The sequence below is a fragment of the Scleropages formosus genome, chromosome 2 (genome assembly GCF_900964775.1).
Source record: "Scleropages formosus chromosome 2, fSclFor1.1, whole genome shotgun sequence".
NCBI lineage: Eukaryota > Metazoa > Chordata > Actinopteri > Osteoglossiformes > Osteoglossidae > Scleropages > Scleropages formosus.
The window spans coordinates 25776052-25848140 of NC_041807.1; the positions used below are offsets into that span (position 1 = coordinate 25776052).

At 39.7% G+C, this 72089-nt stretch overlaps 2 protein-coding genes across 8 annotated transcripts; both read left to right on the forward strand.

Moving 5' to 3' along the window:
* Window positions 1-2985: 2985 nt before the first annotated feature.
* LOC108937021 (caM kinase-like vesicle-associated protein) lies at window positions 2986-41888 on the forward strand. Of its 2 annotated transcripts, none has more exons than XM_018756762.2 (11): window positions 2986-3161; window positions 31959-32066; window positions 32201-32332; window positions 34654-34728; window positions 35009-35147; window positions 35600-35720; window positions 35854-35929; window positions 36221-36357; window positions 37347-37425; window positions 37665-37752; window positions 38584-41888. In XM_018756762.2, the coding sequence occupies exons 2-11, from the start codon at window positions 31972-31974 to the stop codon at window positions 38932-38934; spliced, it is 1293 nt and encodes a 430-aa protein (XP_018612278.1). In that variant the 5' UTR covers window positions 2986-3161; window positions 31959-31971; the 3' UTR covers window positions 38935-41888. The 2 variants fall into 2 exon arrangements, with proteins under 2 accessions (XP_018612278.1, XP_018612279.1); XM_018756763.2 differs by having other exon boundaries at window positions 31964-32066.
* A 5938-nt stretch (window positions 41889-47826) lies between these two features.
* Window positions 47827-65566, forward strand: rbm6 (RNA binding motif protein 6). 6 transcript variants are annotated; one of them, XM_018756699.2, is made up of 23 exons: window positions 47827-47866; window positions 48931-49041; window positions 49166-50762; window positions 50964-51056; window positions 51227-51296; window positions 53171-53244; window positions 56546-56620; window positions 56884-57169; window positions 57439-57596; window positions 57714-57814; window positions 58856-58934; window positions 59053-59110; window positions 59270-59343; window positions 59447-59561; window positions 59754-59851; window positions 61515-61814; window positions 62165-62317; window positions 62512-62574; window positions 63247-63471; window positions 64098-64172; window positions 64318-64412; window positions 64631-64682; window positions 64769-65566. In XM_018756699.2, exons 2-23 carry the CDS (start codon window positions 48995-48997, stop codon window positions 64859-64861), a joined length of 3981 nt encoding a protein of 1326 aa, XP_018612215.2. In that variant the 5' UTR covers window positions 47827-47866; window positions 48931-48994; the 3' UTR covers window positions 64862-65566. The 6 variants fall into 6 exon arrangements, with proteins under 6 accessions (XP_018612215.2, XP_018612216.2, XP_018612218.2 ...); XM_018756700.2 differs by lacking the exon at window positions 47827-47866 and adding an exon at window positions 48090-48156 and having other exon boundaries at window positions 59056-59110; XM_018756702.2 differs by lacking the exon at window positions 47827-47866 and adding an exon at window positions 48090-48156 and having other exon boundaries at window positions 58871-58934.
* Window positions 65567-72089: the final 6523 nt, after the last annotated feature.

Genomic DNA, 72089 nt, shown 5'->3' on the forward strand with positions numbered 1-72089 from the left:
ATTGTGGTTTCATTTGACTTAGTGAAGATTTTATTCAGGCACTCACTCTATTGTAGGCTCAGATACAGGTGAAGTATACATATGAGATCCAAGATTTTCGACGAAGAGCCATTAAATTGACTCAGTGCAACTCAGACTTCACATATTCAAACTTTCTAGATGTTTCTTGTGATGCTGCAAATTAAATAAGTTATCAGCTGGCCAGAGAAAGGCTCTTGCTTTCTGAAGCACTGGAAGTATTTGAAGATTTTAATAAAAGGTCATTGTATGTTAGCTTGTTTTATACTTTTGCTGCTAATGATGTAGTATCAAAGGCTACTGCTTGTTGTAGCTAGCCATGTTCTCATGTTCATTATTCATGACTTTATTAATCTCATTTGTACATTATATTTTATCATTAACTGTCTTATATTATTATTCTTTTTGAATAATATTTATGATTTTAAATTAGTTTACTATGAGGACTCAACAAGGCATTTCTTGTCCTTTTTTTAAAAGGAGGAGATTGAATGGGTTGTTAAGTCCTTGTGACGACATAAGAAAAACATTTGGAGCTACGTGGATGAGGAAGGCGCGATCCAGAGAGGAATGGAAAGCGTGCTGTGACCAGCGGAGTCGATTCGACGCCCGATAGTCTGGTTGGTCAAGATGTCAAGATGATGTTAAGTCCTTAAAGGAATAAAGCAACCATTTTGGGTTGTGACTTCCTTCAGTGTTAGCAATGACAAAGTCATTTCATTAATTATTCCTCACAGAAACAAATAGGAAACTGTTCACACTGGCCACCACATCTTAGGACATCCACCATAATCTAGTCAACCTGCTATGCAAACATGCAAAATAACAAATCAGAAAAGCGAAGACAGACTGCAGACACTACTTCCATCAAAAAGTAAATCTGAGACATTTTTTTCTTCTTCTTCTTCTTATTATTATTATTATTGTTATTATTATATTCTGTTCATTTTTATATAGTAATATCCATTCAATTAAAATGCTTTAGATTTTAGTGTTTGGATGTTAACCCCTAGACAACTCTTTTGTGCTTACACTTCTTATTTTTTAAACCGTAAAAACAGGGAGAATTTATTTGTGAGTATTGTACAAATAACCTTTTGCTTGCCACTTAAATCTGAATTCATAATTTATGACAGCAAAATTTAATAGACAAAAAAAGCATTAATCCTTAACATCCCATATTTAATCAAAATTCAACCATCAGCACAATTCTATTAGAGATCAGTTGGAAGAAAAAACAGAATGCACCGGTATCCACCCGGACCAAGACTGAGAGCTGCTCTATTTGAACATGAAAATGCATCACCCTTTGTCTGATATCTACAACTGCTGATCATGGCTGATCAAAACTTCTTAATCTTTATTTAATGTTTTATACAATGCCTTATAGTGCTTTTTAATGCAAAATAAAAATGTAATTAGATATAAAAATGAAACTGTTTTTAATCCACATGCATTTGATATACATCTCAACAATAGCTATCAGTTTCCATCTTTCTCACTTTCTCACATGTAAAATGCAAAATATGCATTTTGAATCATATTTCCCAAATGATAAAAGTATATATTCCAGTGATATTTCATTCATGTTTCATTATAATACAAAATATGTTAAAAAATTCCCTTGAAAGGTGACAGAAAAAAATTGTAAAACCTCAGTGTACTCCCTTCTACATTTCAAGCCAAATAAAATATTTTTGGTAGTCAAATAAGGATTTTTTTTCTGATGATGATGCTGTGTAAGCAGCTCCCACATTTCATGTCCAAAATAATGCGATTTCATGGTGTCATTGCTTTGTTAGCCAAAAGTGCCACTTTGCCTCCTGAAATTAGACAGAGTAAAATCTTTTCACTCTATCCTCGATTATTTTAGGGTGTCTCCTTCAGCCATTCTGATTAACAGTTAATGCTTCTCCTGAAGTGCCCAGTAAGTATGCTTCTGTAGACTGACACAGGTATTTAAAGTACATTAGAAGTGAGGGAAGTTTGATAAGTCTTATTACAAATATGTGCATGTTCAGATTTAGACACATTATTATTACACTCGAGGCACACATTTCTACAATGTAAGGCATAGGCTACAGTGGCCTACAGCTTTTGAAGGAGCAATCCCCAAATAGCCAAAATAAGTGCAGCTGTCAGTAATGAAGTCTGTGTTCAGGGTGTAGGATGATGGACCTGTAAAGATCACCAAACAGTGGTACATGATGATGTGAGCTGTAGGGGGCTGCGCCAGGCCACGTGGCATGTCCAAATCCTGTCCAAACCCTGTCCAGTGTCCCACCAGGCCCAGTACTGCACTGTCTGTACTCCAAAAAAAAAGTCAAAGGTCCGACAATGACATGATGACGCGTGTCTAACTAAACAAGCTCCATCCATGGTAATGAATGATTAATACACCATAGCATAACGAGTAAACCAATCTTTGCTTTATACATTTATTTGGTGACATGCCACTACTAGTTGTGATTTCAATCGTTGTTACTGCACGATTTTCATGGTTTGTTTTGGTGAAGAACAGGTCTCGGTCGGAGAGAGATGCGTCTTAGCGAAACGACTAAAAAGCGGGGTGCCGCATATTAGGGGGACACCGCGCACTTTGTTTCAAGGTACCGAAGTTCTCCGCTAACTAAAGCCAGTTCAACAGACAGTCTTTCTGATGACGCCTGTGTGGTAAAGCAGTCTGAAGTGGAGTTAAAAAGCCGGGCATGTGCGCGCGTTCACAGCGCAGTCACAGAGTGTGTCCGGCTCCTGACAGTAAAATCCAACATGTTCTTTCACTCACTGAGCATACAGTAATGATCGCTCCCTGAATGAAACTATGCTCATTGATACGCGCTGGCGGTTCACTTACAGTGTGTGTGTGTGTGTGTGAGTGTGCGTGTGTGTGTGTGTGTGTGTGTTTGCGCTCCGCTACCCCACCCCCACCGCTCCGCGCGTCCTCCTCCGTCTCTGCGCGCGTTCGCCTCAGTCTCCGTTAACTCCGCCGGTCCGCAGCACGCTGCACACACACGCGACACACTTCGGATTTATCGCGCCTCCACACGACAGAACAGGACAGGGCAGGACAGCGCAAGGCTCCCTGGTCAGGAGACCCCACGGTGGACCCTCGTGTCATCTCCAGGAATACCTCGGTTTATTCGGTGAGTGAGCGCGCAGTCAGTCACTGCTCCTCCTAGGTAGGTGATGGCGCGAGGCGCGAGGCACTTCGCACGTGCTTCCCACTCAGACTAAGTCGGGCTGAGGCGAGCATGCCATGGTGCGAACCAAAAGGTGATCATTATGATTATGAGACGAGCTGTGCCGTAGAACTGAGACACAAACTATTTCCCACGAGCTGGCTTCTTCTCGCGCGTCCTTCCAGTTCCAGACCGTAGTGTTCTCTGCTCGGTCAGTCCTAGGTCTCAGCCCTGCCCGTGGCGCGCGCACCTCACCGGACATGCCATGGCATAGAAAACTTTTTTCCTCTCTCTTCGTTTTCATTCACCTGAGGCTTTGTCGCTCGTGTCATGGCGCTGCTGTGCTGCTGCTGCTGTGCTGTGCTGCATACTCATACTCAGTACTGCAACTGGTGCCAGAAACTTGCGGGTGTTGTGTTTACGCGGCACCACCACCTTTGCGCTAGTCTTAAACTTTTCGTCAGAAACAACCCTGGAATTCCAGGACACGGTCGGGTCGTCGAAGTTCAAGAAGCAAAGTTAAAACGTAGATAAATTTGATTTGCCAATACGATTTTCGTACAAAACTTGTGGAGAAAATGTATCTTGAGAAACAAACAGTATCATATGTGTCTGTGTCGCCGGGGCTCGAACTTCTTTTGTCTCGGTTTGATATTCCGCGCGGTATGACTAGTAGTAACATCATCAGAACGCATGCAGGTTTTATTAATATAGTATGGTACAATAACGGACACGAGTAGCTTTCACGTTTCTGGCACTTCAGATGGTTCAGTTCATCTTTTGTGACAGGAACACAACATAATACGCAGCAATGAACCCTTGAGGTTTGCACAAAAAGCGTTACACATGATGGTAAACTCAAAACCCTTGGCTGGTGGTGGACAAAGTCCCGAGAATACTGATCTGTATGCCTATTTCTTTCCCTACTTTCAAACTCCTGGCACACACACACGGACATGCATGTGCAAAATGTGAGAGCACATATTATTTTAACCGCTCGCAGTGTGTCAGCAATGCAATGAATGTATACGTGCAACGTAGAAACAAAGTGAAGGAAGATCATAACTTCGGGCCTGCCGAGGAGACCCGTTTGACCGAAGCAGTCTGGTCATCGTGTGGACTTTGTCCGGCGGGTGCGGGACGCGGGTGCCGACGAGGACACAGAGCGAGGGGCGCAGTTTAAGAGCTGTGAGAACTGCAAGGGCGCTTGCCCCCCTTGTTGGGAATTTCAGTGCTTAGGACACTCTTGAAGGGTGATAGTTTGGCACTGGCTCTTGGGGAACCAGGTGGGTATGATCCCAGGTAGGTCTCAGAGGTACGAGTAGGTCTCCAAGGCCGAAGCTCTGATACACAGTAGGACAGCAGCTGTGTGTACATCCCCTGTCAGTCCCTCCAGCGTGCCTCAGGGTCCGCTACGCTTGCAGCTGCCAGACTGTGCGAAACTCTCCTTTCTTATCTTCTGCGTGGAGCCGTGGATCTGCCTCTGCGTACCTGCCTGCGAAATGCACGCAAAGATAAAGCGCACCTTGTCGAGGCACTCGCAAGAATTCTGAGAAAAAGCGTTTAACTTGTTTGCGTGCTGCTAATTTTATAAAATGCTGTTGAAGCTGACTTGATTTATGCAAAACACTCTGCCACTTTTTAGGGCTTGGTTCCCTTCCCACCCCTAACCCCTTCATGCTTGAACCTGCAGTACATAGACTGGTACTTTGTCCTCTTTGCTTTGTTTGAAGCAAACTTTATGTATGCAGCTGACCTCGTTGGATAAAGTACTTTAATTCAGCCAGCTGTTTCCGTTGGTCCTGCAAATGGGAACAAACACCACATGTTTCCTGTGATGTCTTTAGGCTACATTACAGTATAGCTTCAGCTTTGAGTAGTAAATATGATTATTTGCCAATATTCCCTTAGCGTTTGTTACATAATCCCTAAGCAACAGACTTCATTTAAATTTAATGGTCATAGAAACATTGTATAAGTGACTGTGAGAAATACAGTGCATTTTGGCCCTCTCTTGCTGTTATCTGCATCAGCAGACAGGGAAAGTACACACACACACACACACACACACACACACACACACACACACACACACACGCTTTTTGAGCCGCTTGTCCCATACGGGGTCGCGGGGAGCCGGAGCCTAACCCAGCAACACAGGGTGGAAGGCTGGAGGGGGAGGGGACACACCCTGGATGGGACGCCAGTCCGTCGCAAGGTACCCCAAGTGGGACTTGAGCCCCAGACCCACCGGAGAGCAGGACCTGGTGCAACCCACTGCGCCACCACACTCCCCCCCCCCCACAGGGAAAGTAATCTCTACAAATACACATTTTGTCTAAGAAACACAAGCCGAGCACCTGAAGCGCAGGTACATCATCTCTGCCATCTTTTGTAAATCCCCTGTCTCTCCCTGTAATAAAAAAAAAAAAAAAAAAAAAAAACAAAAGATGTAGAACCCAGAAAGTGCTGCATGCGGAGAAGGATCTGCAGCCATCAGTCATGCTGATCAGTTGAATGTGTTTTAGCCTTCTCCAAGCAGACGTTGCAAATTAGCATCAGCTGGTACAGATTTTTCCTGCTGTTAGTACTGTATTAAATTGGCCCTGAGAGAGTTAAAACTGTAATAAAAATAGTGTTTTATGAAAAAAACTATAAATTAACATTTTTATAAGATCAAGAAATTCTCCTCCAAATATTTTGGATAACATGATAAAAGTTCAAAGTACAGAAAACAGTTGTACTTCTAAGGTATATTTTAATTTCAGAGGGTTTTGGCAAGCAATAGATAGCAGCCAGAAACCATCAATGCTCGGAAGCAACCACAAAGAATCCTGCACGCAAACATCATACCTCCAACCTGGATACAGCTTCAGCACATTCAGGTACCAAAGGATAAAATAATCTAAATTAACCTGACTAGTGTTTTGTGAATGGGGAAAAAACCTTTTAAGTACAATAGCTCTAAGCTCCCTTGGCCAAGTCAGGGACACAACTGCCTGGAGCCTATCTTGTTGCACAAAGTACAAGGCTAAGCAGGGTACACCCTGTACAGTCCATCACGGCATAGCCACACACAGCTTAGAAGCTCTGAAGCAGCAGCAGCACACATTGCATCACTGTGGGCCCCTATAAATTACACTATAAAACCAATTAATAGCATTGCATGGGATGTACTTGTTATTGGTTCATTTGAAATTTCCCCTACATAAGTAAAAATTTGCCCTGCATGATTATGTGAATGAATTCTGAGCACCTTTTTAGAACTTCTTAGTGCTATATGAGCAACACTACGAAAATATTGAATAGATTTGTCCCTATGCTTTATTTTGTACTTATTCATATTTTTTTCCTTCTGCATGCCTTTTTTGTGTGTATTTTCCATTTTGTCTGCTGTTAATTACATTACCTGAATTTCTGCAATGCCACAAAAGTGGAAGACTGGAGTCTGCAGAGACATGGTGCAATGACGGCTTTCTTTGCTTCCATCTGTTGACAAGTGGTTGAAATGCTGAACACCCCTTAGATGTCACTTTCAGTGGTTATGGTGAGGGCAAATTACCCAAGTTACGTTTCCTGAAAAATAAGGCAAGTACTAATAGTTTGTGAAAGCACCCATTCTTCTTGTTTAATCACATTCTTAAATGGGTCAAAGTTGTACTGAAACAGATGCATAGTTCTTAGCTTCAGTATCCTTTAAAAATATGCATTCATGCATAAAGCTTGCGGAAAAGTTCAAAGAAATCTTTTAGACACACATAGAGGATGTAAATGTACTTAAAACTAGATATGACAAATTATTTTTCATTATGTATTTTATTTATTTAGCATGTATATGGTCAAGGTTTACGCCCTGTGTTACCGGGTAGGCTCCGGTTCCCCGCGACCCCGTATGGGACAAGCGGTTCTGAAAATGTGTGTGTGTGTGTGTGTATGTATATGGTCAAGGTGATTTTTAATGATAATTTTTTTTACAGTACATTAGTGGTTTTGAGAGTGCAAGGTATCAATCATAAAAAGAACAATTTTCTATGAAGTACAACTATATTTAGCACAGCATGAACCTATTAGACATTCACAAAAAGGACAAGATCAAACTCAACTATTAGGAACTATTAAATCAAACTAATGCAATACTAGATGACAACCTACATTTCTGTGAAGGGGCTGAAACCATTTGAGTTTTCTCATAAAAACTGGGCTAAAAGCATTTTATAGGCATTATGTGTGTCTTTTGAAAGATTATGTGATAACTGCTGTGTTAACATCATCAGGAATGTGCTCTATGAGGAATTTGGCCTTGTGGCAAAGATTGCGTCCTTTTCTGCAATGAGTAGTTGCAAAATAAGAGAGGACCGTTGTCTTCAGCTTTTGACCAAAGCCAGCATACCTTTAAAGAAACTGGAGATGGTCAGCTCCTACATATCCTTTATTATTTTTCAGAGTTTGGTGACACAAAAAAAAAAAAAAAAAGAGTGGATTACATGAAATATTACCTTTATCATCTTAAAATTAAAAAAAATAAAAACATTTCAGCAAATTACTTTTGATGAAAGACTGCATAGCCACTGTATCCCTCTTTTTTTATAGGATGTACTTTATATGTTCTAAACGTATGCATGTATTGCAAATCAATTTTTTTTCTGATTCTGTATTTTATAACTAACCAACAAACTCTAGAGGAGATGAAACTGGCAATATGTCAGAGAAAAGCACCTGAATATATTACATTTACATAGCTGAGTGTACTCTGGGTGACATACACAGTGGTAATGTACAAATTATGTAATGTGGTATTTTGATAGCGACGTGGTGTTTCATAGCTGATTGCTGGCCTGGCTTGTTACTCTTCTCCCTCTGCAGCATGCGAGGAGAGTAAAGCAACAAGAGGTGGTACGGATGACATGGAGAACCTGCTCGCAGTAACATCCCCATCCACCCGAATGATTACCATTCTGTGCAGTGATAGATCTAGTGCCATGTTTTTATAAATGAGCTCAAACATACGTTATTACTCTTTAGAAAAGTAGTAAGTGCTTTTTCCGTGACTTTCTCTGTTTATAAATTATGTAGCAATGAATTTCGTGCATTTGTGCTTTTTGTGATTTCCTCAAAGTGAGTGTGAATAAGAACAGCGAGGATGACGTGCGCGCTGTGGATCTGCTTGGCTCGAAAGGACGGCATGTTTTCCTCCACTGCTGACACTGTCTTTATGACACTAGCTATGTACGCTACAATTTCTTCATGTATATTTTGATAATTTTTAAATGATGACAGACCTTTTATATCCTCAGAATGTTATGATAATGAACATAGACCCCTCAATCAAACATTTGGATGCAGTGGAATATTATGTCCTGCTTTACTCTTGTTAGAGATCTTGTGTGAATGAATTAGCACACTTTTGGTAAGCCTTGTATGTCTTTGTTAACTTAAATGTGTACTACAATCTTATTTGAACCTTAATTTCATACTGTAGAGAGTTCAGCAAAATTGGAAAAATATGCTGCATTTCTACCCCTAAGCAATGCTTATAAAACAGGCTGTGTCTGTTTTTCATGCAGCATCAGGAAAATAAAAAGATAAAAAAGATTAAAGTTTTTTTCTTTTTTTTATCTTGCTTGTATAGTAAATTATGGCTTTTTGGTGGTAATGCTGATAACAAAATGTTCACAGAAAAGATTTGGAGTAATAGGATTAGATGTCTATAGCAGAAGTTCCACCTTGCATTAGTTTAGTCAATTTGACACAAATCTGCTGTCATTTGAAAAAGAGATGAGGTTTAGACCCTCTGAAACTTTCAGAAATCAGGAAGATAAGAAATGCAAAATGCCACTGGCAGTAATGGGTCATCATTTTTTTCACTCAGCTGAACACATGTACCAAGTTGACATAGCAACATAAATGCCATGAGATAATATTGTTTGGTAACATTGGAATCCTTTGGGTTTTTGCTGCCATTTGTAATGTGTATCGAAGGACAACTGAAAAGAACAACTGCTGAGAACTGCTGTATAAACTGACTTGGAGTATAAGGTAGAGGATGTACCTGTCACGCAGAGGTGTGTAGTAGGTGTATTAAATGCATTTTCCGCTTATGATATTTTCAACTTATGATGTGTTTTGTGGAACGTAACCCTATAGTAAATCGGGGACGACTTGTATTGTTCTGATGTAATTACAGCTAAATTATAAGAGGTCCTCAGAATTACATTACATGATATTATTTGCTAACCTTTAGGGCGCTAGACCATAACCAACTTGCCTTCTGGTGTTCAGATACTAAATACATTTAGGACACCTACTTTCTTTGTTTGATATGGATAGATATGAAAAGGGATGTGTTGCTTAAGACTCACTCGCTATTGACAACCATTTGTCCTATTGCACTGTCATGGTGGAGCAGAGCCTTTCCCAGAAGCATCGGGCACTAGATTAGTCAGGGTACACTCTGGACAGGATGCCAGTCCATATCAGAGTAGCCACAAACACACACACTACAGGCAATTTATTGTATAGTCACCAATTAACATGAACTCATACCTTTGGACTGTGGGAGAAAACTGAAGCTCCTGGAGGAAGAGTCATCCTTAATTTGAATTATTATAGTGTGGTTCAACCTTAATCTGGATCTTTGTTCCTATTATTTTTGTGCACTGAATTGATGTATAATGTCTGCTTTCAAGGAAAATGGATGGGGAGGTGTTGCTGGGATAAAACATCACAAAAATGTGATTGACTTTGGGGTGAGTCGTTTTTTACTATTTACAAAGTAATTTTAACCATTCATTTTTTGCTGTTTTACCATTTAGTTTCTAACATCTGATTCTTTCTAAACTTTCCTCAGTTGTATGTCTAATATCAATTGCTACAGCTTTCTTGGAATATATTTGTGCATTTTTTAAGATTCATTAAATACTGATGGGATGTAACTTTTCTTTAGGTTCCTCTATACTCCCTCCATTAAAATAATCTCTTAACTTAAAGGTAGGTTCTGTTTAGCCTGCATAAATGTTTATCATTGATTGATTCATTGATAGTATTTTGATGTCCAGTTAATGACAGTGTCGAGACCCTGAACAGCGGGAGGGCTCTTGATTAATAAACAAATTTAAAGAAACCGTGAGTGAAAATTTCTGCTTGATATTGCACTGCCACAAAAGAAAACCAGTTGTTCTCGCGAGGCTAATAATAATATATTTATCAAAGGTAGTTCAGTACTGCCTTTTTTAAACTAGCACAGCTCAGACTAGGTCCTAAAAAGGACATTCTCCTGTCTAACATAAAATCTTCCAAAAAGCCTTCTGTGAAGATAGACACCCTGGGATGCTTGGAATGGACTATGCATGTATTACGGAGGATTGGACAAATATGTGTCAGTTAGTGACTTCTTTTCCCCTGTAAATCTTTGAAGCTCATTTAACAGGTTAATTCTGTTTTGCCTCCTTTTCTAACCATTCCTTGGAGAGTACTGATAAGGTGAAGAAATATGCATTAAAATTTAGAGCATTCTAAGCAGTGACTATTTGTATCTATTCAAAATAAGATGATTGTCAAGAGGCTGTAAAATAGAAAGACAATTAAAACATAATAAAAAGTTTTAATCTTTAAGCACTAGAAAGGAGGAGGAAAAAATAAAAAGCGCTGTTTGTAATATGTCCCTATTGCGATAATATGTACTTAATAGAAAAGTGAACAGACTCCTCTGTCTGCATCATTGAATTTTATGGTACAGAGCTAATTTTGTTTACTTCCTGTAGTGCCTTTTAAAAGTTCTAATAATCAAAAAACAATCAGAAACTGGAGTGACAAGACAGCAGTATAAAACACAGTTTTCATGCTTTCAGCAGAGAAGACAACACCAGTCTAGAAAGTGTTTACTATACTTACATGTGTCACAGACGGTGGAATTTAAGAACATTGTGTAGACAGTGAACCCCTGTCAGCCATCATCTCTGTCAGAGTATGTAACCTCTACTCAGGGAGTTCTTTCAGCAAGATGTTATTATTAAGTGGAAATTTCCCAGCCTTCTACCGCATTATTTGTGATTAGATTAGATAGATTTTGGTCATTAGCGGGATTTAGCTTTTGACACATTGCATGTCCATGCAGTGGCTTGAAGGCATTTACTGTCACATGTAGTGACTGTAATCTGTCTCTTCAACATCATTTTCCAGAGCTTCCTACCAGTTTTATGCACAGAGCCACTATTGTGTATGTGCCTTTGTTTGTATTTGAGAACTAATTTGCCCCATTTGTTGTGTGTGACTATGACGTGGCAGAAGAACAGTTCCTCTCGTTAGGATGATGTATAATGTGGAAATGGAAGAAAAACATTGTAGTCTATATTTTTATGCTCATACACTAGAAAAAAAAATGAGCACAATGGACAGCCATTGCTTTGGAGACAAATGTGTGTCTTTGCATACATTTATTCAAAATTGTTTGTTTTCACTTTGACATTTAACTGATTTAAAAGGAAAGATGAGGGACTTAGAGACATGATCGTCTGCTTTCAATTAAAATCCATTAATTTCTCATAAAATGTAACAATGGTTACAACAGCTAGAGTAATGTTTGATACTGGTCTGTTGATGCTGCACGAATCTTTCTCATTTTTGCTTTGGCAATCTTCATTCATTCTTAAGTTTCTAGTCAACAAGCTTGCTAAGGCAGTAAGGGGATACTTTGCCACTAAATCTTCTGTACAAAAACGTTTTGAAACACATTGGTTATCTTGTCAATACTCATAACTGATGTAATTATTTTGTGGTTGAAAACATGAAGACAAATCTAGTTGTCACATCTATGATTCAAATCTACAAAGACACATGAAGGTGACTTGGTTGTGAGTGAAGCGTATATTTTTTAGAGGAGTCATGCTCTTCTGGAGCACGTGGCTAATGAGCAGGAGGTTTGATATTCATACCTCTATATATTCAAGCATGTACTCAGTGTCGTCTCCAACGAGTGATATGTTAACCTCTGTGGCAGGTAGAATGTACAGTAAACCAAGACATCAGAGATAACAGTAACTACTGGCCTGCCACGGTACTTGCAGGGCTTTTTTCCAGCCAGACATTGAATCACCCGAACCCACTTGCTGTTGCCTTGATTTTCTTTGCCCTGATCAGTACTTTGTGAGTCAGCCCTGGATCAAGATAGCTGCCAAATGAAAGTACTGCCATTTAATGAAACGTGTTGGAGGTCCAGCTCAGACATGTGTGACGCAGAGCAGTCTCTGGCACGAGAAGTAGCGTAGAACTCACGGGCAGCGATCCAGCAGCCCACAGCACTGGAGGATGTGCCAACGAACCCCAAGGACAGCGATGCAACCAGAGAGAGGTGGTTGAAAGCAATCATTTCAAAGTGAAGCCCAAACTCATATACCAACAGCAATGCCTTCCTGTGTTCAGGTTGATACTAGGAGCAAGATGTCAAAGTCATATGATGTGCGTATTTATTTAAAAACTTTTGTGCAATGCTAAACTAACTGGTGGGAATATTTTAATGAGAGATGAAATGTTGAAGAACACTTCTGGAGAAAACATTCCAGTGTGGCATTGCTCAGTATGTTGTTGTGTGCACTGAATATCCAACTGCCACGTGATATGCCATTTTAGGGTCATGTACAGCTAGTTAACCATTTCCCTCAGATTTTCAGAGCCGAAGAGATTTACATCATTTGCATACACAGAAATCAATTTCTATTAACTCCTAATCTGGTGAGGTGAATATGTGCGTAAGACCAGAGCATTCCTAAAAGAGTACACATCATCTAACAGTGTTTTGAGATACCAGACCCACATTCTCCTCCCCCCTGCTTCGCATGATGCTGTGTTCTAAAGGAGCTCTTCTCTACTAAGCCGCATACGTACAGCTCTGTAACCAAGGCAACAAAAAATCATCAGAACAGAATGGTCAAGATTAGGCAGTGAAGCATTAAGAAGGATGCAGTTATGACTGAATATGCTGCGGAGTTTCCAAATCCAGAACCGTTCTGGCAAGCTTCTGATGCTAATGTACCCCTCTTTTGCCTCTAGTTTCACCAAAGTGTGGTTGACCTCATAAGCACTTTGGCTCAACGGAGCAGAAGAGTGTTTTTTCTTTGTGATTGACTGAAAAACCTTTAATTTGTGCTGCAGTACCCTCATCACTCCTGAGCCAGACAAGACTTAAGATTTAACCTAATGTCTGAATTACACACCCAAGTCAGTTGAGTCGTACCTAGCAATGCTCCTCTCCACTCAGTGCATCACTGTTCTGCAGTGTTCTGCAGTGCAGACTCACTTTGCCCATAAACTCTTAAGTTCATGTAAGGTGTAAATGTTCATGCACCATAACTTTAAGGTCATGCCCGAGTAAGCCTTTATGCAGCTACTCCTCTAATGTATGTAAATGTTTATATGTACTGTATCTCAAAAAAAAAAAGAATAGGAAGGTGATCAGAAATCGTTGATACTCTGAAAGTTTTATGCAGTTACTTGTGTGATGAACATTGATTTATATGGTGGAAAGAAACTAACTGTACTTAAGAATCACACGTCTGCAACTATGTCTCTCTTTCTCCTAATCTAATGCACACATTGCGTTTTCTATGAGATGTATGTCGCTTTGGAGAAAAGCGTCTGCTAAATTAATAAATGTAAATGTCAATGTTTATCTGTCCACATGTGTGCCAGAATCAGAAAACAGAGCAGATAAAACCTATAGAGGAAGATCTGCAGGGTTCATTTGACTCAGATTTATATCAGCTCAGTAGCAATGCATTTTTAAACCAAGGAAACAAATAAACACTCAGTTTTGAATTTACTGTCAGATTTAGAGCTAAAGAATTCCATCCTCTATGCTTTGGAAGAGACCCTGTCATATTCATCGGCGCAGACCACAGAAAATTGTTCCCAGGACTTGCTCATCCATGTGAGCTTGTGCCAGAGCAATTGTGTTCCCTGGCAAATGATAAATCTATGTTCGCAGACCTCAGCAGAGAGACCGATGAGGTTGGATTCTGCCATTATCTAATCAAACCCAAGTCAATAAAGCCAAGGCATCCTAATAGAGTGGCCTCTGCAATGTGCGCTGTGACTCATCTCCTTGTGTCAGTTTGGCAAATTCCACTCATCTGCACAGCTCTCTTGACAATGTGCATTTCACTTGAATTCAGGGGGAGGAGAGATAAACACCATTTCAATGACTGACCAGAAAAAGCCTTCTGAATGAGTTTATGTCAAGTGCGTAGGTGTGCAGAATCCGGATACCTTTATTTCGTCTGTTGTCATACGAAGCATACAGAAAGTTCTTGAAATTGTTAAGTGTTTAATTAGAAAGATGCTGCCTCACAGCAGGGCAGCATCAGGCGATGGGTTCGGGTTTCGGTCCTGTGTTTTGTTACTGTTCTTTGCACAGGGAACAAATGGAGCCTGTGGTTAAATGGTGAACCATGGCCCTTCTGTTTTCCCTAGTTCACTGACAATGAGCATGACTCTCATCTAGAAGCCAGTGGAACAATTTTATGTTGCCGAACTGGTGCAGTGGTTTAGCGGCGGCTTTCGTCCAGTGTGCAAAATGAGACGGGGTCAAAATTCTGCTTTCTGCTATAACGACAGAAATGCAAATATCCTAAAATGGAATTGTGATAGTCGCAAGGTTTTTATGTCTGCGTGGATAATTACACAAAAGTCTCCTAGAATCTCATAAATCTTTTAATCTAATGAGTAAAATGACTTCGAAGGGGGCAGTTTTGCTTTGTCCTTCATTATACATTGTTTTCGCTTTCACAGTATGGACTGGCAAGCATCTTTTTATAGCTCTTTTTTTTTTACACTGAAAGATGACTCCAAAGCTGTGAAATTTAAAAAAAAAAAAAAAAATAGCTGCCATACTTCATGTTTCATATCAAGACACTAGATTTGTGGAATAGGATTGTTTTAAAATCCAAGTACGGTCCATGGCTACGGCTGGGAGAGGATATTAAGATCATTAGACTTAGTGTTTGTGCCCGTACCCTCCCCCTTCAGTGCGGATTAAAAAGAAGCATTCGGTCTCCTGTGTTCCAATCTGCTGTTCCTCCCAAGCGCAAAATGCATCAGGAACTTCTAACAACTAAGACATGAAAGAGCCAACTCCTTTGACTTGGAAGAGCACATCACCATCTGCGCTTTTCACTGGTGCATCAGAAGCCTCACTCTTTGAAGGCTTCAGGCTGGTGCCAGGACCCTGTTACAAGCCTTTCGTACACTTTTGGACAACTGGGACTGAGAGAAATGCTTGGACACTGAAAACGCTGTAAAAAGAAAAAAAAAAAAAAAACAAAAAATTGCGAGGATTGGTTTGATCTGGAGGGAAGAACTACATGGTGTGCAGGCTAAATGTTCAGGCGATGAAGTGTGCCAAGGCTTTTTGCAGAAGTTGGAGAGACATGGGCAGGCCATTTGGGACATTTGGCCGGGGCAGTAGGGCAGCTTGGCTTTAGCAGCTCGGCAACTGCAACTGCTCCTGGGAGCCGGTGAGCTCTGACACTGGGCCGGGAGGAACAACTCCTCTCTGCGACGCTAACCCATTTGCATCCTCTACCGGGATTTGAGCAAAAACCCCACTTTAGAAGACTAACTAATACTATTCACTGGTTCCTCATGCTACTAATGTTCTAATTAGAAATTTTCAAAGGATTCCTAAGTGATCCCAAATTACTTAGTTATTTTGAACTGCATTTTCTTAATTTATCCATTGTCTAAAATTTGTTTTGTGGAGGAGCAAAAACAACCCGCATGCCCAAGGCCAGCCTTTAGCCGGCAGTAAAACACACACAAACAGACAAGGAGTGTTGGACTGACATAATCCAGTGTTTACAGCGTCTGTCTGCTGTTTGTATCAATGCTGATAACAAGGTGACGAAATTATGCAAATTTATGGGATGAATTGGTCACCGCTTACCATTAAATGGGATTTATTGGTGATAATGCATTTTTTTCAGTCTTTACATTATTTTTAATTTTAAAGTTAATAGTTTGAAGTGAATTAAAATGTTTCAAATAAAATACAAGTATTTTTAATTTAATATAGCTTTAGTTTAGACTTTTTCCAGAGCCAAACTCATAAATAAAGTGACATCTATATTATTAACCCTCTTGATACTGAGAGTCCGACACGGTCCCGTGTTGCTGCGGCGTCAGAACACACAGGAAAAGTACAGTAACCCTACATGTAGAGTGTATTTAAAAGTGCATGGTGCAAACTGTAAAGTACAGTGTAGAGGTGAAACGATGAACGCGGGACAAAGAGACGCAGTGTATTTTCCCAACGGTGAAAAGTGAAGCACGAATCTGTGAGTGGTGCTTGAACACGGAGGCGTGACAAAACACCAGAATGGAGCTCTGGACCGGGACTGGAGAACAAGAGGCAGGAGTGGACAGGACGGGCACTCGGGACTGGAACATAAACACCTATGGGACGAGACTTGGAAACCAGGTAACTGAAGATTACTAGGAAACTGAAATGAAACCCTGATTAAGAATCCTCAATCTAGCCTCACTTGTTTGTTCTTTTACTGTTTGACTAATGAGATTGTGAACAGGTGTCCGGGGTCCTGACTAGTGGCACTGAGTGGCGCCTCCTCTGGCCGCTAGGGGTCTTGTCCCTCAGGGTCATGACGCCCTCTTATTGCATAGAGAATAGAAAGTGGTCAGAAGCCAGCAAACATTGCACACCCTTATGGTATGAATTTGTCAGCCATTGGAATTGATTTGGAGGTTATGGATTTTTTATTTTTTTTTAATCAGGAGTAATTGTATTTTAGTTTTAATTTTAGCAGGTAGCATAGTAGTTACCGCTGCTGCCATATGCACTAAAAAGATCCATATCAAATCCCACCTACTTCTGTAAAACATCTGCTCTGGGTGCTTTCCCTGAATTGTTCTAGTACAAATTACCCAGCTGTGTAAATGGATCTGTGATGAACTGGCTTCCTATCCAGGGTGTACCACTAATAGCCTAGTGCCCAGTGATTCTAGGAGAGACTCTGGACCTCTGAGACCCTGACAAGGACAAGGAATTAATGAAAGTGAATGAGCGAGTAAGTGATCGAGTGCGTGTAAATGCTTTATAAATAAATAAATGCTTTTTAAAATTTTATGAGTTAAATGTCTCATTAGGATACTTATTCATAGTCAGGCCTACAGTTACTATCTGTGTGAAGGATAAAACATCTGGTCAAAATAAGAGATTATACCACAGACTTTAGGTTTATTTTTTAGTTGACATAATAAGTAGAATCATTTTAAAAAGTTTGAATGAACATTAATGTTCCACACTTTAATATATAACACTAAATGAAAGGATGTGGGATTAATATCATTTTTGTTTACATTAGTTGCTTACACATTTTGACATGCTTCTTATTTCCTAGTCATTCCTTATTTGTTACTTGTTCTTTTTTTATGATTGTTATGTGTTTCTCCTTATTTTCTACTTCTGTGTTTGTCAGTCTTAGCTGTGGCTAACTGCAGGGCCATAGTTGGTATGTGCAAGAATTACAGTGCTTGTCTGTTCACAGACAGGGCTTCAAGGCCACCTTTGAGGTCGTACGTTCCGTCTAAATAAAGCTTTGAATATAAACACTGTGTCTGCGTCATTCACTAAAACAGAAAACACACTTAAAACTATTTAAAAACTGATGGTCTTTAACCATTATTATGTATATGGTATAGAAGGTAAGCAAACCATCAGTTTGGTGTATGCAGTAATTGTTAATGGTACATATATACATATAAAAAAACTTTAAACAATTCAGTTTTAAAGTGTACGCTTAAAGGTGGGCAGCTTGTAGCTTAGTAGGTTAGAGGTACTGCCTTAAATTGCTTTGGTAAAATTACCCATCTTTCGAAATGGGTAAATTATTGCAACCTTAGAATTGTAATTTCTCTTTGGAGAAAACGCATCAGCTAAATGAATAAGTGTAATTATACAGCTGGTAAAAGTATACTGTAGGTAAGTGTGTGTGTGTGTGTGTGTGTGTGTGTGTGTGTGTGTGTGTGTGTGTGTATACACTTATCCTGCTGAGAATTCCTCGTAGAACTACTGTATACTTGTAAAGTTTTATATGTATATAAAACTACAGATATCATTCAAGTTCTTGCATTCAGGATAAAACTGAAAAATCTGTTATTTATGTTTTGCTGATTTATTCCATTGCCCTGAAATGGTTGTTGAGTAAAATGCCCTTGGCGGGGGATAAAATGCATTGGAATTGATGCGTGCCATATGGTCCTTCAATGAGCATAGTACCGCCTCTGGCAAGTGGACCGTTTGCTGGTTAGCATCCTTGGTTCTGCCTTATTGAGAAGTTCTGAATCATCCTGGCTGCATCCTTCTAATCATTCTGATTGCCCCTTTGCAGTGAATGAACACTGTGGTCACTTTGGCTGTAGGGCACAGTCACCTGGTCCAGCACAGATACATCATTATCCATGGCCCACAGCCACAGGATGCCACATCCTCCTGCAAATTGTGAAGTCCTGTGCCTGGTTTGCATGAGGATGAAAGCAGTCCTAAGAAAACTAGGTCACTGTTGGCAGTTGTGTTGCTACTGGAGGCACTGGGGGCCATTTTTCTCACTTGTCCCACTAAAATGTGTGCCTCCAGGCAATGAGATGCGCTCTGGGAGAGATTTACAGTGCCCTCATTTCGCTCAGGTCATTAAAGGTTCTAAAGCATTCAAAGGTGATAGGTCTTTTTAGCGCTGGGCTTCTTGTCTTGTGTTATAATTGGGAAAGTTTACGTTTAAACTGCAGTATAATGGTCTAATCATCTGTACTCTTCAGACATTTCCCATTATTCACTCCTTGGAGGTATCTGCAGATATTTGTTTATATATATAATAAAGCTGCTGCAGGCTATGCTTTAACTGCACTAAATTTCTTCACAACACAATAGTTCTGTGGTTTTTTTGCCACTGGTTATATCTAAGAAAAAGATATATTCCTGCCCTTATTGTAGCCAAAATCAGCCAACGTTTAATAATGATCTTTTTAAATTGGGAACATACTCTTGTCTATATCTTTCAGAAGCGGGAAGGTGGTAAATTTATGCTGTGTGGTGCACCGTCGGATAAAACCAAGTAGCAATGTTCAGTAAATTTTGTACAAAGGAACATAACTTAATATATGAGGATTATCTGTGTATGCCTTAATTAATGTAATAAATCTAGATGCTCATCCACCCGCGCAGCTGAATCTTTCCTCAATCTTGTTTTCCGTCTTGTCTTCTTGTTCCGCTGTTTTCTAAGTGTTAGGATTTCATTAACAATTACTTCTGAACAGAATCTGCTTATTGAGACCAATTTAATTTTTTTTACTTAATTTTTTAAAAAAAAAAAATCTAATTACATTAATTTTAAGGGGAAGGGTGCAACAATGCAGATAGTACTTCAGATGATTTACATTTCAATGGGATGGTCCACGCTTGCCGACCCTGACTGCAGCGTAAGAGGAGAGCGACGTTTCGTCTCTTCTTTTTAATGGGTGCCTTTGCTTTTTGGGTTTGGCGGGAAGAAATATGAACACTTTCCCATGCAACACAAATTTGTTCCTGTGAATCACTTAAAACTCATCTTATAAGGTTGCCACTGTCTTCAAAAGACCTGACTGCATCAGAGTTACATTCATTGGCAATCCTAACATTTTCATTACTCCTGAATGGAGGAAACCAATTTCTTAGACGTGTTGTTATTATTCTAATGTATATTTCCATACACTCACTGTTTCTGTGCACATTTTTTTGCTTAAACGAGCGCAATAAGCTACAACCTTTTCGGTGATCCAGTTAGACACATGTGCCACCGTGCCTGTTTTTGCAGTAGGATATTAGTTGTGATGTGGTAAACAAATAAAAATGTGCACATTAATATGTACAAGTGCATTAATGAAAAGATAGTTCACGTGTGGCTCTCGCCTGTTACATCTGAATGTTAAATGCAATGTCTCTCAAATGAATGGCTGAGTGACCACATTAGAGCAAGTTGTACTCCAGGCATCGTGAAACAACTTACATCTGACTTTTGGAAGGCTTTGTGTCTCTTGCTTACGATGTGTGTGTGTGTGTGTGTGTGTGTGTGTGTGTGTGTGTGTGTGAGAGAGCGAGAGAGAGAGTGTGTTTGTGTGTATCTGTGAACACTTATATTCATGTGTCTATAATGTTTACTACATAGCAAATATTTTACTTAAGATAGAAATATGTTTTTTTTCACATCAGGCATTTTACGGATCACTGGTGATATAATATCTATTTTAGTAGCACTTCAAAGTCATGATAATGTTTTTTATCTAATTAAAACGGTGGAATTTTGGAAATATCTACTTTGGGAGCAGCATAATAGGCAGGGATTATTAACAATATAACACACCATGCATGTGCAGTAAAGTCGTAAAGGGCTCTGCTAAATGCTGTCTTTCAGATGAATACATGAATATGAAATGGGTACATGCATTAAATGTTATTTAAGCTTTGGGTGCAGGGAGGGAGTGCAGCCCAGGCTTGGAGTATGTTGCACAGCTTGTGTACGTGTGTGTTTTCAACGACTGCTGATATTTTCAGCTCTCGGAGAGCAGTGTGTCCTGCGTGCCTGTCGGAACACTTGGTATGTGTGAGATGCGGAGACCGCGCTGCTGCAGGATGAGCTCAGCAGCACCTGTCCGGTGGGGAGTGCCCGCTGTGGTGCTCTGCCTTCCTCTCCTCGGCGTTCCTGTTATGCACTCAAAATCCAGATCCCTTCCAGAACAAACCTAGCTGCCTCTCTGACACCCTTTCATGTCCATTTCTTTGCAGAAACAATATAAGAAGTTCCCTGTAGGCTCAGATAGGGAAAAGGGGGAGTGCTGTTCAAGTAAATTTACAGAGTTTCACTTAGCTCATATAACCCCTGTGCTGAACAATAGCCTCAGAACATTGAAACATGAATTAATTTAGAAGTCCTACCTACTGTGCTGGCTGTTGATTATAAAAAGTTTATTAAGAGAGAGTACGTTCTGTAGTCATTAAGGCTGTTGCCTAGCAATCAGCAGGTCCCAGGTTTGAATCCCCTCCTGTAGTCCCTTTGAACAAGGTACATAAACTGAATTGATACAGTAAAAAAAAGACTGCCTAGCTATATAAATTGGTACTTGTAAGTAGCTCTGTATATCATTATATATATATATTATATATATATGTATATTCCATCCATCCATCCATCCATCCAGCCAGCCAGCCAGCCAACCATCCATTCAGCCATACAGTTTCAATGTCCTGAGCGTATTCCAGAAGTATTAGGCATAAGGCTAGGGGGACAACAAACTGGATTTATGACCAGAGCCCTAAAAAAGGAAAAAGCATTCTTCTTGTAAAAAAATGTTCAGTTGCATACAAGTGTTGAGTGGAACATGCTTTGTATAAAAGTATTTGTACATCTGAATAATAATAGTGCTTAATAATAGTATTGCTAGTAAAAACAGACCTAACGTTTAGGCTGTGCATTGCTTCTTTTTCCTGAAAAAAACTGCACCAACTTTCCCTTTTTCCTTTCCTTTTTCTTCTTTTTTTCTTTTTTTAGCCTGGTGCTTTTTTCTTATATCTGTCTTGTAAGGATCATAACATAAGAATGGATTGATGTTGACTAATTGCACAAGTTAGTTCCTTAAAAATATGTTAAACAGGGTGAAGTGACCCAGAAATGAAGAAGAGGAGCCATAATCACTCAGAAGAGGTTTATTTTCAAACATTTGACATGCCCCTCTATATTTTCTGCTTATTCCACTGCTACTACTACTACAAAAAACCCCACTGTAATTGTTTTAAACAAAACTATGATTTTCAGTTTTTAGCTTCCACTAGAAAATATAGGTGATGTTACAGTAACAAAGCAGACTGAGTACCCTAGCATCTACTAGCAAAGCCAGCAACTAGAGTAATGTTAGGTCTTTTTGTTATCTTTTTACATATATGTAACAACACAGATTTTTTTTCCACTCTTAAAATGAGAGGAAACCATAGCAACTTTGCTGTTGAATATATATTTTGATCAGACTGCTTGGGTTCAGTTCATTTGTAGTGATATATTTTGGCATGAACCGGACACCATTACACAGGAGTAAGGCTGCTAACTGACCAGAATTAAGAATTTGGTTAGGTTGTGGACTGGTAAGACAAATATTGTTGATAGATTCCAACTAAATAGAATTTGGTTCAATTTAACATTGCACTTGCTGCCAGCACATCACTGTAAAATGTATAAAAAATTGCAAAAATACATCGATAATCTAAGAATGATTTCACTTTAAATGCAGGGAATCATTGAATATTTGAAGTATGCACAGCATAATCCAGCACACAGCATGAATACTTATTAAATCTATGTTCTTTGTATTTTTCAGTGAAATTAATATTGTACTTCAGGGCTGGAAATAAGTTAACTGACTATCCCATGAAATTTATGTCACTGCAACAGGACAGATTTTCCGCTTTAAAGGCGATACGCAAGATATATTTACATGGAAATGTTATTGAGTGTTGAATTACTAAAAAAATTGAGGCACTAACAAAATGCCTCTGGGGAACTTGTGCATCAGTCTCTATTATAATACCGATAAGATTTTCTGTATATTCTGCTCTGTAAGTCATTGCTAACAAGGTGCTGAACTGTCGATACAAGGAATGATGGCACAGAAATAAACTATTTTAAACCCACTCAGGTATGTTAGAGATGACAGCCAGCCACTACTTCTTTCTCAGGATTTGTGAAGAGGAATTCTGTCTTTGCATTTCCATGCAGTGCCACAACACATAAGCCCTTCTGTCAAATCTAACAGGTTTAAAAGTGTGAGCCCTACAAGGTACATTCAGAGTAAGTATGTCCACCAGGAGAAGATAAACACACGTGTGCACAGGAACACAATACAGACGCTCACTCAATTGCATTCAAACAATGTATTTTAAATGCTCCACTTTGTAACTCAAAATGTTTAAGATGTTTTGCGAACTTAAAAAGGGTCATTTTATCTTGTGGAAACATCTTCCTAAAAATCAATTTTTCAGGCTTTGCTTACCCTGTGGGGATAATGCCTCCTAAAATATCCTCACAAATTTAGGGAAATATTCTTACAGAGATACACACAGATATGAACACACAATGCCATTGTATTTTCTTGTTCTTCCTTTCAAACTTTCTGAAATGTAGTGAGTTTGGAATTAAATATAGTTCTTGCCAAAATGAAATGTTTATATATAAACAGAGAACCCACTGCTAGTTTGTTGCCAGTAAGTTGAAAATGTGTGTTTATCAATACAGTGACACGCTGCAGAAAGTGCCTGTTAGAAGTTTACTGTAGGTTGACCTTAAAATTGTGCTGCCAGGACAGATTTAGAGTTGCCAAAGAATCTGATCTGTGAGTTATTCTCTCTCTCCACTTGATTTGCATACTCACACCCACTCTTTTACATATTACTACCCACCGTTTTACATAACCCCACCCACTATTTACATATCACCACCTGATGTTTTACATGGCCACACCCACTATTTCACATAGCCATGCCACGCCCGTGTTGTTGCATGCTTAGACCCACTGTTTTACAAATCCGAACACACTGTTGTTGAAGCAAACAACAGTGTTTGCACACTCCAATTTGATCCATGTATAGGTAGTATACTATTAGGAGTAGAGAGTTACTGCTTTTGTCTGTTGTGTGTTGGGTACTGACTAATGTGTGTTCATTACTGATGCTAACGGTCACAGGCAGGGTAAAGACCCACTCTGCAATTCTTGAGCCGCAAACATAAACATGCTGATTTACTAGAGTACGCTGAGCGTATCTGCGTCCTTTAAAGCTGTGACACGACAGAAGCATCCCCGAGTTTGCCTAGCTGTAGACGTGGGTCTATTTTTTGAAAAGCAGTAAGTCTCAGAAGCACCCTTGCAAGATATGATTTGGGTTTGATCACTGGATAAGCTGAATTTGTCATGTTTGCCATAGCTTGAGACCTGCAGATGTACGAGTTGTGTGCCTTCTGGCTAACGAAATGAGCTGCTGCTGATGGAGAGTGCAGTGGAACCCCTTGAACTCAACTTGAGGGATGTCAGTACCTGGAGTCAAGGCAAGCTGGGATATTTAATGTTTCATTTAGCTGGAGGTTGGGTATTTACCAGCTGTGAAACTGGAAACTGGTCTCCCCCTGACCAGCTACTGTAGTAAAAATACTGCATACAGACTAGTTTCCACCTCTTTCGTCTGCTTTTTACATCTGTACCGTGTCTACGCTGTGCTACTGGGTGCCCTGATTTCCTCAGAGCAGTTCCCCAAAACATACTCTGGCACATTGTACTCTTTTATTTCCAGTAGTCTGTAGACTCTTTTTACAGTGTTTGGCCTACGAATAAGGACTCATGACCGAATGCAAAAGTGGATTGGTCTGAACTTAAGGAATGGCTGTGAGGTACTTTTATGAATAAAGTTTGGCTGAATATATTGTTTTTCTGAGTTTACATTACAGATGTGACATTTCAGTGGACTTCTAATGAACAGTGTATTAACACATCGTTCATTTTTGCCTTTGGCCATTTTGGCAGATTTAGGCTATTTATTTGTAAAACCATCCCACTCAGGTCAGAAATCAGGGAACGCATATTCATTCTCATACAACAGACCCTTTCTCAATTTATGATTATCCCATGATGTATAATTTGTATATATTTCACTCAGTGCATTTCCCATAGTGAGCTTAGTTTAACAGTACTGACTAAAATATTTATTAGAAGTGCATTGAAATATTAATTCTGTTGTTATGTAAGAACATGCTGAGTCAACCTTTATTTAAGCAGACGCATATTCGTTCGTTCGTTTGTTCATTCGTTCATTCATTATCAGTAACAGCTTGCCCTAAGGAAGTGTCATGGTGGTTCAGAGCCTATCCCAGAAACACAGGATGTGAGGCAGGTTGATCCCTTGATAGGCCACCGGTTGATTGCAGCTCCAGAGACCCGCAGATCACCATTATTTATAAATGCTATATACCTATATTAGAAACACACCTTGAGGTCTGAATTAGTACTGTTAGTAGGCCCTGCAATTACTCATTCCGTTCCTTTCCTCTCTTAACTGTAATGGTTGGTAGTGTGTCTTGATCATTTACTCATCTGGCTCTTCTTTGCTCATTACTGCATCTTGCCATTCATATGGAGCTATGGCTGAAAAGCTAATGCCGACTAAAACCACACCAGTGCATCACTGCAGCCCTAATTAGTACCCTGAACGCTTTCCTCATGTATTTAACAAAAAAAAAGGTTTTGCAAATTATGTGCAAATTTTTACATAGTTAGTGAATCGATCATTTTTTAGGGTGCTGTAATGAGTCAACACAATGGGGCTTCTTATTTTTTTCCCCCATAATCCTGAAGGGGTTTTTGGAGGTTAGGAATTTGGGTTCCCGAGGCAATTTTACAGAAAGGCAGAGTTTCATTGTGGAGAGTCGCTCCTCCCTGTGAAACGAATTTAGCACTCTTTAATTGGTTTGTTTACCGCAAATTGTTTTGCTCACTTCTTGACTGTAGCGCAAGCACATTGAACTTACCACCCTGTGGGATCTGCTCAGCTGAAAGGGATCGTACAGTGTTCAACTGCCTCCCATAGTTTAGCATAATTAGCTACACTTATTTGTTAAAATTTGCACTCAGTATCATACAACGGGTCACATTTCAAGCAACAAATGACCGATAACGACATATGACATTTACATTTGCATTTGAACATATGAACAGGCAGATTTAAAATACTGTATTTATACAGTTATGGTATATTGTGCTACCATATGGTAGGGTAGTTAAATTTAAACTGGTTAACTGCTTTCGTAATTTTGGAGGGACAGCAACCTTTTTTCAAAACCACTATCATTTTATTTTGGTTTTTTAACAAGTTGAGTTCTTCACCTGTGAAATGGTCTCCATTAAAATTTTACCCAATATTGAATTGCGAAGCCTCTTGCTGAGGGTATCACACTCTTCATTAGATTAAGTCTGGACACGAGTGCACCTTGAGGGCGAGGTGCCTGGGTGCATTCTGTGAAGGAGGCAAACCAGAAGCCAGCAAGAGCAGACTCTTGTAGTTTTCCATGCTTCCAGGCTGTCAACTATATTGATTGTCCAGCAGTCAACAAACCATCAAAGTTCACTGTGGAGTGAAGACTGCTGAAAATTTGCTCATTCTCAGTTTACAAAACAGATAACTATTTTCAAGGCTACTATTATTTTAGGTACTTTCTTTATCAACATACTAGACACAAAATGTCCTTATTCATTGGTATAAATAGTTGGATGATCCATCCCTTTGGAAGATATATATATATATATACTTTAGAAGGCAAATGGTCAGGCACAATATGTACATACATTCTTGTTAATAAATACAGACAATCCTTAATGTTATAAAGTTATTAAAGATTGTCTGTATTTACTAACAAGAATGTATGTTTCTTAGATTTAACATTTAATTACGTCTAATTTAGTACAGTCTTCCTCTGTTTTCAAAAGTTATGCATTCCTAAAAAAACCTTGCTAAGTCAAAGAAGTAATTACTATCAGTATCAACTGTAAGAATTTTTATGCATTCCTGATGCCCATTTATGCTAAAATATCACCAAAATCCTGTTCAAATGAACACGTTTGCTGTTGTGTGCAAAGGATTGGACATCCCGGTCAGATTACGTTTTTTTGATTTACTAAGTGAACAATTAATAATCATCTCTGCAGGGAATGAACAAAGTATTTTCCCTTCATGAATTACTCTGTAGTACTTTATATCTGTCTACCTGCATTTGTAAACACTATTATATAAAACTGCATAACAGTATATTAATATCAAGGGAGTACTAAGCAGTAAAACCACCCTTTGCCTTTACAAAGTCTTTCTTGGACTGTTCTCATAAAAGTCCTGAAATGTGTGTTGTGGGATAAGGCACCATTCTTCAAGTGACCACTGTACCTCTTTGCTGATACAGTTTGTCCTTGTTTAACCTATGCTATTATTATTTTTGAGACTGTTCCCCTTAACACATTAAATAATTTTTTAGCTTTTTTGACCAAGACGCTTAAAATTCGAGTACTGGATATTTGGCCCTTTGGAACTCTATTAGTCCTCATGTCACTTTGAAAACTTGCATATCAAAGTGGTAATTGTCAGACCTCTTTTATAGCTGACACATACTGCTAATGGGCAATAATGTATGACTCACAAAATATGAGTCACCTTTGCAGCTGCATTTTTAATTGTTATTTAGTTATTTCAAAGTTAAACTTTTTTCATGTGGTGCTTCCATTATGGGGGGTGCGGTGGCGCAGTGGGTTGGACCGGGTCCTGCTCTCCAGCGGGTCTGGGGTTCGAGTCCCACTTGGGGTGCCTTGCGACGGACTGGCGTCCCCTCCTGGGTGTGTCCTCTGGCCTTATGCCCTGTGTTGCCGGGTAGGCTCCGGTTCCCCGCGACCTCGTTTGGGACAAGTGTGTGTTTCCATTATTTTGTTCAGCTCCTGTACTCAGTGTGATACTCATTGCTTATGTATTAATTCAACCTTAAACAATAAAGGCAAAAGAAATCACATACACACATTCACATACATGAGGGGGTGCAGTGGCGCAGTGGGTTGGACGGGGTCCTGCTCTCCAGCGGGTCTGGGGCTCAAGTCCCGCTTGGGGTGCCTTGCGATGGACTGGCGTGCCGTCCTGGGTGTGTCCCCTCCCCCTCCAGCCCCCTGCCCTGTGTTGCCAGGCTAGGCTCAGGCTCCCCATGACCGCATATGGGACAAGCAGCTTCAGATGATGAGTGTGTGTGGGTTTCTTCCTAAAAACATGTTTCAGGCATTTGGAGACATTAAATTACGCCATGGTGTGTGTGTGCACTCAAAATCCAAATTCAGGCCTCATAAATGCAAAGAAATTCATTAAGTAAAAATGTATTAAGTAAAACAGTATTCTTGTAACTAATGGGTGTATGACAAATCTCATAAGAACACTGTGATTTTATCAACTTAAATGCACATTTAGAAAAATAATCTCCTTTTAAGGAAAAGATAATTAAGGAAGAGATTTTGGATTGAAGTTAGTTCCTATACAGTACATAACGAAACACGAATACAAATGCATTCTTCCACCATATGTCCTCTATTATATAACATGCATACTTATCAACTGCAACACCAACTTTTTTACCACCAGTTGTCGGTTGATTCATTATCAACTGAATGTTCAGTGAGGTGCCAGAAGACATACTGTGTAAGTGAATTTTAGCTGCCTCTGACAGCTCTTTCACTTGAATGGATGCACATCGAATGATCTTCATGGGACTCGGTTATTATTTTATACATCTGTAAAGCATGCCAAGGCCACCCGCTCAAACAAATCCGTTTTTATAGATATAAAAGAGAAGGGCTGCGCGAAGAATGGAAGATGTTCGACGGGGCCCGTGGTGGTGCGGAGAGGTGAAACGGTATCCCACATTCTGACTCCTTCCTGACATGACCCTAGAAACGGGGGCTTAGAAACAGGCTCGGGGGGACCGAAGCAAAAAGCCCTCGCCTTTGTCAGCCGTGCTTGCCGCAGTCAATGCTGTCTGCAGCCTCTTCCTCCTTTGTGTCTTTCAGCTGGTGCAGAAGCGGGAGCGAACATTGCGTCCTTCATGTTATGAAATGCAAACCTGAGGGTCAGAGGAAAATTTGTGTAAGAGTGGGAGGTTTGTGTCCTTGTATGATGCGTTAAAAGAGAAAATTACGAATGGCTCTTAATAAGAAAAGAAAAGCGGTGTTCAAAATAATATAGCAATTTTACAAAACACACGAAAGAATTGTCTGCTTCTCTTATGTAAGTTTGAAGTGATCAAACAGCAAGCAGTGACAGTCCTGTTTGTTACACTTTCCCTCATTTTCTTCCCTTAGCAGCATACAAAGGATCTGTTCTAGTAAGAAATGAATAGACGGACAAACTAAGTGATGAATGTAGATACCTCTGCCTTTGGTTCTGTCTAGTGTGCTGCTTTTTCGCACAGGGCAAAACAAATTCTCGTAGCCAAGATGACGTGGTAGAATATTCTCAGTGACTGTTACCGCTACTGTATGCTGATGTTGTAATGCCCTTATTACTGTATGTATATCTGTTAGCGCGCTCTTCCTGTTCATGCTTCGCAGGGTGGAAAAAAGCAGTAGTGATCAGTGTGACGTTAAATAGTTTTCAAGTCTTGGCTTCCCTCTGCGTTTCAAGGGACGAGATTCCGTAACGCAGCTTTTTTTTGCTTCCTGGAGGCTTTGTCCCGTTAATTAACATGACTTTCACCTTGTCTGCTCCTGATTAAAATCCTTAACGCTAAATGATGAATCACAAAGATTCAGGAGGCTGGTTGCCAGCTGCTTTTCTGCTTGATGAGACAAAGCTGCTCTGAGACGATTCTAGCTCAAGAAGATTGCCAAAGATGCTTTTCCTCATATAAAACAAAACAGGGAAAAATATGACTGCATCATCTGCCAGCCTTTCTTTCATTAAAATTCAGCCCCTGAAAGTTTCGAGCTCCGCCTTTGGTAGAACAACAGTCTTTCACTGCAGGAAAGAGTAAGGAGGAGGGAAAGAGCAAGGAAAAGTCAAACCTGCATCTGTTATACACAAATCTTATGCATCACTGAAACAACAACTGGAGATGTTGAAGAATATGTTTGCTCTTAATATTTTTATTTACAGTGTGATTTCTGAGTAGTTAGATTGATAGATCACCTGCTGACAAGACAAATGGAATCAAGATGACCACCTTGAAGCTCCAGGAAATGCTTATAAAATACAGTCGTAACATGTATATCGTTAGCATGGCCTGCTGGGGTGGGCAGACGGTATGCCTTGGACCTTCTTGTGTAACCCTTAGGAGTTTAGTTTCCTTTCCTACCTAGCCTTCCGACTTCTCCCCCATAACTTTTTAAATATGGATCATTGTTGTTATTACTGTTGCAATGTGTGCTTCGGTCTGTACATATTTGCACTGTTCTCTGCGCAGCACTGTAAGCCAACCAGTTGAGAAAGGTTCTTCAAGTGAATTTAGTTGAAATTGGGCTCAATACACACACACACGCACACACACACACAGTGGCTGAAGCCGCACGTCCTAAGCGGGATTGCGGCGAACTGGAGCCTAAGCCGGCAACACAATGCATAAGGCTGGCGGGGGAGGGGACGCACCCAGGACGGGACACCAGTCTGGCAGAAGGCACCCCAAGCGGGACTCAGACACCAGACCCACCAGAGAGCAGGACCCACTCAAGCCCGCTGCGCCACCGTGTGCCCCTGCTTGGACTAAATACACACACATGCTGTCTGAAACTGCTTGTCCCAAGCGGGGTCACGGCGAGCTGGAGCCTAACCTGACAACACAGGGCGCAAGGCTGGAGAGGGAAGGGACACACCCAGGACAGGACGCCAGTCCATCACAGGGCACCCCAGGCAGGACTCAAATCCCAGATCCACCAGAGAGCAGGCCCTGGCCAAACCTGCTCCGCCACCGCACCCCCATGCATGGACTAAATAGTTCCAAAAATTTACTCAGTTTCTTATTTCCTTTAAGTATCACAGTGGATTATTCTGTCTGTCTTTGTGATCAGTGTAAGGTGTCTCATGGGTGGTAGCGATGGTTTATGTTTTCACCTGTACATGTATGCAGAACATGTAAATATGCTGGTCTCGTTTACTGATTCCCTGCAACTGCCAGATGTAAACTATGTAAACTCAGAGCTCCAACTGATACAACGCGCTAGAGACTCTTCTGAGCATCTCTGAATGGAAGAAAAACACTCTTTTTCATTTTAATCACAGACAGCTATGATAAGCACGCTTGACAATAACTAAATGGGCTCTAACCGCCAATACACCTTGTGTATGAGTCACAACCGTGCACTTCATCTCACCCTGGGCCCATGTCCTTTCACTGCTTTCAGTGATCCTTGGCAAATACATGGACAAAATAAGCCTGAGCTCAGAGAAGCACTGGGTGCTTCAGGTTCCACCTCAGCCACGTGAATCGTTTCATGTTGTTCCAAATTAGATTCTTCTTATTAAAAGAGCCAGTTGAGGAAATTCGGGTTCAAGGGCAGGGTTTTGGCTAATCCTGGGTCTTTGGTATGGTCTAATACATGATGTGCTTATATAAAGCATGGTATAAATTAGTATGTGCAGTGTCTGTTGAAAGTCAAGACTAAGATAGCTTAGTTAATAGCTCCTTATTTCAGATTGCAGTCTTGAGATGTACTGCCCCGCAGGTAAGACGTACAGTACAAGAACATCTAATATGTTTTTGAAGTCATAACCATTACAGTTCATGTTCATCCTATGCGGAGGCTGATTTGCTTGTCGAATAATTTGTAAGACAGGTGCTTCCACTACAGGTAATTTACAAGTGAGGTTATAACGAAGTGTGCTCACCTTTCCCCCTTCTATTCTAGGTTTTTGGTTTTAATTACTTCTTCGAATGTTTAGCATTTGTTTTTCATGTGGAAATGGTGCATTACAGTTTGCTAATGAAGGTCAAATATATTCTGATTTAATGTGTGTTGATTTTCAGCTTCTCAGCCGTAACATGTATTATTTTGAAAGAAGACTTTCTTTAGACATTGTAAGCAGCTGCTGAGGATACTGAATGACACATCTGCACGGTGCCTCTGGTCAGTGACTTATGATTTGTCAAGTTGTGTAATTGGAGTGCTCTCTGCTCTGCTCAGGGCAGAAGTGGTCATGCCATTTGGCTGTTTAACACTCGGGGAAAAAAAGGATTACAACAATCCCTCTGAGGTGACTGACAAATATGACCTGGGACAAACTGTCAAGTCGTAAGTATTCTTGTGTCTTTCTTGTGTTGCAATGATTTTATGGAATTTGAAGAAAACTTTGTTGATGAATTTGAAGAATGTTTTTATGCAGGCAGAGCTATCAAGGATTTTCATACTGTTTTCTTCCAATCTAGGGAGGAGTTCTGTGAGATTTTCCGGGCCAAGGACAAGAACACACAGAAAATGTATACTTGTAAAAAATTTCTTAAGAAGGATGGAAGAAAAGTACGGAAGGCTGCCAAGAATGAGATTCTTATTTTAAAGATGTGAGTCTATTAGCCTTCGTGGCTAACATCTATTAGGAACACTTTTCTGTAAATTAATGGCATATTATTATTATTATTATTATTATTATTTTATTTTTTATAGAGCGCTCTTCTCACACAGTGACACAGAGCGCTTTAACATAGACATAAGGCAAGAAAAACAGATACAAACAAAGAAGACGGTCAACTAATGGCTACCATAATGAAGAATATGAAGCATATTCTTCATATGAAGAATATGATATATATGAAGCATATATATGTGCATGGATTTCTATAGATATTTTTAAAATAATAAATACATCAATTTATAAAATACAATAACAATGGTATGTAACATTTGCAAGGTTGGAGTTCTAGAAGAAGGGGGTGCAGTGGCACAGTGGGTTGGACCAGGTCCTGTTCTCCAGTGGGTCTGGGGTTCAAGTCCTGCTTGGGGTGCCTTACGATGGACTGGCATCCCGTCCTGGGTGTGTCTCTTACACCCTGAGTTGCCAGGTTAGGCTCCAGCTCCCTGCAACCCTGTATGGGACAAGCGGTTCAGAAAGTGTGTGTGTGAGTTCTAGAAAATAGGCTACAAAGTATGGTGCATGTGCTGTAATTTCACCACTTTTTTGTTACTTTGAGAGTAATAAATCATTTTTCTAGTAGAATAAAATTTGGCAGACACTTAAAATGCATAGCACAGGTATATGCCTTAAAAGGCATAAAATATTACGGTACAATTAATACTACCTTTACAAATGTCTTTTGATCTGTAAAAAAAGTGTTAAATTGCGAACGTGCTATGAATTATTTAGTTTTAGAGTTGCTTTTCTGCAGCTGAAGAACTATATTGAATATCATTTCATAATGTTGTACTTATTCCCTCATAGTGTTCACTGGGATTTAAGTTTATTTTTGAAGCTCTGCTGTTGACACATAGGTTTTTCGTTGTTTTTTTCAGCTGCTTCCTTGCATTCTTATACACTGCCATTACCATGCCCGAGCTTCATAAAAGATGTCATTAGTGGCAACAACAAAAAAATAAATAGCACTCCTGAAACAGGAAAAGTATTTGTTTTGGATTGAAATATAAGTCTGCTTTGCTCCCTGGAAAACAAATGAGCCCCTGTTATAGTAATATACTCCTTCGACTGAAATAGGATTTTAAGATGACATTCTGGTTTAAGTAGGTGGTCTTGAAAGTTCTAAAAACATGAAATTCATGATCTTGTTACTTGAAGACTAACTTGAGAAAAAAAAATTAGCAGGAAAAAATAAATATCCTTACTTTTCTCCAAAGCAGCTTACAATGGCTTACCTATTTATACAGCTGGGCAATATTTACCATAACAACTGAGGGTTAGTGCGTGGCTCCAACACCAATGACATTTGCTTTGAACCTAGGTCCTTTAAGGTCAAAGGCAGCAGTACATTTACATGTACATTTATTCATTTAGCAGACACTTTTCTCAAAAGCGACATTCATCTCATAGAGAATTCAATTTGTGCATTACATTAGGAAAGAGACATAGCTGCAGACTTGTGATTCTTAAGTACAGTTAGTTTCTTTCACCATATGCACCGACGTTCATCACACAAGTAGCTGCAGTACTAATCACTATGCTACCTACTTCCAACAATGTAACAAACTTTTTTCAACCTGCCATTACATTTTTTAACATGAACATTTCATTGATATCAATCCGTAGCTCTACTTTATATATAGATATATAACTTCTCCATTAATGTAGCTTATCTGGTTGCAACTGCTTATTATAAAATAATTTAATGATCTAAAATATTATTAATATAATATAGTGTCATGATTAATTAATTAACAAAGGGCAATTAAATTAGGGCAGAATTTTTATTTTTTACTAAACCATTATACTGTATGTGTACATAAACATATAAAAGACACAGACATTTACGGTTGAATTTATTCATTTAGCAGACACTTTTCCCCAAAGTGACATACGTCTCAGAGAACAATACAAAAAGTGCATTGTATCAAGAGAAGGAAAGATATGGATACAGACGTGATTTGTAAGTAATTCCTCAGGGAGGAGAAAAGAGAAAATTACATTCATCCCTTGATAAAAGCCTAATTTTCTCCTAAATTACTGCTAATGTTTACAGAAGGATGGTAGCTTTAAAAAGTAATTATTTGAAAAAGCGGCAATGAATTATGATGTGAATTATGGTACATTGTTTGCAACAGTATTAGTCGTAGTTGACGATAACAGTAAGTCCTTCTTTATTTTTATGCTTTAATTACAAGTGTATCTTTCTCGTCTTTTCTTTGTATGTGTCGCCTTGATGTTGTTCCCCAACAGGGTGAAGCACCCAAACATTCTCCAGCTGGTTGATGTCTTTGAGACCAGGAAAGAGTATTATCTCTTCCTTGAACTGTAAGTCAAGCCATGATTGTAAACTAAGGCGCAGATCATGTATTCCATACACAGATAGTTACTGAGCTCGTTACACATTCCAGGCAAAGAAGCTAGTGGACATATCCTCATGTTATGATAAATACACATATTATTCGGTACTGAACTTCCAAAACATTTTCTTCTTAATTTCTAGCAATTCTGGATTCCATTTTTTTCTTTTGAAATTGCTTTTTAGATGATATGTAAGAGACATTACAGATTGAAGGGATGGTGAATCCTTCACATTTTTCCTCCCCAGGGCCACAGGCAGAGAGGTGTTTGACTGGATCCTGGATCAAGGCTATTATTCAGAGCGTGACACCAGCAATGTCATTCGACAGGTGATGGAAGCTGTGGCCTACCTGCACTCCTTGCACATTGTGCACAGGAACCTCAAGGTACAGTATCTAGAGATCCCTGGGTGAATCTTTTCACATTCTGGAGTAAAAGGCAGCATCCTGGTGTCTTACTAGCATAGAATTTGTAGCTATGCTCATATTTTTTCATTTAGCTGACACTTTTTTCCCTAAGTGACTTTCAATGTTAATGTACTTACAATTATTTACCCATTTATACAGCCAGGTTATTTCACAGGTGCATTTTAGGGTAAGTACCTTGCTCAAGGGTACTACAGCCAGAGGTGGGAATCAAACCTGCAACCTTTGAGTCTAAATGCAGTAACGCTAATCACTACGCTATCAACTCTGTACCCCAGTGCAAAGTACTGTTAATACGGAGTGCAAGAAACACTGTTGATATACGATGCAGTGAATCTAATTAACATCCACTGGAGAAAAATACTTTCTAAAACATTTATTATGTTAAAATAAGGTGTGTCTTGCTTTTTCAGCTGGAGAACTTGGTGTACTACAATCGTCTCAAACACTCCAAAATTGTAATAAGTGATTTCCACTTGGCCAAGCTGGAGAATGGACTCATCAAAGAACCCTGTGGGACCCCTGAGTACCTTGGTGAGAGAACTGGATGGTTTCGGTCTTGGGCATTTTGCTTACTCTACAAATTCAAAACTAGTAAAATGTCAATATTTTGCTCTAAGATCAGTTTTCTGTTGCTTATTATTCTGGGATCTACTGCTGCACCCAGCTCCAGAAGTGGTTGGGAGACAGAGGTATGGAAGACCAGTCGACTGCTGGGCTATAGGAGTCATCATGTACATTCTGTAAGCATCTGTTTGTTACTCCTCTGATACTAATAAGAACTGTGATGGACAACAAAAGGTAAAATTTACCTTTGAGACAGCTGTTGGACCTATATTGCATAAGTGAAGCATGAAAGTAAATGTTCTAAAACCAGAAGGTAATGAACCATAAATATGTAGGGGTGTTATAACTTCTACTGTGGTAGTACGAGACAGGAAATTTCTTAAAATGTTGTTAATCTTTTGAGCACTTAAAAGAATTTGAGTTATCCAACATGCACATGTGGTGCTTAGCTTCTTCCCTGTCCACAGTCTTTCAGGAAACCCCCCCTTCTATGATGAAACAGAAGATGATGACTACGAGAATCATGATAAGAACCTCTTCCGGAAGATTTTATCAGGAGATTATGAATTTGACTCTCCATACTGGGATGACATTTCAGATTCAGGTAATGGACAGCCCAAAGATGGGAAGAATACTGATGAAAGTTAGTGTGTATGCAGGAGAGATCACGTTTTTTATACTGAAAGAAGTATGTTACCATTATGAAAGGTAAACCGTACAATATTAGACATTTATTTCTCATAAATTATCTCAGGATGGGGGGGTGCGGTGGCACAGTGGGTTGGACCTGGTCCTGCTCTTCAGTGGGTCTGGGGTTCGAGTCCCGCTTGGGGTGCCTTGTGACGGATTGGTGTCCCATCCTGGGTGTGTCCCCTCCCCCTCCGGCCCTACGCCCCGTGTTGCCGGGTAGGCCCCGGTTCCCTGCGACCCCGTATGGGACAAGCGGTTCTGAAAGTGTGTGTGTGTGTGTGTGTGTGTGTATCAGAATGCTTTTTTCACTTGATTGATGTGACTTTGTTGAAGGTTGGTTTCATAGGATTTTATTTGGTTGGGATGGTTATTGGTTGGTAAAAGCAACACTATACAAGAAAAAAGGGTTTTTATTAAAATCAAAGTGTTGATAAATGGAGCAGTTGTAAGATTGCCGTTTGTTGGAAGCTGAGGGTGGGAGATGAGGTAGTGTATGGTAAGAATTAATTCCCCTGTTTGCTTTAGCTTACTTCCATGTTGCCAGGATTTAATGAAATTTACATTTATTTAGCTGATGTTTTTCTCCAAAGTGACTTACAATTATTTACCCATTTATACAGCTAGGTAATTTTACAGGAGCAATTTAGGATAAGTACCTCTGTCACGGGTAATACAGCCAGACCCGAGATTCAATCCTGGGACCATTAGGGCCAAAGGAGGCAGCACTAACCACTACGCTACTAGCTGTCCCTGAACTTACAAGTTTACATCAGCTGTGAAAATGTTCACGTTTCACTTGGTTTTAAGTGAGTTTATGTCACTTGGTTGGACTCTGCTTCTAAGGGACTTGTTCGAAGCTTTCTTTAACTATAGAGTGCTTAACGTGACTTGGTTGCCTTACAGCAAAAGGACTGGTGGCTGGTCTTATGGAAGTGGACCAGGACCAGAGACTTACTGCACAGGAAGCCATCAATCATGAGTGGTATGTACATTTCAACACCTTGTAGCACCGTGATCAGCATGATTCACTGCTCACCTTCAAGGTGCAGACCTCAATATACTTTCTTTATAACTTCAGGAATGAGGAAAAATACATTCAGGAACAGATTATTTTAAAAAGGGAGAAGTCGATATAATTACATGTGTGTGCAGCTTCTTCATCTATCTTTTGGGAATGCATTTTATGATTGTCATGTCTTTTAACAAAAAACATTCTCTCAGGATATCTGGAAATGCTGCTTCAGACAAGAATATTAAGGATGGTGTTTGTGCGCAGATCGAAAAGAATTTTGCCAAAGCCAAGTGGAAGGTAATTTGTCTCCGTTTTCATGGTCTTTAAAAGATGGACTTTCATTTTCATAAGTACTGTGTACTGGTGTCCATTAAAGACAGGTCAGAATCTAGCTATATCTAGTGTGAAAGGTCATATGGGTTTAAAATATGAAATATATGTTTTATACTTTTACCGGACTGGAACTCTGGACCAGAACTGGAGAACAAGAGGCAGGAGTAGACAGAACAGACACTCGGGATTGGAACATAAACACCTATGGAACAAACTGAGGAAACGGAACTAATGATCACTAAGAGAGCGCAATAGAAACACTGATTAAGAATCCGCAATCTATCCTCCACCACTTGCTCCTTTTATACCTCAGCAACTACCAGATTGTGAACAGGTGCATGGGTCTGGGCTAGTGGCACTGGGTGGCGCCTCCTGTGGCCGGTAGGGGTATTGTCCCTCTGGGTCGTGACACGCTGTTAAGCTACCAACAATTATTTACCCATTTATACAGCTGGGTAATATTACTGAAGCAATTTAGAGTAATCTGAATGTACAAATATGTGATCTTACCACTACGCTACTAGCTGCTCCACCTTTAACCTGCATACAGACTTTAAGTGTTCTATGCCCCTGACTGACTGTTAAGCCCTCAAGAATAGTGTCATGTAACTATGAGAACTATCTGTGTATAACACTGAAATAAATATCCTGACAAGAATCACTTGGGTAGAACTGAATGTGTTTTTCGAAAGAAAATGCATAATTTTGTGAAGAATCTATATTGTGAATTTGTTATGTGTACTGTCCGAGGTTGTGCACATATCAGTGTCTGCTTTGCCTGGTTGTGTTCCACAGAAAGCGGTGCGCGTCACAACCCTCATGAAGAGGCTAAGGGCGCCAGAACAAGGTGGCGTGTCAGCAGCTGGCTCGGCAGCAGGCACCCCAACCAGCGCAGGGACCCCAGGCAGTACCCTCACTTCTGCGACCCCTGGCAGCACCCCTGGCAGCACTCCTGGCAGCACAGAGCCCACCAGTACCAGTGAAGACAAGGAGGCCTTGGTCTCCAGCACAGGGGCAACAAGGAGCCCTGACTCTACCCAACCTAATCCTGCCCCCAAGATGGAGGACTCCACACCCAGGTGCAACGGTGAGGCACCAGCACCTATCCAGAGTGCCACAGAGGCCCGAGATGAGCAGAACGGTTAAGCATATCCTCCTCATTCCCCTACCTCCTTGTATATTAGCTGGTGGCATGATGACCCGTGTCTGCTTACCTTCCCACTCGCGGTATCAGTATAGTATCTTTAAAAACCCGTGTTTTCTCATGAGTTACAGAGTGGTCTGTGTTCGGTCTCTCCCGAGAGTTCTAGTGTACTGCTTTTTTAACATTGTCTCTTTATAGCTGTCTGTTTCAGCCTCACTGATGCCTTTCTATTTGGAGGAACAGAACAGAATGCAGCAAACGCTTAAAGCATCTTTGTTTTCACCATGACAAGGTCTAGTTAGCGTGTCTCTTCTCTAATTTACCACACGGTCTTGTGATCTAAAAAGAAAAAAAAAATCATCTTTTCTTATCAACCTGTGGGAATTTCCTCTGAAATTTCATGTAGTATTAAGAGAGAAATGCTTGTGTTGTTTTCATGCTTCTTTTGAAGTTACTGTTTTTTTCCCCAGCAGATCTATAATGTTGTTTTAACATGTGTAATTGTCAATTCTGTATAACTTGTTCATGATATAATAATGTAAATAAAACTCATACAGCTGCTTAAGAAGCATAGCCAGTCAGAGCTTATAATTATTCATCAGAGTTGTCGAACATATTCTAAAAAAAATACATCAAGCAGTCCATCCCTTTAATAAAAAAGGGGAGGAGAGTCGGGCTTTTCTGGCCTCTTCAGCAAGAATAAGTTCAATATTACAGTATATCTTTGTAAATAGCAGCGTGTGTAGAAGTAGATAAACAGCATGCTCCCAAATGCTCTGTCAATTTAACAATTTCTGCAAGCACCATAGTGGGAAACCACAACATGCAAGTATTGCTGTCAGGTTTTATAGCTGTTCAGGGTGAGGAATTGTCCTTTGAGCTATTGATATTATACTGTATTTACAGGGCCAGACATCTATATTTGGAAGATCGTTGCTTAAGGTTCTACAGCTCTTTTGAAATATTTTAAACATGCTTAAATGAAAATGAATACACTAAAACACTTAATAGATGAGAAGTTCTAGCTTGCCAGTAGGCTGTACTGATTCACAGAGTTTCTAATACTATATTAATTTGGCATGTACACTAAGTATTGCTTCACTTTCCAAGTTCTGAAGATAAAGGATCAAATAAACCTATAACATCTACAGTTTATTTCACATGTATAAAGTGTCCTTGATAATTTTTTGTCTTGCTTGTGGCCCCACATTAAACAAATGTTATCTTTTAATGTCACAAAATGTAATTTTAAAATATTTCTGTGATGCTCCTGCTCTGTTGTAGGAATGTTTACAGTTCTATTGTATAAATCTTCAGTAGACTATTCTTATTCATAAGATGACTCTCTTTCTCTGTGTAACTGTGTGCGCTTTCAGCTTAGTTATGCTCTGTATCTCTCCTTTTATCACTTCTATCACTGAACCCACTTCACTTGGCTTTCTTCTCAAATAGGCAACTGATTAATTCAGAAAAAAAAAAGTTTTACTGTACTTTCTTGCTCCCACTTAAAAGAAAATTCTTTAGTTCTACTTCTGAGCACCAAAAAAACGTTTCTCTGAAAACCAGTATTATAAGCTAACATTTCTTTGTGAATAAGTAAATAGTATCCTTATATGTAACTAAACAGTTTAAAATCTGATTCACGATTATGTATGTCTATATGCAACATATATTGAACTATGTTAATTTAAGCAGTTATTTGCTTTTTACATTTTGTTACCAATCCCTTTCTAATAAACTAAAAATGAGAAGAATTAACAGTTCCAAAGTGTACTGATGCGATATTAAAGGAGCAATATTTTTGTTGCTACAAAACTGTGATTCAGCATTTTTTGTAATCCTTAGAGTATGAACAGAAGTGAAATCCAAACTGCTTATTTTGTTTATTTATTGCTCAGCTATACCCCGAAGCTCTTATTCTGAGATATTTACATAGACTATGATATCTTACATTTTAATTTATGCAGCCAAGTACAGTGTGACCTGAAGCAGCACATAATACAGTTAATACTGTACCGAGTGTAAAACAGCTCTGGTCCTGCTAGGATATTAACCAGGTATTTCCAAGTCAGCTTTTCAGCAAATGTATCATGTATTGTAATTTTACAGTACTCCCTCCATACACAAGGACTGTAATGTGAGCATCTCACATTCGGAATACATGCTAAGCCTTTAATTTTCGTTGCGCGTGCATTTCTCACGCTGCTGAAACTGTCTGCTACATGTTACTTATCAAGTTTCTAATATATTAGCATACAGCATTATTTTATATCTTGAGATCCATAATGTACATGCTTTGTATATGTGCAGTCTTAAAGAGCCCTACTTTACCTTTGTTTTCTTTTCCTTATTTTTTATTTACATATAAGATGCATTTTTCCACATTTAGTGTGGAGTTTACTGGACAACAGTGAGATTTTCTATCAAATGAACAAACAGTATTTTTACTTGTCATGTTAATGTTGGTTTATATTTCATCTAATGCCACAAGTCTTTCTTATCTGACCCACACTAGTGACAATATATGCATTTTGATTATGATTTGCGAACAATGACTTATCTCTGTAAATTCTTAACAGAAATAATGTAATGTATTACAAATAAAGTTACAGCACTAGAAAATATTTGCATTCAGCCCCTCTAGATTTGAATTAAAATTTAAATATGACTTGGAAAAAACCACATTGTGTTCTAAACTTTGGTCACTGACAAAACACCAGATACTGTATATCAGAGTACAGAGTTATAGCAACAAACATATGTGCTTTACAGCTTTACAAAGCAATGCCTTTTGCGTACGCAGCACTCTGTGGTACGAATAATGAAATGTCTTAATTTCATTCTGCAGTTACTGATGTATTTAAAATTGTATTTGTCTTTGAGAAGCCATTTGGTCCTGTCACTTGATGTAATTCTTGTATTCCTTGATTGAAATTTGATGTTAATAAAAGTTTGTTCATTGGAACACTGACATAAATGTGGCCACTGGCACACTGCTTCGGTCTCAAGCATTTTGACCTCAGCCAATTCTGCAGAGAACTCAGAGAATAGCGTACGAGTATGAATAGAAAGGAAAACCAGTACTTGCCACCTGATGGTCTTTAGTTAACCTGTCAGATGGAAGTTTAGGCTGACTTGTCTGTAGTGAAAGCCGTTCTGCTTAGTTATACATCCTGCCAGACTCTGAAAATTAGACTAAAACAACAAATACCAGTCCCAATCATATCATTATTATTTTTTCTGAGAGAAAGGTCTAAGATGTGTTTCGAATACACACACACACACACACACACACACACACACACACACACACACACTTTCTGAACTGCTCATCCCATTTGGGGTCACGGGGAACCGGAGCCTACCCAGCAACACAGGGCGTAAGGCCAGAGGGGGAGGGGCCAGTCCGTCGCAAGGCACCCCAAGCGGGACTCGAACCCCAGACCCACTGGAGAGCAGGACCTGGTCCAACCCACTGCGCCACCGCGCCCCCCTGTGTTTTGAATAACTTGTTAAAATTTGCTGTATTAAATTAAATTCATAATGGATTTTAGTACATGAACGTTATTTTAATTCTGTAAACTGTTGCTGGTTGGAGTATTCGGTAACTGATATAGACTGGAATCCTGTCCAGGTTTTACTCTACCTAACCTAGTGCCCTGTGCTTCCAGGATAGGCTCCAGACCAGTGTGGCCCTGAATTTGAACAAATGGTTATTAGCAGAGAGTAAGTGACTGTCAGCATTACCTCAACTGCAGTGCAAATGTTTAACTGTTGGCACAAATAATGAATTCTCTTCATTCATATAAAAATAGTTTTTAGTAAAGTACAGAGGGTGCTGTGTAAAGAAGTAAAAAAAAACTCAAGTAAAGTATTGCTAAGTAAAATACATGTCAAAAATCTACTTGAGTAAAAGTAAAAAAGCTAAAGGTTAAAAAAAACTTCCCAGGTATCAAGTCTGATCCAGATTCGACTTTTTTAAACTTCTGAACCTCTTGCAAAGTTGTTCAAATATAGTGTGAACTGTTTAATTCTCTTATCTGTATATGCTTTCAGTAAAATAAATCTGCTGTTCTGGCATAATTAGAAATTATATCAATTATCTAATGAAGATGAAAAAAGCAAAAGACCACAGTCTGCTAGGTAATGTTGCATGAACTTGCATTACTCTGCATTGCCCAGTTTGGCAAGTCATCAGAGTCAGACAGTGGATAGCAAAGGAGAAATGGAACTCGTTACTTCCCACCTCTGGATGTAAATGTACAGTATAGTTATGTGTCCTCACATTGAATATAGGATGACAGAGGAAGAAGAAGGCAGTCAGTCTACAGTACAGGATTTCAAGATTTAAAAAAGGAAAGGAACAAATACGTTGGTGGTCTCCAGACACAGTGACTAAACATAGGTAAAAGATTATAAAACATACTAAGGATGGAGCAATGCCGGAGCCGAGGAATCATATCTGGAGTGAAGCTTCAACCCCAGAAGAAAGAGCCAGTGGTGTCACTTCACACGCTCCACAGAATGCCGCACGATCCCATCGGAGGCATAGCCAACGGCAAGAGCACATCGCCAAGTGTGTCCGCCGACAGGCGAGGTCCACGACATGAGCCGAACTAGTGCCGGATAAAAACGTTACACTCTGCTTGATAAATGGTGGGATATTTTAAAAGCAGCCACGGGAGGAGTGGGGCCCGTAAGAAATGCGAAGGAAAAAAGCATGAGAAGAAGACTAAGCTAAACAATAAATAGTAAACAGAGGCCTGGCTATAAACGCATTTCCGAAGTGCTGCACGTTTTCTCATTGAATGTACGCAAAGAAGCTCAAAAAACAGGTCATGAAACACGTGAATAGAGCAGCTGAGATGTCATGAGAAATGAGAACAGGCTGGTAACTGCCGCAGATAAATGGCACAGGAAGCCTGGAGGAGCGGTGAGGGGGAGCGTAGGGACCAGCGGACACTGCCGAACAGCTAATCTTAATTTCTATAAAAACGTCAGCGCGCAAACTGGAGGGTCAGTTCAGGTGCGGAACATTCCGGAAGGTTTTTGTCTTACCGTATGTTACACCAGGTAGCGCAGTGGTGCAACGGACAGCACTGGTGCCTCACCAGCTTGAGGTTAAGAATTTATATTCCACCTTTCTGTCTACCTTTTTTCATCTTTTATATGTGTGACGGCCTCCTACACTGAATTCTGGCTGCAGTGTCAAATGGAAACTCACTGATCATCTCTTCATGAGAGAAGAAAAATTCAGGCAAGCACATCATGCTCAGAGAAGTAAAATAATAATGGCCTCAGAACTAAATCAACACTTTTATTGCTCAGCAAAAGTATATGTAATATCATCCACAAATCTGGCATTTATGGTAGGCCTGCTATTTGCAGACTGTTCATATCCAAAGTCGTTGCACAAAAACACATAACCTGGAGTAAAAAGCACAAAACCTCTTCCCCTGAGCAATAAAAAAGTAATGTGGTCGGATGACTCATATTTTACTTTTTTTTCTTACATCAGGCTACGTTTATAGCTGGTGAAATCCAAAATGCCTTCAAGCCTCATTGTCTGTTGCCAACTGTAAACATGGTTGTGCGCCTTCTGTGTAATAGGCAGCCATTTCATAGGAGTCACTGCATTGCATGATTGCTCTGCGTGTCCGTGTTAACAACCAAAGGATATAAGACACATTTAGGCAGCCAGGTGCACCCCAGGGTGCAAACCTTGGTGTGTCTGTGTTCAAGCATGATTATGGTTCCATACACACTAAGTGTTTCTCAGTGGTTACATCAAATCCAGAAAGAAACCAGACAACTTGCACAGCCTCACCACACACTCATTTGCTTAGCAGACACTTTTCTCCAAAGCCACTTCCAATGGATACTATGTAGTGTTACCAGCCCACACACCTTATTCACCACAGTGATTTATACTGCTAGATACACTACTTACAATGGGTCACTCAGCCCTACATCAGTAGAACACACACACACTATGGGGGAACCTGAACAGCATGTCTTTGGACTGTGGGAGGAAACCCACCCGGACATGGGGAGAACATGCAAACTCCACACAGATTGAGCAGGGCTTGAACCTATATCCTCTCACACCACCCAGGCACTGTGAGACAGCAGCACTACTTGCTGTGCCACCAGTCAGTCCATCAACCATTGAAGCTTCATCTTGAAGTTCCGACTGCAAAGCCTGAAATACATTTCCACCATCCACTGAACTCAACGTTTTCCTTTTTAATGAGCATGATGAAAACACTTTGGTAATTTCTTGTAATTCAGTAGAAATTTTACATTATTCCACTGTGTAACCATGTGGTCATAAGGACCCCATCTCCTGGCCCAACACAATTCAGGAACGATTATCTCTTACTTTGTGATCTGACTAATTGCACATAGCAAGGACATCAAAAAGTCTGTAAACAGCATTTGATTTTCTTGGATAATCTGTTTCTTTCTACATGGTGGATATTAAGATATTTAGTATACATACATATTCTGTATAAGGGCTTTCTTGCTAGCTTGTGGAGATCATCTTTTAGTGCTGAATCCTTAACCAATCTTTCAGTGGCAGATTTTGGTGGAAGTTTTAGTAGCAGTTGTTATTACCTGCTTGGACAGTGGATGTAGGACTGAATAATTAACAGATCAACTTTAAAGGTCTTGTGTGGATCACCTCCAAACCTCGGTGGCTTCCACACACCAACAGCCAAGAAGGTGGCAACTGGAAAGGAGCTCAGTGGAGACGGTCTTTGGAGATTCTCTCAGCCTTGATACTCCACTCCAGTCAATCCCTGCTCATTGTCAAGTCCCCTTAATGTCATCACTCGCGGTATTTGGCCTTTAGTTTGAATGCACTCACCTTTCATCACTGTAAATAAATTCTTCACTACCTAAAATGAAGTCTTTGTGTTTCATGACATTTTCACATAAGTGAAAAAAACCTCTCATGCATAATCACAGAAATTTCATTTTGAAAGACTGATTTTACAACAAACAATGAAACAAATGTTACACTGCATTATTTGAATCCACATCATCTGATGTACGACTTAAAATAATTTATGGAGTAAGAATGACTGAAGTGCTATATCGTTAGAAATAAAAAAAATCCAGATTCAAACCGCAGAGTGAAGGTTTTGTAATGAAATCAATCTGTTCTGAAAGATAACACCAATTTGCCTGTTTATATTAATCTGACATAAAACAGAGAATGCATTTTAACCATTATTTCAGACGAAAATTGCTAATAATTTTGGAGTAAATTTGTTACTGTGAATTTTTCATTACAAAGGCAGTAACATTTTTATATCTTATTCCATATTAAAATAAATCTAATAAAATACAGGGTTGACCTCAACTAAATTTGCACTTTCATATTAGTACTGGGATTTTAGTTACATTTTTCAGTCTTTAAGGGACTGTTTGACTGGTTTTCATTGCAATATTGCAATGGCATTGCTGCCTCCCACTGGACAAGTGATACACTCTCTGCCTCTCACTGTTTAAACAAGAACAAACTTGCTCCTCTGCTGCCACCAAGGGTGACATGAATACACTAGTTCCTTCATCATCCAAATACAGCATTGCACCATCTTAGCACATGTAAAACAGTCATCCAAACATGATAATAAATAATCTGTGTGATCCTTCTGATATCATTCACATTGTTAATTCTGTGTGCAGCCTCCTGCGACACTGCTCGTAACTGAAAAAGCTAATGATCAACGATGGTCAATGCTGAACTATTAGAGTATGCATTTTAATCATTTCCAATTGAAATTGCTAATAACTTATACAGTACATTTAATTTACTGTAAATTTTAAATAATATCACATTTTATATTTGTAAAAATTGATTTCCAGGCAGGCGGAACAGCGCCTGGGCTGTTCCGTCCTAGGTTCAAATGTAGCTCCATCTACGCGGAGTTTGTATGTTCTCGCCGTGTCTGTATGGGTTTTCTCTCCCTTAGCCTCGTGCCCAATTTCCAGGATAGGCTGCAGACTGCCGTGACCCTCATCAGGACAAGTGGTTAAAGAAAATGAATGGATGTATGATTTCCAGGTATTTCAGATAAGATGGGCCAATAATGTTTTAAAATTCTGAAATGTAAAAATGTATGTGTGTGTGTCAGTTTTGGTGTCTGTGAACTCTGAGACCTTGCATATTCAGGTCACAACTGGTTGCACTAAAAACATAAAAAGTTGCACATTTTCAGTAACAGAACATTTAAGGCTCCGAAAAACAAAAAATACAAATATTTTAAAAGCATGTTTCATTAATTTTTGTTGTTTACATGTTTCATGTAATTGTTTTATTTGCATTAAAAATATCGATTTCAAAATTATTTTTGTGAACTACTCTAACTAGACTGGAAACATGTACATGAGGGCTCAGAGTTTGAAGACTGTTTTTTCTTCTGTATTCCAACAATATTAAAGATCAGATTGTATTGGAAAAACAGAAAAACGTTCCTTTACCACCTTCATGTACTATTCCAAATTTCTACAAACTACTTTGGCATTTTGAACTATCTGCAAAATCAGTTTTAAAGAAAAATAATATAATTCAATATCTGAATTCATTGATTGCACAAAACAAATTAAGGACATTTTAATTTCATATTCTTCACTTCATTCAACTAAAACTTTTAAATTAGCCGATTGGCGCAGTTATTACTACTGATTTTAATACTGAAATACCCTTCTTTACATAAAATAACGTAGTAACTAAAAGAGAAAAAGAGACCGGATGAAAATAAGGTTCTGGATGGTAAACTCCTCATCGCTCCAAAATTATCCGCGGCGCCAAAGACTGCAGTTACGTCCTCTGCTGGCTGTGTGAAACTTTACCCTATTTGTTACCCGGAAGTTATCGGGCCGAACTTCCTGCTGCCCGCTACGCACCTGGCTGGCGCTGTTATTGTAAGTACGACATTTACTGTTGTTCATTTTATCTTTTTCGGTTGCCAGCAGTGTCGTGAGTGGCTGCATGCGGAATTTATGGTGTCAGTAAGATTGCATAAATTATTTATTATTATTTTTATATGACAGTTATTCTGAAAACACTGATATATTTAGATATTTCTATATTGGTGTTCGTCATTTTACACTACTATTCCCATTATGCACCGCTCGCAGGAGTGGACTCACTTCCGCACTTTTCGTACTCCATTTTTCACAGCAGTAGGTTGACGGTGGAAGAAACAAAAAAGGTGTGCTCCTTAGCCGATTTTATATTAAACCGTCCTTTTGATATATTATGTAACTATGTTTTAGGCGTTTTAAAGCGCGTGTGTAAGTGTACTGTAGTAAAACTGGTGGTGTCTACTAGGTTTTAGCTGGCCTAGAGAAGTAGCGCATTAGCTAATCATGCTAGCGCGCTAGCGAGTGAGAACGTCATCGGTTACTTATTATTTATTTAATCAAACATTACCAAATAAATGTCATCAGTAGCGTGCAGATTAAGAAGATTTAGTCTTACTGCACACTGAGCATTTTATATGTTTCACAGAAGTACAAAAAAGTCACACTTCCCTTTTGAGATGAGAGAGAGAGGTCAGAGTCAGAGGAGGAAACCATATCATAGCTAAGCTATGGCATAGCGGATGCACACGTCTGATTTACATAAAATCTGTGGAGTAATAATATTATAATTAAATGTTTGTGTTCTTGCTGATATAGGCTAATTTGCGCTGATGGACAGAAACGCATGTGTATTTGCTTAATTAAAATAGGTGGAAGTTGCTGTCACATCCCGCAGTACAATTCAGTTGAGTCTGTATCACTTCACTGAGCTCATCATGCGATTTGGAGTCCTTAAGATTTTTTCCTTCTTGTTAACCATACTTTATTTTCTTTTTCGTGATTTCAAAAAGGATCCCTTGCAGGGAGGGGCAAAAAAAAATCTCTTGTACTCCTTTTCAAAAGGCTTTTGTTTGTGTATACATGAAACATTTTAACTAACTTTACCAACACCATTGTTTCAGGTCTCTGAGCATTTGGTGCAGATATTTCTTCTTGGTTTAACCTCGTGGCTAATATCGGCCCATCATGTGGGATGGCCCTCGACCCGGTCCACGCGGTGGGCCGCTGTTACGGTAAGCAGCATGAAAAGATGCCCTGAACTTGTGTAAGTTTTTGACTGATCACATAGGATATGCAGCTGTTTGTAAAGTTTTATGTTTTCATCTTAATAAAAGTGATTTGTCTGTTTTTTTGCAGTGGGGAAATGTTTGAAGGCAGAGAATGCCCTGTGCCAGATTTCAGAGGGAGGGATTCCATGCATATGGGCCATAGGCCCCCTGACCGGCCCCCTATGGACATGAGGCGGTTTGAGCGTCCGCCTGACATGAGACCTCGAGACATGGAGCCTTTAGACATTCGGGGAAGAGATCAGCATCGGGACTTCTTCAGGCCAGGTGATGAAGCTGATGTGGGTATGAGAAGGCGATATGAAATGGATATGAGGAACAATGTTCAAGGTCCCCCAAATTTTATGGGTCCTCTCCGACACCCAGTAGACATAGGTGGAAGAGACATGAAACCAAGAGGAATCAGGGAAGGAGATGGGTCATTCATGGATATGAGAGACAGAGAGCGGTATCGTGGTGAGATGCCAACTTTCGGTGAACCTCCCATGGATTCTAGGAGACGGCACCCTATGAACAATGTGGGAAGAGATGAGGGGTTTAGGGACTTTGGTGATCGATCTCGCATGGGCATGAAGGAAATAGATGGTTTCAACATGGATATGAAACCAAGGGAAAGGGAGATGATGGACTTTGACAGGAGAAATGCTCCGTCACTGAACCCCAGGACAAGATTTGAAGCTGACGTTGATTTCAGGAACCGCATGCGACCAACAGAGTTCCGAGATAGGGACAGGTCTCCTCTGAAATTTGGTGAAAATGATGGGGTGGCAATGGATGTGAGAGGGAGGCCTGACCTACCTCCAGACTTTGCTGGAGTAAACAGATCCAAGTTCAGAGGTGGTGAGGGGAATTTCAGAGAGCAGAACTTTCCAGAGCAGATGGGGTTCCGGGGCCGAGAAGACAAGCCACATTCGGAAGAGTGGCAGGGTCGAGACATGGGGGGGAGAGGTCCTTTTCTGCCACATATGAAGGGAGGACCACCACCTTTTCCAAAAGGCAGAGAGAGATTTAATCCATCCAGAGGCAGAGAAGGTGTGCCAGGGGAAGCTTCTGATTTCCAGGGAAGAGACCGCCCTCCTACTGACTTGCCTCCAGATGGACAAAAAGCGTATGGCTTCCGTCCACCTGGAAGAGAACCTATAGAAGCCCAGAACTGGGAAAGAAATGCATCAACTGATAACCACTTTCCTGGTCAGGATTCTTCTTTTTCCTGCAAAGGCCTGCTGGAACCCACCCGGCCACATATGGACCCACCACCCTTAAATGTTCCAGACAGGGTGAATGATAAGTGTTGGCCTATAGACCAGGATCCACAGCAAGACCAGGCTGTACCGATGAGTGGAAGACCTCCATTCCTTAGAGGCTTGGAGCCATCCCAAGGAAAGATCTTGGACCACCATAGCTCAGATAATTGCTCCAATTTCAATGAGTCAAAAGACCTATCTTCTGGTAAAGCTCCTGAGGGGGAGAAGCCGACTGGAGGTCAGGAAGATTTTCCAGATAGCAACAGTAGTGACTGCAGAGACCAGGACTACAGGGATATTGATTACAGAACAGGATCAGGTCATTCCTATGACTATGACCATGGGGAGCCACATATAACTGAAAACACTCCAAAAGAATCCAATCCAACCCCACCACAGAGATTTGATGACTCTGTCTCTCAGGTAAGCATGTTACACTTTATCATAGAAACCCTACTTTGAAGTAGCAAGAAAGCATGTAGCTCAAGTTTAACAATAGTTTTTGGTTTACTACATGAGGTATATTTATGACATAATTCAGATGTTAAAAGTAAGTTTATGGTATTACTTGTTTCCCTAGTGTGTTACAATCTGATGTTTTTGTTCTGAAATCATCCCATGAAGGATCAAGATTATAGAGCTGGTGCAGCTGTAAAGGAAAAGGCATCAAACACCATTTCCATTACAGGAATTCCCAAAACAGCCACAATGGAGCAGGTATGTAGATGATATGATTAAAAAGTGATGTGCTACACAATACATTATTCAACCTCCCCTTGTGTTTTGTATGCAGCTGTAATTTATTTTCAAAAATATAAATGTACTTCAGACTTGTTTTTGCACACATCCAAGTGATGAAGCAACTTATTATTTCATCTTTTTTGTAGATCCTTGGTGCGTTTGCAGTCCGTGATGGCGTCCCTATGCAGGGCATGAAGATAAAGAATGTTGTGCCAGGTGAGACACTGTTTCCAGTGAAGAGTCCGCAGATTTAGGCAGAACGATACGAAAAGAATGTTACGCAAACCATTTCGCTGCACGATATGTGAATCTCATTTAAGGAAAGCTTTGAAGACTGCGTTCTCTCTGAGAAGTTGTCCATCAGTCCAAACTTGTGATCATGACTGATGGGGAGGGTGCAGGGCTTTCTGCATAACAAATGCATTTTTATTCTACTTGCCTGTAGTGTACAAAATTTCATCAACAACGTTCCTTGGTGCCTTTCATTCACAAAACCATCTTCTTTGAGTGATTGCCGGACTTGTACCTTTCCAGTATCAGCGATTCCATATGGCAAAGCTCTTGAATCGCTTTTCCATCTTTAGTTGGTATTTCTTGTGAAATGGTACCAGTTTTTGTCTTAATTAGTTTTCAAAATAAAAGGTACGAACATGCCCTACAAAAGTTAGTTCTCTTAAGGCCTAATTCCTACTGATTGTATTGGCATGTATTGGTCATTTTAAATTTAGCATGTTTGAACAGTTTCCTTCAAACGGATACTTGTGTTGCTTTTTAAACTTTCTTTCATGACTGGCAACTTTGAAATATCTTAGAGAAAATGTTCTGAGTGTTTGATTCATTGGTTGTAAAGTTATGTTGTCTTCTCCGAACGTACATTTTTTTCTTAGTCATGTATAACGTACTCTTCTTGCCAAGAATTCAGCGCAGTCCTAAATGACTTATTAGTTGTGACTACAGGAAGCTTGGCCGCGTGTACTCAATAGTATATCAGCTTACCAAATGAAACAAACATGACTCGTTGCATATATATCATTGCAGTACGCAGCACCTTGCTGCTCTCGTCGACTCGGTTTGGAATTAATTTGCATATTCCGTGGCATTGTACATCACTCAGCATTAACTTCTAATATCAGATCTTTTTAAAGCATGCACAGCTAGGTTATTTTCTTCTTTGTTCTGACGGTTTATATCGAGTTTCTCTGACTTTTAGCCTTGAATTAAACAATTATGTTTATGTAATTTTGGTGTACGTTAATCAGAACTATACTTTTTCTAAAATGGAAACAGGCTTCTATTGTTCATGTTGTCCGTTGCAACATATGTGTTTAGATGAAAATGTTCACCTTGTGGAGAAGTTGGCTATCTCAAGTTGTAAATATACTGTGGGTTTTGAGGGACCGTTGCAGAACACCTTGGACTACCGTACAGATGTGTTGTGTGTTTATGTTGTTTTATGGTAGGTTAGTATAGTATGAAGACAATTATGTCAGCCTCTTCCTGGAACGTCTAGTGTGGCATCTTCTGTCTTGTTTTGGGCTTGAGTTATAACTAGACAAAACGGGATTAATACAAACATTAAGTTAGGAAGTTTTTTTGTTTTGCATCACTTGCATTTGCGAATTTGTAGCAGTTTTGGATATTCAGTGGTATGCATATGCATTAAACGTGTGGCTTTCCCATATGTCTTTAAAAAAATCATCTGGTTCAACTTGGCAGAAATGAAAAATAAGACCTGCTTTAGTCTTGGCAGATCTGTCCAGCTCGTTTGTTTGGTTTGATGTGAAATGTGCAACTTTTCGTGTATCAGGAAGTTGTTGTGAATTGCTTAGAAGGGGGAAAATACATTGTGTGTATCACAGTGTAGCAGACCCAACCAAAAGAAGTACCATGATTTACACTGGGGAGGGGACCTAATTGTGTTGGTTTGGTGTGAAGTCTCAAAAAAAAAAAAAATTCGCTCTTTAAAGAACATTCGTTGATTCTCATTTAAAAAAATGCAACATCTGCTGTATTTTTATTTATTTTTTGCTGTTATCCTGAACTGGCACTGACTAACACAGATCCATCTGTATTTTAAATGCTGTCCCCAGGTTACAGCTACGATACGGCCTATGTGGAGTTTTTAAACATCGAGGATGCAGTCCACTTCATGGAGTCCAACCAGGTGGCCCTTCCTCGCCGCACTACAACTGCTGTCTCGCCGGGCAGGACAAAGGCCTGGGCTGGGAATGGCGTGTGGGGTTGGGTTGGAAGGGCGGTGGAGGGAGGGACTATTTGCTTCTGTCCATATGTGGGTTCTTACCTGGGTGGGGGGTGGGGATAGCTACACTGTTTAAGCTTGTGATGTATTTATAGTTGGTGTTCTGATGGAAGTGGCGTGTTATGCAGTAAGGAAATTACGTGAAGTTCTAGGAGAATTATTAGTCTGTGTGCTTTGAAATGGTGGGGTTTGGGCGGTGGGGTGGACCAGTAGAATTCTCTGGTGGCACTGTTTTGGATGCACTGTTGTTCCCAGTTAGCCCTTTGTGCCCGTGAGACTATCATCGACAAATATTAATGTCACTAAATCTAGGCCATTAATGGTATTTGAAGTTTTCATTGAGTCTTTCTTGGCCTGTCTAATAGATGATAGGTTTTTCTTTTGAAGTATGTTACAATACGGTATTACACTTAACGTGTTATAATATCTAGACGAAAATGGTAACAGAAGCTGATCACTTATTTCAAGGGAGGAGTGGAAGACAAACGTGCGGTTTGTTTTTGGCAACATGCTGAACTCAGGATTTCTGGATGTAGTCATTTGTTACTGTGAGTATAAAGCAATAGGTTTTCGTCAAAGTAAAATCAGGGACACTACTCTGTATGCTACTTGCTAACGCATTGCATCGTTGTATTTGGGGGTGAGCATATTCTGTGCAATCCAGTTTCGTTATCAGTAGCGACAGTGGAAATAACTTTTCAGCTTGGCAGGTGTGAATGGTTTTGATGTAGTTTTTGTATGTGGAACATGGTGAATGATTGAAGCTTTGAGGAGGCTTGTAATGTTTTACAATTTGTCCTGTTGCATCAAGGTAATAAAATGTTGATGGGTGTTTTGGTTGGACATATGTGGAGTTACTTATTAGGGTTTGAGTGCGTAGCTGTAAAGACTGCTGCATTTCAATATATCAGCTGTGCAACCTGTTGAACAGGAAACACTTGGAAATCCGTTTGTTTTTCTCTCTGCTGGCAAATTTTGTCCGTGTAACTTGCTGTTTTTAAAAAAAAAAAAAAAAAAAAAAAACAGATATGAGTTGCAGGTTCTGGATGCACAGATTACTGAACAGTGATTATAAAGTTTTAAGTTTGAATTATTCAAGGAATTCATGGGAGCTTTTGGGATTAACTTAAATGGGTAATGAAATAATTATTTGATCTACAAAGTTTTATGATGTGGAAACCATATGCTTGGATTGCATCTTTGCACCATTATTGTTTGTAATGTGCAGGTCCTCAGCGTTCTTACGAAGCTGCTCTGATCCCTACATTTTGCATATTCTAGGTCAAAGGTTGGCGTACTGCTTTTCAGTGAAATACTGAGGAGTCCTTGGAGCCTCTCATCAACATGTTTTACTTCTCTGATTTTCTTCCAAGTTCTTGCCACTGCATTCCTCTAGCCATTGCTGTTTCTTTGCTCTACGTTTTGAACAGGTTCCTCCTTCGGGGGTTTTTTGAAGCCTCCACTCTTTGTGACTTCCTTGCCTTTGGAATAGCTTATGTGTAATCGTCTTTCACTGGAGCTGTGGCCCTTTCTTTGTGGGGCACAGATCTTCTCATTCACCAGCACAACACATCCGCTTGAATGAGGGGTTGTTGAGTGTGACCCTTCAGAGGAGTTTTCAAATATACCAAGAAAACAGTTCTTATTTACTTTGACTGACGTTACCGATTTGTGTTTTCACTTTCGTCTCCGTACGGATTTTCCCCCCTTCTCTGCTTTGTAAAAGCTTTGAGCCAACCTGTGGTCCCTCCACTTGGAGAGTGGAGAAGTGAACAACTCTTCTACGTGGGACGGAGTCAGGCTGCTAATGTTGGTTTTTGGAGAAAGTTAAAACAAGCATTTACAATTATTGGTATGTTATTGTTATTGGTATGTTTGGGATGGATCTGCTTGGCACATTGTTCAGTTTTTTTTTCCTTTTTTATAAATGGGTGTGTGTCGCATTTGCACTTTTTATCATTAAAAGAAATGCTGGGTTATTCTGTTAACTTAAAACACAAGTTGCACACGTGCAGGTCACTTTTGTGGTCCGCTGTTTGAACTTAACAGCCTTTATTAACAACTGGAAACAAGTCTTTGCTGACCGTTTCATTGCAAATAATTGTTCATGGGTTAACTTGTAAAGCTTGAATTCATCATTATAAACCCCTTGCATCACATCTGTATACAGTTTTTTTTATTTTTTTATTTTTTAATTGAAGACCGCACAATGTTTACAGTGCTAAGTTAAAGGATTTTTTTTCCTCATTTTAATCTTTTTACCGCTTTCATTCATCTGCGTTGCAGTCTGAAAAAGGAAGGTTTCTGAGTTCTTGTGTACATTCTGTGGCTCAAGTAGCAGTGGGTTTGTTGATTGACCAAGATATTGGCTTTCAGTCGTTCATGGAGCACCTCAGGCAGGGAAATTTGAACGTCAAATTTCAAAGTCCTAACTGGCAAAATGCATGAGTATATGATAGGAATGATTATAGACAACAGCTGAAGCAGAAGCATAAAACTCTATTTTTGGTTGTTTTTAAGGCCATCAGTAATTTATTATGGATCTAGACTAATCTTATTCAGAATTCAGATATACTTGTCAGAATATACAGTATAATGGCATTTTCTGTCTTGCAAAAATATGCATGCTGTAGCATGAGTATTGTTGAGAATTTCAGAGACTGTTTACACCATTCCAAATTCATGTGCCTGAATTTCTGTATATCTCCCTTGCAAAGGAAAAAATAGCAAAGAAATCAGTCCACTGGAATACACAGTGGAGATCAGAAAATTGTATGCGCAAGTTAATCAAATGCTTCCTTGAAATGACTATCATTGTTTCTTACTTTTTTCCTTGATGCATTAAGCTGAATGTCTTATCTGTACTTAAAAGCACTACCGTCAAGCTGAAAAACAAGCTTGTCTTCAGTATAAGCTGCTGGCAATTTTGATTGTGCATTCAGTGGAAATGCAAAACATCTTTCTTGTGAACCGCAAAACCAAAGGTAGTAATGGGATCTAGTGGTCAGAGCAGTGACCAGCTGTAACTGCTGCTACTGACCACTTCAGACTGCCTCTGTCGTGGCAGTACCCCTGCGCATGCCTCGCGTTTTTAGAAAGTCTGCCCCTCCTGCCACATGCCTGGTGCAGAAACAGGTCAGAGAAGGGTGACTCATACAGCCCCCAAAGACCAGGACTGACAAAGTGGACTCTTCATCCTTTGCAGGGAGCACTGAAGGTTGGCACTAAAACAGCACTGATGAGGTACATTCAGCCAGATGGGACAGGCAAGGAAACATTGGTAAGTCCCAGGCATAGCACTGCTCTTTTTTCATGCATCGTGGTGAAATGTTATCCATTAGATTGCTTTTGTTCCTTTTTATTGTAGATGCATAATCCATTTTTATCAGTGGAGATTGTTAGTAAAGTTTCTGCTTTTAATCAATACCTGTTTGCTCACTTCAAAATTAACAATCCATACAAATGTCTGGAAATGTAACATGAAACTGGAAATATGTATGGCTATAGTACTGCCATGATTGTTCTTGTTTACCAAAAATGCAGCAGCCGGTAAGGAATAAGGATACCCAGCCTCTGGATGCCCCTCTCATCAACCCTGCTGTGGTTAAGACAGAGCCCATAGAGACAGCGAATCCTGAGAGCCATGACCCCATGGAGATGCCTGGTGAACTCCCACAGGGACAGTGGCAGCGCAGCTCCAACCTGACTCCAGAGGCATGGCAACAGCAAGTGGACCAGCAGCTGCAGCAGCAACAGACAGAGTCCCTGGCAGCTAGGATCCCACGCCTCCCACTACGCCCTATGGACCCAATCTTCAAAGAGAGCAAGAGTATGCGAATGCTGCTTTACGGCACAATCCAGTGTTATTTCAGCAGGAAGCTCGAAATAGAATTGTGGCAAATTACCCATTGTGTTATCTGAACACTAAATGCAAAGAACAAATTTTAGGTTTCAGATGTATATTTTGCGCCTGTACCTGACTAGCTAAAGGTAGATTTCTGGTTTATCCCTGAAATGCAAAAGAAGCTGTTGAGAAAGAAGCTGTTTTTGTATTACAAAGAAATGAGAGCTCATACCATTTGGCTGTTTTATTCTCAGCCATGATAATTAAGAATGTGAAGCCCACCACCACGGTAGAAACCATTCTGAAGGCCCTGGACCCATATGCATACTTGGATGAGAGAAATGTTCGGCTGGTTCGTGGCAAGCCACTGGGGGCCAAGTGCTTCTGCTTTGTGGACATGGACTCCCATGAGGTGTGTTAGCATAGTTTAAGAAAAAGTACTGTAATTGTCAAGAAGTTTTCACACACCTACATGTTGTATTTTCATGATCTTTTTATGTTAATGTACTAAAAATATCACTGATTTCAGCAAGTGACACGGCTGGTGGAGGTCCTTACCAAACCACCTCCTCTCATGATAGATGGAGTCCGTGTTTATGTGGAGGTGGCCAAACCTCTAAAAAACCAGAAGTGAGTACATCTCAGCATAAATACCAGTTTGTTTTACACTGTATATTAATCCATATGTATGTAGTTAACAGCTACAGAATTATTGTAATAAACTCATCCTCTTTTTCAGTCAGTGCATTTTTTACAGATTGCTTGCTGTTACCCTATAGACCTAGAAAAAGAGGAAAAAAAAAAAAAAATTACTCATGCATTTATAATTTGGAGTTAAACATAAAAATGACTCTCTAGTCTAAGTGTATACTTAAATCTGACGTAGCATGATGAAGAAGCTTTTTAAATACACTTGTACCTCATTAACATCCGACAAGCAGATTTTCAAAGATACATTTCCAAGTTTACATTACTTTGATTACTGGTCTGCTTCCTAATTTTTTTCTGGGGAATGAAAAAGAGCCTGCGGTTCCACTTTCTGCCATTAGAGGCAGCAGAACGCATTAAGGAAAAAAAACTGCAGGGAGGGAAAGCATGTAGTTTCTCCAATTTGTGTGCATATTTCAAAATGTATTTCTATATCTAGAAAATAAAGATTATAACTAATGTTCAGTTGATTTTAGCTTTATCTGAGGTTTTTAACAACCTAACGTATGAATTGCAGGATATTAAGATGTAGTGGGTGGAATTGTCAACAGTTCCAAGTTACAACCTGACATATGCTCCCAATGTTCTCTGCAAGTTGAGGGTACAAGTGTACCAGTATTTGCTACTGGAATCACATGTTATTGAAAAAGACTTTGCAAATGTGATAGAATAAGTGATTTTTAAAAATCATTTTCCAGGAACAAATGATGAAAAAGTATAACCACATACAAAAAACACCAGTGTTCGACTTATTTTTGTTATTTATTCCATTTTAATGTGCTAAACATCTGTTAGGGTCATTTTGGCGTGAACTTGGGGTTGGAACAAATTAGAATTTTTCACCATAAGAAGTAATTTCATAATGCTGTTTTTCTGATATGCAGTTTGTTTTCAGGAATGATTTAGGACCAGCTAATGGGAGATAAGTGTGCATAAAATGTTAAGTCTATCACTGTCTCTTAGATTTTTTTCCTTAAGTTACAGGAAAGACTATGACAAATCTAGCACTTCTCTACTTGGGTACCCCCCAGACATAATGGAGGTGAGTAGTGCACCTGGAGAAATGTGATTACAACTAAATTCCATCTCAAACTTACTTAGTCATGCGCTATTAGTATTGAAATATACTGTAATAAAAATAACAATTTCCTCTTCTGCAGCAGCAGTACTATGCTCAGGCTGTCCAAGCACCTATGGGAACTCCAGCTCTCATTCAAGGTAGCAGTTTTTGAGTTCTGATAAGTGTGGTATTATTAGAACGCAGTAATGCTAGCAGTCCAATTGCCTTGTGTCTGTTTCACATGCTGTTACCACCTCTATAGTCTGGATTTTGGAGAAACTAATTCTAAAATGAACAATTGCATTTTGTTCTCACAGGAGACCCTATGGTGTCATCAAACAGAGATCCAGCTTTGACCTCGGACCCTCACTTGAATTCAAACTTGGCACAGGTGAGGTGCCTGCCAGTAGGTAGTAGATATTTTCAAAATACAAACTTTAAATAAAGCTCTGACAATTTGTTGACTTAATCATATCCCTGTATGTAATTTTAAGGGCATGGCTTATGTGAGCCCTACTATGGGTGATAGCACTTTCCAGGCTTCTGAGCCACAGGTCACCGACACTGTTGCAGTTGTAGCAGCGACTGGAGATGGAGCCTACAGTTACGGTAAGAGGTGTTTTGGACAAAAGGTGTTTTAAATTAGGTTTGGACTTAATTTTGTATATATAGCCTAATGATTTTGTCAGTGCTTTCTCTGGCTCACTGGATTTGGAAGAGTCTATATATTGCCTGACTAAACATAACAATTGACTTTTTCTTATGTTTACTGCAATGGCTGTAAAAATATTTTTTCTGTAGCCACCGAAACTCCTGATATGTCAACATACCTCTATGATGCCACGTCAGGATTCTACTATGACCCCCAGACAACACTTTACTATGATCCCAGCTCAAGGGTAAGTTCTTTTCAACTAGCTACTATTTTATAGGAATTTTCAGGGTTTGTACAGAGCTGTGAAAGTTTGGAAAATGCTTTATTTTAATAGCAGTGATTTCATGGTTTGAAATGTGCTTGAATTTTGAATAAGTCCTTGAAAGTGCTTGCTTTTTTTTAATTCATATATATATAAACAGAATGTTAGATGTAATTAAAAATGTAACTAAAACCACCAGCCAGTCGTTATGTTTTGTTTTGTTACCTTTCCAGAGGCAGCATTCTCTGTTGCGGCGCGTCCGGGGGGGGGGGAGCTCATCACGTGTCATTCGATTTATTGGCGCCTCTATTCACCTGGCGCACGTCCATCTCCCTTAACATGTCTCGCTGTTGTTTTAACAATAACTGGCTGGAAGATGATAAATAACTGCGGTTGCGTCGAGGAACAACAGACAGAAAGGGATAGGATACTGTTCTGTATGCAAAAAAGACAGTGTGTGCGCTATGGGAGAATCAGCCCTCCAGCCAATCCATAGGTTAGCAGAGATATCATAAATATTTCATTAAAACGTCGAATGATTTTATTTAAAAGGATGAAATTTTTTCATGTTGACTCAATATTGCAATCGTGTGAATGCTTTTATAAATAAATAATTTAGTTACAGAATTAAAATGTGTGGAGTAGTAAATCAGCTCTGGGCTCATTGGTTATTTTGCTATACTGTAGAGCTCTGTTGTAGTTAAGTCACCCTAGTAGTATGTGTGAGAGAGAGAACAACATTCAGATTCAGAACATTAGTACTTTCAAAGCTAAGATATGCGATTGATTAATGTTAATTGGGTTCACTGCTTAGCGCTTTTCTAGATGGTTCTCTTTACTGCCGTTTGGTTAAATGATGTAGACGTGTAAAGTATAGTCCAGTTGCAGTAGCAAGGGACCATGCCATGTAATGCAGAAAAAAATAAATGTTTAATATGTACATGTAAAAAAAATTATATTAATTCATAAGCCTAAATGAATTACTTTGGACTGATGGATGGTAGCAAAACTAAAAGCAAAGAAAAAGAGGATAACCGAAGATATTCAGGTTCTCTACACATCTGCTGATCAGATGTGCAGAGAAGGCAAAGAAACTTGGAAAACAGCGTAACTTCAAAATCAAATGGACTTCGAAGAGCTGCTAAAGAAAAAGAGCAGTCTCTAGAAAGTGTGGAGTTTCAAACAGATGAGAAGCTAAAGGAGTTGAAAGCGCTTCCGTGAAAATATGAACTAAATATAATCATAAATTGTATTCGTATTGAGGATTCTAGTCTTATAGCTTGATACTTTAAGTTAAGGGGGCGCTGTTTAAACTTACTAATGGTGGCTTTTGTCAGTTTAAATAATATTGCATCAAGGAATTAAATGCTAGTACTTGAAAAATGGATTTACAGACCTTGAAAGTGCTTAAAAAGTGCTTAAATTTCACTCTTAAATCTTAACGCACCCTGAGTTTTGTTGATCATTCTTAATCATTTGAAACAGTTGCCACTCTTAGATGATTTTGTGACTAAAGTTATGTTTAACTCCTCTAGTGATCAGAACTCCTTACATGTGACTTTGAAAAGATAACCATACTGTTGCTTTAGTGCAGACAAGGCTGTTAATTTTTGTTTTTTCCTCTCTCCTTGATCTGTATGCACAGTATTTCTACAATGCACAGACCCAGCAGTATCTGTACTGGGACACGGTAACCAAGAACTATGTCCCAGTAGCAGGGTATACAACAGACACACAGCCCCCTGTGGCCCAGGCTGCTGCCATTGTGGCACAGACTAGTGGCCCTGTGATGGCAGTAGCAGAGACCCCAACACCTGAAACCCCACAGGAGGCAAAGACCACAGACAGCACTCCTGAAAAGAAGGAAGAGGAGGACTCTGCACCTCGCCCAGAGAAGAAAGAGAAGGAAAAAGAGGAGAAACCCAGGAGTCTGGCAGCATTCAAGGTTGCAATCCTGGCCTAAAGTGTGTTGTACCCTTACAAAGTATATAGAGAACCTGTTCCTGTTGCTGCAGTGTTTGTGTAAAACTGCAGTTCTTTACCAGATACTGAAGGTTAGGTCTTTGACTTAATATGTATGGCACAAAGGCTGATTTATTTTCTTGCTGTTAGCATGAAATGTCTACACTTTGTGAGTACTTAGATTATGACTGAACAGATTGTGGGCCACACATTGGAAGACTAAAGACTTGTTTCTTAATCAGTTTGTTTGGATCTACAGCTGGCTTTGTCTCTATTATCAGTTTTTGTGTGCATCGTCAAATATTGTTTTTAAGCAATAGCTTTGTTATCCAGATCATGAAAGACATGGAGCGCTGGGCCAAGATTCAGAACAGGCAGAAAGAGAGCATCCGCGTGCCATCACCGGTTCTGAAGACACCAAGTACCATGGAAGAAAAGAAAACTTCTAAGGCTGCTGATGCAGCCTTTGCCATTTTTGAGAGGAAGGTAATCTGTTTTAATTCTTTTTTGACTTGGGACAAAATTTCCTGTTACCTCTTTGATCTGCTTTTCAGCATGAAACATTTAGTTGTTTTGTTATATTAGGATGTCAGTACCACATAATCACTGTTTGATTGCCCTGTTTGTTCTGCATTTGTTACTTACTGGCTTTTTGTCAACGTTCTCTGTGGTTTTCCTAGGGGACAGCTGGAGATGACCTCTTTAAAAAGCCGTTAGCACCGCCGAAAAAAGAAGAGAAAAAAGTAAGAACAGGGCAAAACATATAATCATCCTTAATATTAGCTTTCCTGTAGTACAACTTGATTATTCCAACCAGAAGTGACCTTGTAAATGAGACGTGTTGATCCTCAGTCCTTGATGTGTGTATTGGTTTTTGCTCCAACACATTTGTTTAACTGGTCCATTTAGTCTATTATTTAAAAGTATGACTATGTTCTCAAAAAAAAAATCAGTTGCATCCATAAACATTTCAAAAAGTGCTTATCCTGTAAAGGGTAGTGATGGTCTACAGGCTATCCTGGAAGCATAGGGCATAAGCCAAGGTCCACCGTGGGTGTTGGTCCATCACAGGACAACCTCACACTCATTCACTCACATGCACTATGGGCAATTCATAGTCAACATCATATTGCATGCATTTAGACTATTGGACAAAACAAGAGCACCCAGTGCAAATATGGGGAGGGCGTGCAAACTCCACAGTGCTACACCTGGTTCAGATCTGGAATCCATGAACACAAACTTTGTCTGTTTAAAGAGGTAATTAAAATTTAAGAGGTGCAGATATTAGATTACCTGTTTGAAACACAGCATGGAATAAATTTAACCCTAACCATGGAGCTTCCATCCACCACAAGGTTGTCCTAATCCAGTTGTCCTTTTCTTCATGCCACTTAACCACACGCTGTGTGTAGCGCCCAATGGGTTCTCTCGGTCTGCTGGCGGCAGACTATGGGGCAGGCAGTGATGAAGAAGAAGAAGAGAAGCATGAAGTTCCACGGCCTGTGGTCACAACCCAGGCAGAGGAGAAGGAAGACAAGCTGACAGACTGGAAGAAGATGGCATGTCTACTGTGTCGGCGACAGTTCCCCAACAAGGATGCACTGGTGCGACATCAACAGCTCTCCGATTTGCATAAGGTACAGATGTTGGGCCGCCTCCACCTCGCCTGCCCAGTTATCTCCTGAGTATAAGGGTTGTCACTATTGTCATCATACAGGAAAACCATGCTAAAATCAATGACCTTCACTAATATCTATTTTCACAGGTTGTTTTGTAATGGCTGTTTAGTCTTCCACTAGCTTGAACTGTTATATCAGTGTTCAGGGTTTGACTGGAAATGGTAGAAGGTACAACAAACTCAGACTCCAGGCAAAATGGGCGACTTGATGCTCGAAAGAATTCCTTACTGATTTCACATTGTTTGCTAAATGCCAAAAGTATTCAGATTGACATAATGTGTATAGATTAGTGTTTATACGCAAAACCAAGAGTAGCTTGTTTTCCACTGTTTATAAAAAATTGTTTACATAAGTTACTGTACTGTTCGGTGTTGTAACTTTTGACAAAATTCTGTTGATGTTACAACACTAGCATGTTTTAGTTCAAATAATCTACAGTCTATTTAAGCATTGCAGCGCTAGATAACACTTATAACCCAGTAGTGTTTCCCTGCCCTGCAGTCAAGGACAAAAAAAATAAAGAAAAATCAAAGTGGTGCGCACTCACCATGTATTACGTACTTTTGTGTTCTTCCTCATTTTAGCAAAACATGGAAATCCATTTGAAGATTAAGAGGTCTAAAAAGGAGCTGGAGGCTCTGGAGAACCAGGAGAAACAGGTAAGATGTGTTCCAACAAACATGTGATTTTATTTTTACTCAAGATAATTAATTTCAGACTTCTTGTTTCTGCTTTGCCATCTCCTGGAATTAGTTTGACTTTTTAGACTAAGGGTACATGTAATGTTTTGGTTCCTTTTCCTAGCTAAACACAAGAGAGAGAGAAAGGGAGCGGGAACTGACAAGTTCACCAGAAATGAAGAGGAAAAAATACCAAAACTCCTGGTCCAGTGGACCCAGGTCTGTTTTTTTTTTGTTTGTTTTTTTGTTTTGGTTATTAGATTTTAGACGTGTTTATTAATAGTGGTATTTACCTATGTACCTTGTTTCTGAGCACAGGTGGCATCTCTAGGGGGTTTGACGCCTGAATTTTAGACTTGTGCATGTGTAAGCATTTGTCTGTCTGTCTGTCTGATGAGATCCTGTGCGTCACAGAGCTCTGGTTTGTCTACATTCAGGGAAATGCACAAGGTTGGGGACAGGCCTGGACTGGGTGCAGAGACTATGGAGGTACATTTGCATGGATGAATGACTACTTTAATGTTCGAATGCATTTGTGAAGAGGGTCTAATTCCTTCTAAATCTTTAATTTGCAGCGGAAGAAGAAGGAACCAGTGGTCTGGAACCATGCCACATACAAGCAAGCTGTGCGCAAAGCAATGTTTGCCCGTTTCAAGGAGCTCGAGTGACTTGGCTTTGTGTGCAGAAATCTAAGTTATGACTTGAGAAGTCTGTGTGTTTGCTAGGATCCGTCACCTGCCTTCCTCATGGGTGATTGTGTAACTTCATTTTTTGACTTCTGTATCGCATTCCACATTTCTCTGGTCAGGGAATAACAGTATTAGGCAAAGGCCGCTGATGTGCTGAGCCCTGAGTAGAGATGGCTGGTGAGGAGGGGGAAGGTTTAGACAGCAGCAATTGCTGCCTTTGTTGTTGTGAATCGGCTTTCTCTCCTGATTGTCTGCCGCACATACAGAAAACAAGGATGTGGATACACGCCTTGAACTCAGTGGTGGGCGTGCCCTCAGCAGCTGGTGGGATGGTCTAGTGTGATCTTCGGTCTCTTCACACCTTACGGCTTATCCGATGGGTTCCCATTCAACTTGAACGGTTACCTGAAAGGTTTTAAGGATTACTTTTGTGAAGTTAGAATACTTGTATATTGCAATGTGGCTGACGTGTTTTTTGTATTAATAGTTATAAGTCTAGCAGCCGAATGTACTAGGCCCACTACTGTCACCACTGAATCTTGTGAAATGTGCCAGCGGTCGGTTCCAGCAACACTACAGCATTTGTTCTTTTAACACAAGATTTTTACATTTTTTTTTTTGTTCCTGATATGTTCTATAATCTGAATTACATGTAAATTGTTTTAGTAAAAAAAGTGAAACAATGCTTTGTGTTGTTGGTTTGTTGATTGTCTTAAAAGGTACTTCGAAGATTCTAGGAATGTGTATTACACTATACTTTCACAAACTTGCTAAGAGAATTGACTTTAATCTTGTTAGCCACACTGGGGAATAATTTTGAATACATGTCCAGGAGGTGAATGTGTTAGTTTTGCTGAAGAGGTAGTGGTGCAGTGCATTCCCTTTCCCCCATTTCAAGCAGAAGTAAATTGCTTTACTGATGTAAATCCCCAAAAAAGAACACTTGTGCAGTACAAATGGCACATTTGTAAAACTTTGGTTTAACTATTAATAGATCTTCGTGTTAACATGTATGTTTAACTGATTGTTTCCAAGCGGTGAGAAGCTCAAGTTACTTTTGATGAAACCAGTTAATTTCAGGTAAAGGTTTCTGGGGCTCTTGCCCATGACTGTTTTTATGCTGTAGCATTGCAATGTCCTCCCTCAGTAATTCCAGTTTTCCACAGGGTGGCAGCATAGCATTTTCTGCAAATGCCCCAGGTGAGAATGATACCTTTTGTCACCTGAGATCTTTACACATTAAAAGATTTTATCCAAGGGTAGAATACTTTCATATAGTATGATTTACTTAATTCTGATATTAATGTTGCATTTATGAAAAATTAAGGTTTAAGTGCTTGCATTTGTGTATGTCCACATTCATGTTATTGTCTAATGAAAGCTAGACATTTTGATTCTGCTAGTGAAGTGTATATAATGCATAAAGCTGCAAAACCGAATGGAAAATGCTTTTTCAAACAATGTTTAGATCTTGTTGTAATTCTCGCCCTTGAGTTCTGTCATCCCGAATGTTCATTCTGTATTAATGAAACACCTCTGAGAATGCACTGTTGGGGTCACTAACACAAAGCCCATTTGTTTACACATGTACCGTACTCACCTTTTGGACACTCTTCTTTGGTAATTCCATATTCACATTGTCCACTCCTTGTCCCATCCACTTTATTTAAACTTCTCTTTATCTTTCAAATTTTATTGATAAATTACTCTGTGCTCAATTACTTGACAACCAGTAAATCTTACAATGTGTTATCATACCCATTTAAACTCGCAGACGAAAAGGAAAGTGGTCCCAGACCAATTACCACTCGGTTAGGACTGTGGATCATTTTGTAAATGTAGCATGATAACACTCATTAGTTGATCTACCACTCCCAAGTCTAAAAGCTGTACAATACCTGCTTTTAAATGTCACATTTTCTGTGTGGGAGCAGGTGGGTTTAGGGTTAGAGTTGGTGAAAGGGAAGAGGCTCCCAGGTGGCATCCTCGTACTGCTCATCACAACTCTTTGTCAAACTGCACTGAAACTCAAGAAGTTAAACTCTGGTTTTTATGAGGTTTTTTTTATTTATTTTTTGAGGGTTTTTCTTCCCTGCTCTTGTTACATCTGCAGGTGTGGCAAAAGACTCCACCTCAGGTGAAAGGGGGAAAAAAAAGACCCAGCTCCATTATTTTGGAAACTGAAGATTACCTAGACATAGTATAACTTACAAAGCTCCTCTAAGAGTGTGGGAGTAGTATGAAACCTTGTACAATAATTGAATCTAGCCTAGCAGGGCTGCTATTTTGGGTTTTTAAGCAATTAAGAGCTCTGGGGCTTGGGGAGTAACAATTGGAGGCTCACTGCACAGACCCTTTCCATTATGAAGCTGCAGCAACCCACTCTTCTGGACACAGGTATCGAGATGTAAGGGATTACATTTCCGTTAGTTGCGTTTATTCATTTAGCATAAGCTTTTCTCCAAAACGACACACACGGAGAAATACAATGGGTGTATTACGTCAACAGAAAGAGAGACTGATTACAGTAATGATGTGAAGTGCCCAAGGCAGCGTGCCTACCTGATCTTTCAGAGCTTCAGTGAAGTGACTGAAGACTGCATATGTGTTTTTAAGATTGGAGAACTAAGTCAATCAGTTATTCATTCATCCCCCCCTTCCTCTTAGCCATTCTTCTGCTACCAGCCAGTTCCCTTTGACACGTTTACTGAGGCTATCTTTGTTCTGACTGAAAGAACGTGCTTCTCTTTTTCTGGAAAGAGTTTATTTCCAGTCTTCTATGAAATATCAACATGCATGTATGTGCATGTGGCTAAAACATGGGAGTGTGTATGTGCGCGTGCTAGAGCACTCATGGATCTGTCTTACATTTTAGATGATTCCCTTGTTCATGGCCACTTGCGATGTTAGATTTCTATACCAAGGCTACATACCATTATTTACCCATTAATACAGCTGGCTATTCTTACCATATCAATTCATGGTAGGTTCCTTGACCAGAGGTACTACAGTAGGAATAGAAATTAACCCAGGACCATCTGATTACATTGTTTTAAGCATGGAACTTGGTTATTCTCATCTCTCTGTGTTTAAAAATCATTTTCTGTTCAAGTTCTTGTATAAGGTCCCTGGTTTACAGAAAAAAATGCTGGGAAAAAGCCGTCCCACTGTCTTGGCCAGAAGTTGCCACCAGTATTCATTGTTTGTTTGGGTGTTTAAGTAGGAGAAAATGGGATTACCGCATTACTATTTGTTTTGCACTCAAATGTATAATTTTACATGAAGAAAACAGTATTGTTTTAGAGACACTAATGTCTGAGTCCTTATATTTCCATGACATTTTTCTTCCATTCAGCAGCAAACCTGTATGCAGTATTTGTGAAAAGTTTAAGTTCACTTGCTGGAAACCAGTTTTATTCCATTCAGTATTTGGTTAACAAGTTTGATGAGGAAATGAGACCACATGTCTTTCTCATCTCTTCTGGAGCAGTTCCCAGAGATGTCGGACACTTCCGAGTTGCTTTCTTTTCACTCTTCTGTCCACTTGGTCCCACACAAGTGTTGTGTGTGTGCTTACCCTGTAGTACCAGTGAAAAGTGTATCTCAGTGATTGGCTGTTCAAAATATATTGTCATTTAGAAATTTTTCTGATCGTCATCTGTGCTTTAAAGCTGTCAGTTAAATGTTTATATTTAACATTTGAGTTGTGAAATCATAAAATAGGCTGAATCAGTTATGAATTTGAAGTTTGTCATCTTCTTGCCTTTCAGTTCTTGTGTGTGGCCCTGTGCAGTGTTAAGTTTTGCTTGGTTACTGTTAAAAAAAAAAAAAAAAGGGGGGGGAGAGAAGAAAAACAGGGAGTTGTGCAACTGAGTTGAAAAGGGATTCTGCTCCTTACCCAAGGTATAACGAAAGCATATATCATAGCTCTCTGTTTTTATTCCATCCCAGCGGAGAAGATGCTGCTTCCATCTCAGTAATGCAACTAAGCTGTAAGGTCACACTATGAAGGCTGCGAACTGAGCACTCATATTCCCAGCAAATCATCTCCCCTCGTCTCCAACGTGGCTTTCCCAGCGGGGAGAGGCTCGAAAATTTACGACTTGTCAGCAGCATCGGCATTCTGAGTTAATGCCCTTAAACCTAGAAGTGTGCGCTTCCTTGCATGCCGCTGTTGTGTGGGAGGACGGACTCTGCATCGAGCGCTTCCTTCAGGTGTCGCTAGAGCGCCTCTTGCCATCAGAGAGCACCGTCAGAGACAGGCATGTCCCCACAATCTAGTTTTTATCTCCATGTATTCTTTACTCTAACAAAAATAGCATTTTCCAAACCACCTAAACTAAAGAACTAGAAGAACCTGCAGCTCATAGTGTTTGTTATTCATGTAGCTCTTGCTTTTCTCCAAAGTGACTTACAATGTTTGCTTTGTTCTCTATGCTGCATACAATGGTTTTCTATGTATTCATAGAGCTGAGTAATTTGTGGGAGCGGAGATTCTTCAATTTCACCGAAACGGCTCCAACCGCTTCGGTACCTCGAGGTGCGTTGTGACTTTACCCTTTCTCACCTGTCATACTGGCCATCTCCATTGTACAAGGTAAACATGAACCTGTAAAGGACAGGACTGCTCAGAGCTCTCATGGGGTTTCAGCAGATCAGGTTCTGCGTTTAATCAAAGTATGCTCTGCTTTAGGCCAAGCTTGGCTACTGACCCATTGGATTACAGCTATTAAAACATCTGAATTTCCCCTTTGGCGATGCTGTGCAAGCGTGTCACTCAAGCCCAGAAATAATGGGACAAAGATTGGCGTTCGGAATGGCGTGCTCCGAAGGGAGACGGAGATCAGCATGCGATGATTAATTCCATAACTAGGGGGCCTTGATCTTAAGAGGAGTCACTGAGATGAGAATTCAAAAACTAATTATTAGGGGAAGAAGGGAGAAGACTTGATTAAAGTCCCGAGAGGAAAAATAGTGGCATCCTCCCCTTTCCCAGGATTCTCTTGTTCATTCATTATACTGAAAGGTCACATTAATTTGCCTTGTATATTCCTTTACATACAACCTATGTAACCTAACCCAGAAATGCTAATTATATTGGAAATGCAATTAAAGAAAGTGAGTAGAGTTTGAGGATTACACCTGATTTAGGAGAGTAATGACAGTGAAGGATGGTTGACTTGTAGCTGAGATTGGCATTCAAAATATTCATATTTGAACATTAATTCTTAATGTTGTGTTGTCTGATTGATTAAAGGTTTCAGCTGTTTATGTATTACGCACATAAAGTATTGTATCGTTTAATTTCTAGTTACCGTTTGCAAAATGGCTGAAATTCTGTTTTGTTGTTTAAAGCAAACCAATTAATATTCTATGGTTCTTATCATACCGAATGGTGGAACACAGGGAGATGACAATCTTTGCACTATATGTATGCATATTTGTTGTTCCAGTTGACATTTGGATATTTTTCATTGTTCTTTCATGTGCCCCCACTTCATTACGACTGTCACCCCAATGAACACTCCTAAATCAAATGCAACTGGGGCAAATATTATTGTGTGATGATACTTGAGTGCACTGGGAATAGAAAGGTCAACTTTCTGAATCCTTTGCATATTTTGCAAGGCCTTTTGAAGTAGTTTAAGAGATGGGAGTGTACACTTGGGAGACCTCATTTCCCCAGTCCAGAAGCATCCCACCTGGCGAACCAGGCAGAGGAACTGACCGGAGTGGTGGAGGTGGATAGTACTCAGGCACTATGTCAAAAGCCGAGTTGGCCCTCAGACAATGAAATATACTAGTGGGGCAGTAGGCCAAAGAAGGCAGCATAAAATATTTGTGTAGGGGGATTTGAGTGACTCAAACATTGTTTCACTGAAATGTGTATAGAAAGCGGGTTATTCTGTCTTTTACTGACTTTTTTTTCTTTTTAGCACAAAATATTTTTCCCTTCTAATATTTTCACTGCAATAAAATTAGCCCATATTACTTAGTCTGAATAAAAAAATCTATGGTTGATAGCTGCAACGAGTGAAAATAGCTATGTGCAGCAGGGGTTACATCTGACATGCATGAAGATTATAGCCGTACCCAGTTTGCTGAAGTAGTTGTGCAGATCTTGAAATAGGGAATTCTATCAAACAAATAAATGCATAAAGCCAAATTCATTATTCCATTGTGCTGAATTATTTTTTTTGCCTGAGGCCCTTTGCATGTTTTATCGTTTCTCTTAGTCGACGGTAGGAGTTTGCATTGGTGGTGTGATTTTTTTAGAGTGGCTTTGTTTTCAGGCTTCCTATGGCTGCCTACTGTGGTCACGGAGTGGATGTCTTAAGGTGCATGTTGTCTCTACGTAGTCCCATTTCCACTGAGTGTTTTTTTTTTTTTTTTTTTTTTTTTTTTTTTTGCAAGGATCAGGGCCAGATTATGTCACTGTGAATTTGAGGCTCTCTGTTACCAACTGCAGTATCTGGGATGCATTAGTGCATTATCAGAATTATTTGCCTTTCAGATTTTTCCCACATCGCATCACGGCTGGCAAACAGCATTGTTTGTGTTCAAGAAGTGTGCCTTTGAAACATAATCGCTAGGTGTTAACTTTCTGAATAGGGAGGGGGAAAAAAACACCTGTGAAGAAACTTTAAAGTCTTTTCCATTAACAAAAAAATATACGTGCGAATAAATTTTTGTATTTTAATGAAATTCCAGTTAGTTGATGCTGTTTATTTTTGTTAATAGGAAATCTAGTACTGTACTGTAATTTCTGTATTGTACTGTCTGAGTTTTACCATGTTATTGCTGCCCTGTACTTTCACAGAACACTAATGCAGAGTAAAAAAAACTGTCATTTTAAGTCACATCGAACAAAGACATCAGCTAAATGATGAGTAACAATAACAGGAAATGTCTTATGCCATCTTACTGAAATATATTAAAAAAAAAAAACAAACAAAAAAACAAATTCTGCAGTGCTTTTACAGCATCAGTTCAAGCACCACCTTTAGAGACAATCATTTTATGGTCAACGTGAATGTTTTCTCTTCATCTTAGCACTTATAGTGTCCAAACCTGCACCTGGAGGGCTACTGTGGCAGTGTGCTTCTCATCTCTTTTTAAACTTAATGGCCTCAACATTAAAACAGGAAAAACCATCAACAAACTTGAACATATAATTTCTGCAGCTGAACAAACAAGTGTTTAATTC

Bases quoted from the DNA above. Each gene is read 5' to 3' on its own strand.
- LOC108937021 (XM_018756762.2), top strand. From the start codon at position 31,972: ATGCCATTTGGCTGTTTAACACTCGGGGAAAAAAAGGATTACAACAAT. The intron at 32,067-32,200 runs GTAAGTATTCTT...CTTCCAATCTAG, and splicing joins CTGGGACAAACTGTCAAGTC to GGAGGAGTTCTGTGAGATTT. The intron at 35,930-36,220 runs GTAAGCATCTGT...CCCTGTCCACAG, and splicing joins GGAGTCATCATGTACATTCT to TCTTTCAGGAAACCCCCCCT.
- rbm6 (XM_018756699.2), top strand. From the start codon at position 48,995: ATGTGGGATGGCCCTCGACCCGGTCCACGCGGTGGGCCGCTGTTACG. The intron at 59,562-59,753 runs GTAAGAGGTGTT...TTTTTTCTGTAG, and splicing joins AGATGGAGCCTACAGTTACG to CCACCGAAACTCCTGATATG. The intron at 61,815-62,164 runs GTTGCAATCCTG...TTTGTTATCCAG, and splicing joins GGAGTCTGGCAGCATTCAAG to ATCATGAAAGACATGGAGCG.